This window comes from Equus asinus, chromosome 1 (assembly GCF_041296235.1).
Source record: "Equus asinus isolate D_3611 breed Donkey chromosome 1, EquAss-T2T_v2, whole genome shotgun sequence".
NCBI classification, from domain to species: domain Eukaryota; kingdom Metazoa; phylum Chordata; class Mammalia; order Perissodactyla; family Equidae; genus Equus; species Equus asinus.
The window spans coordinates 156,895,518-156,967,606 of NC_091790.1; the positions used below are offsets into that span (position 1 = coordinate 156,895,518).

Consider the following 72,089-nt stretch of genomic DNA (forward strand, 5'->3'; position numbering starts at 1 on the left):
AATTTTCATTACACAGAAATCTTTACAAGAAAATGTTGTGACCCTGAACATAAATACATGCTTTTTAAAAATAACCAGTTAAGATGTACACGTACACATGAACAATAATAAGAAGAGAATTCAAAAGAAAGTAAAAATGTTTAAAATTTTTTAAGATAAAAAATTTAAATTTTAAATAAAGAAATTTTTAAAAATAAAACCACCCATGTTTATAATGGTTTTTATGCTTTTAATCACATGGCACTTTTTTTTTTGGTGAGAAAGATTGGCCATGAGCTAACATCTGTTGTCAATCTTCCTCTTCTTGCTTAGGGAGATTGTCACTGAGCTAATATCTGTGCCAATCTTCCTCTGTTTTGTATGTAGGATGCCACCACAGCATGGCCTGAGGAGCTGTATGTAGATCCGTGCCTCAGGTCCAGACCGGCAAACCCTGGGTCACCAAAGTGGAGCGTTCAAACTTAACTGCTGCGCCACTGGGCCTGCTCCAACACCGTACGTTTTAAAATAGAAGTTCTGTGGTAAAACTCTAGAAGGGCCAGTCTGGTGAAGCATTCTAGTTCCTTGAAACCTGAACATTCCAAATCACAGGACTATTTATCTTTTTTATTTACACGCAGAACATTCTTCAAAAACATGCAGAAATATACACTATGCCGTGAGAGTGTGAAACACATTCATTACGGGAATTAGAGAATGGCCCTTAGAGATTATCTAACCCACGGTTTTGTTAGCTTGTGTCTCCTCATCTGCCATAAATACTTTCACAGATAATACTTACGGTTACTTTGTGTGAGGCCGTCTGATATTTTTATTCTGTTCTATTTCATTTTTTAAAAATTGGTTGTGACCTACCTTATTGATTTCATCACCCATTAATGGATCAAAACCCACAGTTTGAAAACACTAAAAATATCCCAGCTCCCTCATCTTAAAAACTGGACAATTAAAGCACATTGTGGTAAATGATTTGACCAAGGTTAGCTCAAGGTAACCTGTAACCGTGAAAAGCACGAAATACACTTGTAAATGTTAACCTATTCAATCAAAATACTGAATAGGGAATGGCCAGTGGGATATATCGTATATATTAAGCCAATTCCCTAAAAAATTAAGAGGCAAATCAAAAACAAAGGAGAGAGGGGCCACCACTTACTGAGCATCTGCTGTGCGTTAAGCACAAATTTAAGCAAAAAAAGAAGAATCTATCAGAATCGAGATCAGAATCTATCAAAAACCATCAGGATATTTTTTGCTCTTCCTTTTACCTCTGCCTCTAAAAAATTCATTTTGCCCAATAGAAAACAGAAGAACACGGGGCCGGCCCTGTGGCTGAGTGGTTAAGTTAGCACACTCAGCTTTGGCGGCCCAGGATTTCACCAGTTCGAATCCTGGGCGTGGACATGGCACCACTCATCAAGACATGTTGAGGCGGCATCCCACATGCCACAACTAGAGGGATCCACAACTAAAATATGCAACTATGTACAGGGGGGCTTTGGGAGAAAAAGGAAAAACTAAAATCTTTAAAAAAAAAAAAGAAAGAAAACAGAAGCACAGTAGGGAAAACCAATAAAACCAAAAGGTTCTTTGACAAGATCAATAAAATTGACAAACTTATAGCCAGATTGATCAGGACCAAAAGAGAGAAAACACAAATTATCAATATCAAGAATGAGAGCAGTGACATCACAATATATTACACAGATATTAAAAGGACAATAAGGGAATATTATAAGCAACTTATGCCTATAAAATCAACAGTTTAGAAGAAATAGAAAATTCCTTGAAAGACACATTTTGCAAAAGCTTATTCAAGAAGAAATAGCCCTGAAATAGCCTGAATAACACTGTGTCCATATAAAAAATTGAAATTGTAGATAAAAGTCTTCCCACAAAGAAAACTCCAGGCCCAGATGCTTCATTGATGAATTATATCAAAAATTTAAGGAAAAAAATAATACCAATTCTACAAACTCTTCCCAAAAAATTGAACAGGAAAGAATATTTCGCAACTCATTCTATGAGGACAGCATTACCCCAATATCAAAATTAAACAAAACCAGCGGGAGCCTAGTGGCATAGTGGTTAAGTTCGTGTGCTCAGCTTCAGAGGCCTGGGGTTCTCAATTTCAGATCCCGTGCGTGGGCCTACGCACTGCTTATCAAGCCATGCTGTGGCAGGCATCCTACATATAAAATAGAGGAAGATGGGTATACATGTTCACTCAGGGCCAATCTTCCTCAGCAAAAAGAGGAGGATTGGCAACAGATGTTAGCTCAGGGCCAATCTTCTTCAAAAAAAAAAATTAGACAAAGACATTATAAAAAAAGAAAACTACAGACCCAAATTCCCCAAGAACATAGAGGTAAAAATTTTAAACAAAATTTTAGAAAATCTAATTCAATAATATATTAAAAGGAAATACGTCATGACAAAGTGGAGTTCACCCTGGGAATGCATTACATTCAATACACAAAAATCAATTGTACTCCCATATACCAGCAACAAACAATCAGGAACTGAAATTGAAAAACAATACCATTCACAGCAGCATGAAAGTGTGAAATATTTAGGGATACATCTGACAAAAAATAATAAGACTTACACACTGAAAACTATAAAACATTGCTGATGGAAAATTTTAAATACCTGAATGAATAGAGAATGGATCAGAAGACTCAGTATTATTAAGATGTCAATTTTCTTCTAATTGATCTATAGGTTCAATGTGATTCCTATCAAAATTCCAGCAAGATTTTTTGCAGAAACTGGGAAGCTGATTCTAAATTCATATAGAAATGAAAAGGACCTAAAATAGCCAAAATAAGTCTGAAAAAGATGAACAAATTAAAGGGATAACACTCTCCAATTGTAAAAGTTATTATAAAGCTACAGTGATCAAAATAGTGCGTTTGGCATAAAGATAGACAAAAAGATCAATGGAAAAGAATACGGAGTCTAGAAATAAACCCACACATATCAATACCTTGCACTATATGTAAAAATTAACTCAAAATTTATCATAGACTTAATGTAAAACCTAAACCTATAAAACTAGAATAAAACAGAGGAAATCTTTCTGACCTTGAGATAGGCAAAGATTTCATAGGACAACAAAAGTATAATCAATGAAAGAACAAATTGATTAATTGACTTCATCAAAATTAAAAACTGCTGCATTTCCATAAGAAAACGAAAAGTCAATCCACAGATGGGGAGAAAATATTTGCAAAGCGTGTATCAGATAAAGAACTTATATCCAGAATATATAAAGAACTCTCAAAACTCAGCAATAAGAAAAGAGACAACCCAACAAAAAGTGGACCAAAAATTTGACCAGATGCTTCACAAAAGAAGATGAACAGATAGCAAATAAACACATGAAAAGATGCCCAACCTCATTAGTTACTAGGGAAATGCAAGATAAAATCACCGTGAGATACCCACTACACATCTATTAGAATGGCTAAAATTAAGAAGACTGACCATATCAAGTGTTGGTAAGGACGAGGAGGAGCAGGAATTTTCTTACACTGTAGGTGGGAACATAAAAAGGTACAATCACTTTGTAAAAGAATTTGGCAGTTTCTTAAAAATTTAAACACCCACCTTTTGATCCAGCCATTCTACTCAGGTATTTCCCCAAAAGGAAAAGAAATATACGTTCATACAAAGACTTGTATATGATTGTTCATGGCAGTTTTGTCAGTAATAGCCAAAAACTGTAAATAACCCAAATGTGCATTAACCGGTGACTGGATAAACCAATTTTGCTATATCCATACCAAAAAATACTACTCAGCAATGAAAATGAATGAACTATTGATTCAAGCAATGATATGAAATTAAGTAGAGTGAAACAAAAGCCTGATAAAAGAGTGAATTCCTTGGGGCTGGCCCCGTGGCCGAGCGGTTAAGTTCGCGCGCTCCGCTGCACGCGGCCCAGTGTTTCGTTGGTTCGAATCCTGGGCGATCCTGGGCGCGGACATGGCACTGCTCGTCAGACCACACTGAGGCAGCGTCCCACATGCCACAACTAGAAGAACCCACAACGAAGAATACACAACTATGTACCGGGGGGCTTTGGGGAGAAAAAGGAAAAATTAAAATCTTTAAAAAAAAAAAAAAAAAAAGAGTGAATTCCTTGATTCCATTTATATAAAACTCTAGAAAATGCGAAGTAATCTATAGTGACAGAAAGCTGATCAGTGGTTGCTTAGGGATGAAGAAGGCAAGAGGGAGGGATTGCAAAGGGGCATGAGAAAAATTTGGGGGTGATGGATATGTTCACTATCTTGATTGTGCAATGGTTTAATGGAGTGTACACATATGCCAAAACTTATCAAATTATACACTTTAAATATGTGCAGTTTACATGTCTATTTATCTCAATAAAGCTGATTAACAACAATAAAAATTATTTTTGCACAGACCAACTTTCTTCCCATGGCTGGAACCATAACTAGCAAGCCATGGTCACCGTCCTTGTTCCATCGCTAGGGAGCAAAAGTCTGCCTCCAACTTCAGTTTGAAAAATCCCCAGGAAGATGTGACTGGCACCGCTTGGGGTGTCCACCTATTTGCCCGATGGAGGTGGGCAGAGACGTAAGACACTGACTGGGGTCTTCTTCACAGCTGGGGAGAGAGGACAAGTAAGAAGATGCCACACTCTTTAGGACCCCACGTTGGTGAAGCAAGCCATTCCCCAAATGAAGGGGCTGCTATTCCCAGCAGAGGGAGGTGCTGAACAGACAAATTCTAAATGTCTACTTCAGCATTTTCTGTGCCTTCCCTCACATAATCCTTATAGGAAAACTATGAGGTGGGGATGATCGCCTCCATTTTACAGCAGAGGAAGCTGAGCTCCCAAAAGGGCAAGAAGCGGGTTGAATATTGTCCCCTACTGTGGTGGTTAATTTTATGTGTCAGTTTGGCTATGGCTTACCCAGATATTTGGTCAAGCACATCTGCATTTTGCCTTGAAAGTATTTTTTAGAGGAGATTAACATTTAAAACAGTAGACCTGAATAAAGCAGATTACCCTCCATAATGTGGCTAGGCCTCAGGCAATCAATTGAAGGCCTTAAGAAAAGGACTGACCTCCTGCAAGGAAGAGGTAATTCTGCCAGCAGACTGTCTTTGGATTCAAACTACAACATCAGCTCCTCTCTGAGTCTCCATCCTTCTGGTGTGCCCTGCAGATTTTGGATTTGCCAGCCTCCACAATCAATCACGTGAGCCAATTCTTTAAAATAAATCTAGATAGATAGATAGGTAGATAGATAGACAGATAGGTATATAGATAGATAGACAGATAGAGATGACGTATGTATATACACACACATATCTTCTTTGATCAATAGTCTAGAAACAGTCCTCGCAGATGTAATTAAGATGAGTTCAAACGGGAGTAAGGTGGGCCCTAAATCCAATGATTAAATCCAGTGACTTCCTTATAAGAAGAGAAGAGGACACAGACATAGGGAAGAAGGCCATGTGATGATAGAGGCAGAGACTGGAGTGACACAGCTGAAAGCCAAGGAAACCAAGGATTGTCAGGAACCACCAGAAGCCAGAAGAAAAGCATGGAACAGATTTTCACTCAGAGTCTCCTGAAGGAACCAACCCTGCTGGCACCTTGATTTCAGATCTCTGGCCTCTAGAATTGTGAAAGAATAAATTTCTGTTGCTTTAGGGCACCCAGTTTGTGGGCATTTGTTACAGCAGCCCTAGGAAACTAATACATACACCTAACCAGCTCACAGCAGAGCCAGTGTTCAACCAGGCCTGTTTGTCTCTGAAGATCCTAGCCTTCGCCCTTCACTACCCTGCTTCCTGATTGAATAAACGTCTATGAGAGCTTTCTGTGAAACCAGCCCAGCACAAGTCTGCATGACACTCAGAGAAAGAGGGTAAGATCCCTGTCAACAGGAGTTGACAGTCCGTGGAAAACACTCACCCACAGATCTAGCAAACACATCACAGATTTGCATATTGTGTTCAGCGCTGCTATTCAGAGAGCAACATACCAGAGTGGTGATGAAAGACTAGCCAGAGACTGACCACCAGCTCTACTCCTTACTAGCTGAGGGGCTTTGGGATGGTTGCTTAGCCTCTCTGTGCCTCAGTTTCCTCACCTGTAAAACAGCACCTACTTAAATGGTCACTATGAGGATTTAAAAGAGTGAATGCATCTCGAGCACTTAGAGAACAGTGTCTGGCACATGGTAAGCAGGACATGAATGTTGGCTGTCCCAGCTGTGACAGTCTCCCTGGGGAGGTGTGGTAACCCATGTCTGTCTCCAAAGGTAAGCAGCAATTTGACAAGAGAAGGAAGAGGAAAGAGGAGGATTATTCGAGCAAAGGAAAGGCCAATTAGACGTCTAAAGGAGACAGGAAAAACCCTGTGAATGGGGAAAATTCATTAGTTATTTACAGTCTTTAGCCCGCTTTGTCAGGAGGGCGGGGCCTGGTAATTAGAAGTTTCCTTGTTTGCTGAAGGCGTGAAGAGGTGAGGCTGTTGAGCAGGAGAGGAAAATGGGTGAGGGGCCATGCTGGGGTGGGTTCTCCAACAAAGCTGATGGGACGGAACTTTGGAGCAGGGGCGGGCACTGGCTGTGAGAGGAGGCAGAGCTGGAGAGAGGAGATCAGCCTAATGGAGACATTCAGAGCACGATGCAGCGAGCCCTCACCACCGACAACAGCAATCACCTTGGAGAAAACATTCATTTCTCACAGGTACCTTATGGTTTTATTTCAGGGAATCAAGAAAGTGCCCAATTCCTTCTCCTTGGTGGGCACAGGCTAAGAACCCAGCCTGCTCTTGAGCCCCAGAGAATACCTGGGTTAGGGCAAGAGAGGAAGGAAAAGTGTTGGTAACATGCTGCCTTACCTGAGACTTAGGTGAGCCTTATGTCTGAGACGTATGAGTACGTGTTAGGCATCGTGCTAAATGCCACAGATACCCAATGACTGAGATACACGTTTTGCTCTTGAGGACCTCACAGCCCAGCTAGATGATAGACCAGTCAACAAATAATTATAATAAAATGTTATGATGTTACTATTAGCCGGTCATATTAGAAGTGAGTATAAAATGCCTTAAAAATTTAGATAAAGAAACATATAAACATGTGGCCAATTAAAAGTATTAGGACTAAAGGAGCTAAATATTAGACCAAACATTAGGACAAAATATTATAATTTTTTGAAAAAGAAACGTTTTCTAACTCACTTTGGAGTCTCTAAGGCACCCATGTTGAAAACAGCCCCCCAGTACATAGTTGTATATTCTAGTTGTGAGTGCCTCTGGTTGTGCCATGTGGGACACTGCCTCAGCATGGCCTGATGAGTAGCGCCATGTCCGAGGGTGGGATCCGAACGGGCGAAACCATGAGCCGTGGAAGCAGAGTGAAAGAACTTAACCACTCAGCCATGGGGCCGGCCCTGAAAACAGCTTCTTAATCAAATCCAATTTTTATTTCATAGCTGAACTACAGCCCCTTAGGTCTCCCACTTCAGCAAGTAAAACATTTCCTCCCAACCTGGTTGTCTCCCATCATTGGCCAAGCAGACCTGCTTTAAATATAATACTGGCTTCTCGAGGGGAAACAGGGTTATATTAGTGGGAGGATGTTGTCCTTCCATCTTCACAGAACTCTCTAGGATCTTTGCTGTTACCAGAAAAGATCTGGGAAGCAAACCAAAGAAAACCTGTAAAATTAGGTGATATGGATAATAACTCCATATCTTGCTCTGAGGGCTCTTCGGATAAGTGACGAGTCTGTTCTCTTGGTTTAATTTAGGCACTCTTGGCTCCTAGCACAGAAGTTTACTACAAACTCTGACCAAAGTCCTTCTCTTAGTGTTTGTCTGTACTGCAAGGTGTCCATGTGTGATCTCGAGTATTTACCGCTGCTGTACAGCCATTGTCCATCAAATGATCACCTAGCAATAAGAACTAGAAAACCTAGCACCTATAGAGGTTGAAACGACCATCCCCAGAGACCTGGTGCACGATCAGAACTCCAGCAGGTGGAGATCTGGATTGATTGTACCCCCAGAAATGATCTTTCCTCCAGCTCAGGCTGAAGTATGACCACAAGTGGGCACTATGTTGCCTGTCAGATGCCTGAAGCCCCATGGCTTAATTATTAGGACTAACACTACTGCTTCTGTATCAACATGACTTTACTGTTTGTTCAGGAAATTCTGGCCCAGGAAGATAAGGCCTTAACCCAAAAAGATCCTCCAACACTCATTTATCTGAACAATAGGCTGCTCAACCAGCGTCTTCTCAGGACAATAGATTGTTCATCTGAGCAAATGGCCCACTTCTCAGGACAGTAGGTCACTCAACTGGGCAAATCTGCTTGCCTATCAGATAACTATTTACTCATGAAGTCTCATTTCAAAATCCTCTTCTCTTTGTTGTGTCCACCAACCCCAAATAATTTATCATAAACTTTGCCCAATTCTAATCAGATTCCTGAATTTGAAGATCCATCTGAAACCACTTGAACTCAGACTCCAAAACGCAATGAATATTCTCCTTCTGCGACATTACTAAGACCTCACCAAGTGATGCTTTCCCTTATTATAGTAAACAGTAAAGTCAGCTTTGTTTGATCAGCAGGTGATTCTGGTGGACTTTTAGGAGAGTCAGCAGTCGATACTCTAGATGGTTTGAACGAAGAAAATTTAAAGAAGGGACTCCCCCAGAAGAGAGGGCAGGATTACTGGAATAACTAAGGGATGGTGAGGCCCTCAGGACCCAGCAAAAGTGGAAAGCCTTTATCATCCCTATGGCTGAAGGGGCAAGGGGAGGAACCCAAAAAGAGTGGGAAATGTAGGGGTGTGGGCTCCCCAACAAAAGCTGTAGTTGTGGAAGCAGACACCCACCGTTAGAAAGGAGGCACGTAGGAAGGGAGCAGGCAGGAAACAGCACCACACCTCTCTGCTCTTGCCCTTCAGTGGCCGGTTGGTTCCTCCCATCAACCAAAATCCAGTGGAAGCCAGGAAGCAAGGGGCCCAGATAACGCAGGAATCAGCCTCCTGGGTCACAGAACAGGGCAGGGCAGGGAGAAGAACAGGTCTGTATGAACATGAGAAAGAGGAAGTAGGATGAACAAATGGAGAATAACCAGTATAAAGCACAAGGAATCGTCTTTGCATGCGTGAATGAACCCAGCAAGGTACACAGTAATTAATGTTTGTTAATGAACAAATAAATGAGTTATACTGAATATACATTCTTTCCATTTAGGCTTTTGTTTTTGTGGTCATAATCAGTAAATGTCAATGTTGTTCCTTTGCATATAAGTTAATCTTAAGCCAAGATCAATATGGAACTCAAAGAATAGGGAAAATTGGACATGTTTTTGAGATTTCACAGACATTGTCTGTGGTATAATTTGGCTTTAAGCCTGCACTTAGGAGTTGAAGGACAAATAATTCTTCACCCCATGCCCTAAAATATCACCAAACCCAGACTTTGTATCTAGGGAGCTTGCTGTAATTGCAAGAGCTACCCAGATCACGTTTTCTGAAAGGAGTTGAAAAGGTTAGCAAATTTGGAAATATCACCAAATAAGTTGCCAAAATAATCCTTTTTGTAACGGTCTGTTTAAAATTATATAGTCCAAAAGAATGTGATCTGATGAGGGTTAAAGCCAACGAAGCAAATGAGGTTTTGGGGCTCTCTACCATGTGATAGATGCTTCCCAGCATAATTGCTAAAAAGCTCTAGTTCTGAAATCAGATAGACCTGGTTTTGAATCTCATACTATGCGACTCTGGACAATTTACTGACTTCCATGCCTCAGTTTTCACATCTGTAAAATGAGAATAATGTCCCATACTTCTTTGGGCTATTACTTTTTGGCAACCCGCATTCATCCTCACTCCTTTTAATGCTTTTCCCTATATCCCAGGACTGGAAGCCTGGTAACGACCTGTTCCAGACCCCATTTCTTTCGTGGGTCTTGATAAGAAATACATTCTGACAATGATATGTATGACCTTGCACAAGATTTGAAAGTTCCGGCTTTAGCAGATGTGAAGTTTCACAGCAAAGTTTCTCTTCCTAGTTATCAGCCTGGGTGCCCCAGGACGGCATGTGCAGCTGTGACCTTGGGCAGCAGTTTCCTGTAGTTTTCCTGATCTGGAGAGAGGCAGCAACGTCTTGCGCTAAGCCTGCGGTGGTGAACCTGAAAGCAAGCAGGTGCCTCCGCTGACTTCATTCACAACTTCAGCCTTTTCAACTTCTTTTTATAAGCATCTAATCCCGGCTGCTAAATCCTTTCCCACTTGAAATATCTAAGGTGGTTTCTGTTTTTCTAATTGAACCTTAAGTGATATCTACCAGAGTGTAAGTTTCATACCCAAAGAGTGCCTTTTGCAGAAATGATCCTTGAATTCATCACTCCAGTGGCTGTCCTTTGGTGTGTGTATAACTGTTTGTGGGATATCCTGTAAAATTGAACACTTCGGAGTTCTCCACAGCAGTGAAGAAAAGTTGGCATATTTGTTGATTATCTTGTTGGCACTTTGATTAAAATCATTTATTTGGTTTATATGACCATTTCTAATACCTTAATTATAGAATCATATCATAAAAAATATAGGGTTCAGGGGCCCGCCTGGTGGTGCAGAGATTAAGCTCACATGTTCCACTTCAGCGGCCTGGGGTTCCCTGGTTCAGATCACAGGTGCAGACCTATGCACCACTTGTCAAGCCATGCTATGGCAGGCATCCCACATATAAAGCAGAGGAAGATGGGCATGGATGTTAGCTCAGGGCCACTCTTCCTCAGCAAAAAAAAGGAGGAGGATTGGCAGCAGATGTTAGCTCAGGGCTAACCTTCCTCAAAACACACACACACACACATATATACGTATGTATAGGCTGCACTAGGTTTCTTGATAAGAAAAGCACAGTTTATAAAAATCAAACATATGTTTAGAATCCAAATGACATTTTCATTTACGAAGAGCTACTAATAACCATTCCTTAAGACAGAACCTGTTACTTTAAATTAGTCTACTCAATGGAAACATAAATACTTTACATGTTTGTTTATTGTTCTCCCTTCTAGTTTGATATGTTGTAATTAAAGTAAAAGAAAGTCATTAATAATTTTTATATTGTTTTCATTAAAGACAGAAGAAAGATGGACAATTTGTTATAAACACAGTCATTCTTTGCCAATTCTGCTGAAACGCAGTGAGGTGGAAGATGGTCTCCCTCATACTCCCTCCCTGCTTCCCCAGCCCAGCACTTTCCATAAGGACTGTACAGCGTATATTTGAAAAATCCTCCCTGCTGTATTAACACAGCACTACCACCCCTCCTTGGCGAGACTGTGATCTTCTTAAAGGCAGGTTTATCCCTTTGGGGAAACTCTGGTATGGTGTTCCGCATACTAGCAATATTACTGAGGAGGTTACACCCCATAGACTTACAGAGAGAACCACCCGCTGAGGCTCTAACACTGCTTCCTTTACAGCCTGAGTTTTTCAAAGCCAAGTCCAGTTCTTGCTTTCCTCAAAAATCTAATTAATCTTATCTCTTAACTAATGAAACTGATTACATGGCACTTTGTAAATATCCAAGGTACTCCCCAAAAGGTAAACAGCGGTAATGATCAAGATCAAAGCCTCAGGTACAAGGTGCTGCTATTATAGTTTGAGGGTCATGCCTGCCTGGGAAGAACATTAAACACAGGCCGGCTTTGATCGTGTCACTCCCAACACAGAACCTTCAGTGGTTCCCCACTGCCTTCAGAAGCCCACACTTCTTGGTGGACTCACCCTCCACGCCCTGCCATCTGGTTCCAACCCACCCTCCCAGCTGCACCTCCCACTACTCTCCACTTCTGGGAACAAATTCACCAAGGGCACCACACGCAGCTCATCACTGGCCTCGTGGCCTCAAAATACTCTCTCTTCTCCTTCCTCTGCCTCTTGTCACACTGTGCCTTCTCCATCACCCAGCTTGGGTACCTCCTCTTCTCAAACCATGGCATAATGATGCTCCCACTCTGTACAATAAGAGCAAATAACAGAGGACACTTCTTGTATACTCCCTAATTACTTTACGCATGTTATCTCATTTAGTTCTCAAAACAACTTTATGAGGTAGGATTGCATCCTCCATTTTACAGAGGAGGAAACTGGGGCAAACACTACAATATTTTTCAGACTGCATGATTCAACTCTCAGATAATATTTACAGCTCACTTATGCTCCCAAAAGAAAATCTGACTAATTTACTCCTAAAACAGCTGAAGGACATCTGTAAGATTTCTTGAGCAGTCAGTACTTTCAAAATTCAATATAATAATCTCAAAATTGCAACGGCTTATATGATATTAAATACTTTATAGCCAATAAGCACATAAGAAGACACTCAACATCACTAGTCATTAGGGAAGTGCAAATCAAAACCACAATGAGATACCACTTCACACTCATTAGGATGGCTATTATATTAAAAAAGAAAACCAAACAGAAAATAATAAGTGCCGTCAAGGATATGGAGAAACTGAAACCCCTGTGCATTGCTGGTGGGAATGTAAAATGATGTAGCTGCTGTGGAAAACAGTATGCTAGTTCCCCTAAAAATTAAACATAGAATTTTTATATGATCCAGCAATTTGACTTCTAGGTATATATTCAAAAGAAGTGAAAGCAAAGACTCGAATAGATGTTTGTGTACTCATGTTCACAGCAGCATTACTCACAGTAGCCAAAAGGTAGAAACAACTCGGATGTCCATCGGCAGATGAATGGATAAGCAAAACGTGGTATAAACACATAATGGAATATTATTCAGCCTTAAAAAGGAAGGAAATTCTGACACATGCTACAACATAGGTGAACGTTGAGGACATTGTGCTAAGTTAAACAAGTCAGTCACAAAAGGACAAATATTGTATGATTCTACTTATATGAAGAATCTAGAGTAGTCAAACTCACAGAGACAGAAAGTGGAATAGTGGTTGCCAAGGGCTGGAGGGAGGGAAGAATAGGGAGTTATTGTTTAATGGGCAGAGTTTCTGTTTAGGATGCTGAAAAGTTCTGGAAATGGATGGTGATGATGATTGCACCACAATGTGAATATAATCAATGCCACTGAACTGTACATGTACATTTAGAAATGATTAAAGTGATGTATTTTATGTTATGTATATTTTACCACAATTAAAAACATTCTGTATGAAAATGCTTTCATATCATACATTTGGTTCTCAAATACCCTGTGGGGAAGCAGAGGAGATAGGATCCCCTATTGCTAAGATATGGAAAGCAAGGCTCAGAGGGGACCACTGACTAGCTCTACATGTGCCAGAATCCCCTGGGGATCTCGTCACGATGCAGAAGTCGGATTCAGTGGGTCTGGATGGGGCCTGAGACTCTGCTTCTTTAACCTGTCCCTGGGTGACGCTGGGGATCTGCAGACCACAGCCCCAGGTCAGGACCAGGAAGCAGCAGGACTGAGACTCAAAACCTGATTCTTCAGACTCATGATTGAGGATTCTTTTAACTCTTTCAAGGAGTCCCTCAGAAATCACTCCGTATCATCTCGATGGATTGATTAACTCAACTATCTCCAGAAGACCATAATCGGACCCATAATCAGACCGATTTTGTGAATACTCTGGACACATAGGGAAAATCTAAGTTACACCCTCCTTCAATGTGTAAAATCACACATTAATTTTTTTAAACACTACTTGTATGTTAGCTCAAATAAAACTATAATAGAAACTAATTTGATTGTAAACTAGTTGAACAACTTAAAGCTTTCCTTAAAAAGATTATTTATCAGGCATATTTCACCTGGTATATTAGGTATATTATATATATGGTTATATATATATGGTATATAAGTATATTAGGGCAGAAGTTCTAACCTCCAGATGCACATTAAAAATACCTAGTATACATATTTAAAATACTGATGTCCAGGACCTACCCCCAAAGAGACTGATTCAATTGTCTGGCGGAGTTTTGTTGTTGTTGTTGTTGTTGCTTTGTGTTTTTTAATCCTCCAAACGATTCTAATAGCAGTCAGGAATGGGAACAATTGACTTAAGATGAAATAGCAACCCAAATTCAACATATTTAATAAATTGCATTAGTCTCTGTTCTTCATTGAGATGATTAGGCATCAGAAGAAAAGTCTAAGTATGTTTTATTTGCTAACTGCAAATGCAAATGCGATATTTCAGACATTTTATTGGGTCTAAATTTACTCCAGGAGCAAACTTTATGCAAAATAATGCGAGTGTTAGCAATTGTATGTCCCTAGCAACACAAAAGTTAATTTTAGCACCATTAAACTCCCAATTGGACCCACAAGTTTATTTAAAATTATGTTTGGGCTCACCAACTTAATTCAAATCAATAGCTACTTTACTTCTCCCACTGAAATAAAACTTGCCACAATAGCCATATTGATGATACCCTTCTTCTTGATTATCATCATTCATATTCAGCCTTAATTTGGATATTGCCAACCAACATTTCCAGCCAAGGACACTTCAGGATAATGTATATAAATTGTGCCTTATTGATCACAGAACATCTGCTGGCACTTAAGTATGTTGACATATAAACATGAACACAAGTTTGCATTTCTGATGTTCATAAAATTATAATTTACAATAAAATGAACATTGTTACGCTTTTCTTAATCACCCTCATAAAGATAAAGTGGTATAAGCAGGAGTTTTAAATTACAAAAACCATTAAAAGAATGTAAAGTCCTAAAGTTTTTTTCTTTTGAATGATTTGTGGAAGGAAAACATTATTTTTCTTTTACATTTGATACCATTTCATTTCTTTTTCCACTTTATGGAAGAAAAATTAATTTGCCAAACCATATTTACTGAAATCAGAAATTATAATGCAATGAAACAGTGTTTTCTTAATATATATATATATGTATATATGTATATCTTTTCTTATTTTAAGATTTTAGGAGTCCACAGTAAGATTAGTGCAATTGACTTCTTGGGACACGTTTCCTAAAGATGGATTGGCACAAGCAAAGCAGAGCATGATTGTTAAATAAAACACATGGCCAAAGTCTCAACCCCCGTCCTGAAGTGGCTGCTGTTAATACTCTTTATTAAGGGTGCAAAGCTGCAGCTTTTCCCATAGAAAACAAGATAAACCAGACAAACAGTGCACAGGTGTTGACCTGCCCCACTGCCGCTCAAAGTCTAGGAGCGAGCCAGGTGCCGTCATCCCAGGGCACCCTTCCTAACTCAGGGAAGTGAAGAACGAGTTTCCAGGAGAAGTCTAGGAACAATTCGTTCCCAGGCGTATGTTGAGAAAGGGCCGTCCCCATCACTTCCTTTGCTCTGTTCCCACGGCGAGGGGAAAGCTAACACTCATGGAGGGCACGTGGTGGTCTAGGACTATGCTAGAGGGTCTGGAGGAACATATGTATGTTATGTAACAAGAATAATATTTTCAAAATATTAATGGTGTGGTTTTTTATTCCGCTCCAACAGTCACATTCCGTGCTGACATTCCACAACTCCAGGAAAGAGGGAGAGGAAATGACATCCTGGGAGGACAAGAATACAACCCAGGGGGAGGAATGCACCAGACAGAATGGAGATGTCAAAGAAAGCCTTCCAGTTCTGAAAGAAAGAAGGTGGAGCAGAAGTAGGGGGAGCAAACAGTCAGACCCATGAGTCTTGCCCCCTCCCCTGACTCTGGACAGAAATCCTGGCACAGGCTGGAGCCAGGCTGTAGATGGATTGGGAAAAGCTGGAGGGCAAGAGGTCTTTATAAACTCACTTTTCATGGGGAACTCTGGGAGGCTGCTCCCATTACTGGGTATCCCTATGCCAGAATAAGGTAGGCACAGCAGAGTAACAATGGCAGCCCGGCAAAGCTAGGCAGAGAAGGGACCTGAGTCAGTGTTTCTGTTCTTCCCTCAGTTCCCGCCAAGGAGCTGAGGCACTAAGGCAACCCCACCAGAGAGGTCAAACTTGAAATTCAGAGAGGTCTGCCATGCCAGTGAGAACCTAGACAGAGAGCCCCGGAGAGCAGCGGGCCTGGCCGACTGACCTGAGAGAAACTCTACAGCCACAGAACACAGCAGGGGGACCTCATGTCATGACATCTCGTACAATTTCCACTTGACCTGACTTTCTCAACCTCAGCACTGTTGACATTTGGGCAGATAATTGTTCACTGAGGGAGGCTGTGCCGTGCATTGTAGGATATTTGCCAGCACCCCTGGTCTCTACCCACTAGATGCCAGTAGCTCCCCTACTCTATTCATGATAATCAAAAACGTCTGCAGACATCACCAAACGGGACCACTGGGAGACAAAATCACTGTAGATGAAAGACCCCTGCACTAGACCCGGACTCCATCTTGGAGAGGAAGATAAGGGAAGAGAACCTGAAAAACTGAGCTTCTAGCCCAGAGATAGCTGTTTCACACTGAGCCCTAGAGCATGAAGAGAGGACGATCCCATCATTGGCCAGTTTAAGCATCTGGCTCCTCCGCTCCACCCACTCCCCAGGCTACTCCGCAGAGTAGAAGCCTAAGAGCAATAGAAAGTAAAGAAAAATAGAAAATATTAACTCTGGAAAGTGTGGGTTGTCAGCCCATTTTACAGATGAGGAAACTGAGTCTTTATGAGGTTAAGCAACCTGCCCAAGGTCATACACCCAATTAGTGGCAAAGCTCGTATTCAAACCCCAGGGAGGCTGCCTCTAAAGTCAGGTTCATCCTGATAAGCCAGGCTACCATTGCCTCTTACACATAGCACCACATTAGAACTTCATATATGTTTCAGGGTCATCTCCAGAAGACGTGAACTCCTGGAGGGGAAGGAATGATATTTGTCTGGTTCTATACCAAGCATTTAGTTTTTGCTCCATAAATATTTGTTGAATGAAGGACTAAACCCTCTCCTCCACCTTTGGGCTAAGTAGGACTGTTTTCCAAGGCCTGGCTGCACCTGGGAAAACAAGAATGAAGATAAAAGTTCAGCAAAAGTTGACAATTGCAGGACCAATATTCTTTCTCAGAAGGTCCTTGAAAGAGGCATGTAAACGTCCGGCTGACTTCCAATCAACAGCACTGACGTGTATGCCAGGAGATAAGCTCCACAAGCTGGCAGAGAAAGGAGAGATGGGGGAGTGGGAGGAGCCGGGCAGGAGATGAGGATGGAGGCTGAGCGGGGATTTGGGTTCAATTTGGAAGGACTGAGAGAATGAAGGAGGAAGAAAACTCCAGGGTTGAGTCAGTACAAGAAGCAAGAACAAAAAGGAAAAGGAAAGAGGGAGTAAAACAAGGAGAGTCCAGGCTAAGCAGGGAGAGATGGGTCTGGCACAATGAAGAGCTGATCCTGGGAAATAAGGGTGGGAGGGAGGGTGAACTGATGGGGAACTTGAAGGTCAGACAAAGAGGTTCAAGGTTATGTCGCGGATTCCTGAGTAACAACAGCACTGACCATTAACACTGATTGGGGGTTACCACATGCAGGCTCTGCTCTGAGCACTTCACGGGGATTACTTCAGACAAGGGAGGCTGATTTCCAACCTGAGGAAGCCCGGAGGATCTCAGCAGACCCTGAGACCTTAAGTAAGGTGCTCAAGTCACATAATTTATAAGTAACAGGGACAGGATGTGAATCCAGGCCATATGGCTCAAGAAGCCACATTCTCAGCCACCAGGCTATGCCACTTCCTGGTATGTGATGTGATAAAGGCAATATTAGCGCCCCGCTAAAGAGGAGATGCAGGCACCAGGGTCCCTCCTTCGAGTCCCTAATCTGGGTAATAGTCATTCGTTCAGTTGGGATGGGGTTTAGGCAATGGCCAGAAGTAAGATTCAGGATATATTATAGCAAAAGCTAGAGCTTAAGAGCTGTGTGCTAGACGACTACCTAAGATGCAATTACTTCGTAGGCAATTCTATATTAAGCGCCTTCATTCCTTGGTTATCTGCATCCGTTTTGCATGTCCGTCTTCAATTTAACCACACTAAGAGGATAGAGAACATGTTTGTATTATTCCCTTCTTTCTACAATCTCAGCCTGACCACCCTTGGTGAGCATCTTGATGGTGGAATTGTGTGACCACTGATTGTAAAATGTAGAGCCAGCGATGATTCTGGTTCTGAGAAATGCAATCAGCATTGTGGCTGGTGAAAACACACGATCTGTGTGTGCATGGTGGTGGGAGGGTGGTTACTTGTGCGTTTGTTTCATTCATTCATGCAACAAATATTTATTGAGCACCTACTATGTGTCAGGTACTGTTTTAGGGGGTGGGACACGTCAAGGATAAAACAAAGATCACTGCCCTCCTAGAGCTGGAATCCCCAGAGGCAAGACAGACATAAACATAGCAAATAAGTATATTATATAGTGTGTTAGATGATAATAAGTGTCTTGGAAAAAATGGAAAGCAAGAAAGATCAGGAAGGGAGCAGGGGAGCAATGACTTAAGAATGAGAGTGAGCAAGCCAGGTGGACATGGGAAGAAGGAGAGGGCCTGGTGTGGTCAATGCCCAGCAAGGAGGCCAGTGTGGCTGGAGTGGAGGAAGCTTGGAGCCCAGGGCTGGCAGGAAACAGGTCGGGGGTGGGTGGTGCTTTATGATGGGCCTTGCGGACCTTTACTCTAAGGGAAACGGGGAGCCCCTGCCGGGTGAAAAGCACAGGAGAGATACAATCTTTCTATAAGAATAGCCCATAGGAAGCAAGGGTAAACTATTGCAATAATCCAGGACAGAGAGGGTGGTGGAGAAAGCCAGAGTAATCATTTTTCCCCCAGTGTAGTGCCTGCCCAATGTCGTTCCAAAAATAATTGATGGGGTCAGAGTCAACCAAAGCAAATTCTTCATGAGTCAGCAGGGGGAAACCAACACTGGGGAAGACATGACACATTGTCATGCACTGTTCAAATAGCAACAAAATGAAGAATCAGACACTCAGATCTACTCAGTTATGAAAAAGAGTGCCCAGCACCCAGACCACACTGCAGGCAAACAAAGCATTCACACCTGCATTACTGAAACTTCAGTCCCTTCGCCCCACTGAAGCCTGAGGAAGCAATCAGCTTCATCTTTTCCCTGTTCTGGAATCTTTCCATAGGGATTGGGGCCATGTCCCATGCCACTCCACAGGATTCCTGCCCTTGTGTGAAATGTCCTGGTTCCCAGTGAAGTGTCTTAATCTACCCATTTGTAAGTACTGGGGGAATTTACTTTGTTCTAACAGGTTGCTTTAACTAAATATCTAAGGTGTAGTTTCGCTAAACCACATGGTAAGTATTTTGCATTCGTATTGTATTTTTTGCCGTAGAAGTCACTGCAAATGCTTCTTTGCATTTTCTTGTTTCCTGAAGCAATTTCCTCTGCTAATGCTTTAGTTACATTTCATTAATTTTAAAACTGGATTTTTTTGTGAAATTGGGCTGTACTTGTGTGAAAATACTGACTGATATGGAGGGCATTACCTAGCAATGGGAACATATTTCTTAGTTTTAAAACAAAGGTCCACTTGGTTGTTACTTACGTAGATCACTTACAGCCGACAAAGCTGAGCATGCAGAATGTACATTTAAACACACTTTTTATCTCCCACCTGTTTTTGTACTCAACGAGTCCTTATTACATTATTCAGAATTCATTTGATTTGGCCCCTCCTCTTGGGTTGAAGAGCCTTTAGTCCTCTTCGTCTTGGCTTTAGAGGAAAAGGAGGGATAATCTTGGCTTTTCAGGAACTTTATCATGTCTGCTCTAGTTCTTTACCAGCTCCCTGCTCGAATGAAGCCAGCTGTTGGGTGAGAGTGTGGCTTGGATAGTTTGGGAGTTCGTCCCTCCTGTGCCACCTTGGCTCTGCACTGCCATCTTCAAGCACCTCACCTTATCAGGGAAGGCTCCAGAGAGCATCCTGTGACTCCCCCAAAGGCCAGCCAATAACCCCATTCCAGGGGACTTAGGGGACCAGTGAGATTTCGTGTGATGGAAAAGCAACTCTGTCATTTGACAAATATTTATTAAGCATCGACTACACGCCTGGACCCTGACTTCAAGGATGTACTATCCAGCAGCTCTGAAACGCTGCAGGAGATCAGCCTTTCCCTCTGTGAAGAACATCAAAAGGCTCTCTGCAAGTGGAGCTATGGGGCCGCCCTGGACATGTGGACCCATCCCCACGTGCTGCCTACATACCAGAGATGCCCAGCATGGGATAAACTGGAGACATCGCTTTACATTCTATGATGCGTGGGAAACTCATCTTCACAGCCATGGTTCACAACACAAGGTCTGGAATCAGTTGGGTTGGATTCAAGTCACAGCCTTGCCATGCACTGGCTGTGTGACCTTGGACGAGTCACTTCACCTCCCTGAGCCCTGGTCTCCTCATCTATAAGGTTGGGTTAGTAAAAGTGCCACCTTCACAAGCTTGTTGGGAAGATTCAATGAATCCTCACACTTAGTTCAAGGCCTGGCATATAATAGATGCTCAGGCAACCCTCATTATATTGGTAATGGATTCTGTTTTACCGTGTGGTAGTAAGCAGTGTCTGGGGCTGCTTGATGGTTGGTGTGGGCAGAACATGGAGCTAATGATGTTTTATGACATGAAATATGCAAGATCCTGCAGTGACCAGATTTGCTGCCCCAACCCTCCATGGTACCAACCTCAGTTTAAGACATAACCGTCTGAACTGAGAGCAGGGGCCACATACAGAACAGCTGCAGTGTTGTTGCTGCTACTGTTGCTGTTTTGAATTGAACTTGAGTGTCGTAAGCTGGGCCCCACCTGTGTTCTCTCAGCCCCACACTCCATGCTGCCTGACCCCAGCAGCTTCCACATTCCCTTTCCCGCCTTGCTCTGAAGACTTTGGAAGTCTGGTAACTGCTCACTTCACTGAGCATCCAGATGTGCCTGTGTCGTGGTGGGGAACCTCTCAAGGTCAGATTGTAACACAATCAGCATTCTTTAAAGTCCCACTGCTTTGGCCACAAATGAGGACCCGCTTGCTTACCTCCTTTCTGGCCCTTAGCAAAGGCTTTGGTTTGGTTCTAGAGTGTGGGTGACATTTGGACGGTGGAGGTAACGTGACAAGAATGGCGGGGAAGGCTCTCTTACCTACCAATCGGGGCTTTTCCCCGTGGAGTGCAGCAGACCTCAAACCCTGGGAGTGATTTCTCTCCAGACGTGGATAAGAGGCCATTCTTTCTGTTCACTCCCCTGCAGACTCCGGTTGATGTCTTGCCAGTGTAGCAGGATGCTTCCCCACTCCACATGGGCTGGAAGCCAAGGAAGGCAGTTTTGTGTTTGTCCAGGCACAGAGTGCTAAGGAAAAGCCCTGAAGCAAATCTACACTTTATATCTCTCCAGCGCCTGTTGCAGAGAGAGTCTCTTATTTCTTAGCACAAGCCCGAGGCAAAATTCAGGTCAACCCAAGAATCATGCTTTTCCAAACCTACGGAGTCCTACTGTGCATCAGGCTTATTCTGCGAATAATGTCTTTGATCCTCAATGTGCTATTTCCTCATGTGGCTCCATACATCCCCTCTCCTGCTTGCAACCTGGGTGACCCTGGGAAAGCAAAATGAATTTTAACGTCAGCTTATGTCATACCTAATCTGGAGGGCAGATCTGCTGCTAACGACAACACAACAGAAAGGTCGCTTGACTACTTCCCAAGTCAAACAGAAAGAACATTCGCGTTATCAGAGCTCTCCCCTGCGCAAGCCCACACACACAGGAGAACGTGCCTTCTTGTTCCTAAAATCAGACTTCGGTGACGCAACCAGAGTGGAGGGCTTCACTTTGAATTCAGATTGTAGTCAGCAACTATTTTTTCTTCAAGCCACTAAGCTTGAATTGGATAAAGAATGAGACTCATGAAATAGGTTTTATTTAAGGGATTTGGGGCCTTGATTTTACATGTATGCTTATGAGCATGGGAACACTGTGAAAAAACCGTGTAATCATGGGTAAATATTCAGATTAGAAATCCAGAACGCATTCCAGCTGTAGGATTTTAGTTGTTGTTGGCTGGTTTTGTTCTGGGGGGTGGGGGAAGTGCAGTCTATCCAAATTGGCCCCGTTGTGACTGTGTTTCCCACAGGATTTGTTTTTTTAACATAACAACAAATGCTTATACATTGAGAAGTGGGAGTTAAACACTGTGTCTTTATTTTGTTTAGCCAGGCGGTAGTTTAACCCTGCCTTGTTTCAACTCTGGTCTTCTATCCTCACCAGTGGTGAGAGTTGAAGAGAAACCCTTCGTTTGGGCTGGGAACCTCATAACTCACTTCCAGTTCAGGATCATTCGAGGGTTTCCTCGGACAAATGCATGGATACTTTCTATTCCCCTCCCTGCCCCCAGGATACATAGGTTTGGTTGGTTTACATTGGTTAACCTGATGGAGAAATGGAAAATTCTGTTAGGGATCAACTTAGAGCGTCGGCTTGAGATGAAGACACCTGGCAGGAACCATGTTTGATTCCACCTTAGTCCTCAGTGTCTGGATGGAAATTTCAGAGCTGCCAGCCTCTGCGAACATCCTGGATCTGGTGGCGTTCCCTATGAACACTGCCCTCTGAGGGCCACAACTTCGACCCAAAGGCAGTGAGGCAATGCCAAAGCAGAAGAGAGGCTCAAGGCGTTGGAAGGAGGTTTTTCTGGAAATGCCTCCTCGCATTCCCTGATTTGGGACCTTGGCTCCAAGTCCGTATTTGAATGCAGGTGGACTAGACCATCTCTCACGTTCTTCCAACTCTAAAATGTCGTTCAAGCTTGATTCCCTTTTAAGGCTTCTAAGGCCTCAGAGGTCATGCAGAATAAATAATAATAACTGTGCTCCAGGGTTCAGAGGTCAGGAACCCTAGGCAGGAGGTCTGGAGGCTGAAGGGTACAGGTTGCCAAGGAGGACACAGAAATGTGATTTTTCTTTCAACCATAAAATTATAAATTGAGAAGAGAACTATCTATAGAGAGATGGCATGCTGATGAAGTGCGATCGCTCAGGAAGCATACAGCGCAGTGCCCGGCAGCCTAGGAGAGGTTCTCCGTGGTAGGTGGTTGAAATAACGAAAAACTGAATGAAATTCTCAAGCAAGCAACTCACCCCAAGGCCTCGCCATGAGCAAAGGGCAAATCCAGGCTGTGAGCCTACGTGCTCTGACCTCAAGTGTAGTGATCACTTCCCTGATCCTCACACCTACCAATGTGTCCCCCAGGTTGGCTGGTGGTTAATCGTGGTCATTCCAGGGGGAAGTTCTGCTTAGACATTCAATACAAATTATCCGATTCAAGGGAAGGAATTTAATCTTAATGTTGGATTCACTCAGGTGGTTGACATGGTAACCTCTGAGTTTGTTGCCAAATGGGACAGAAGTCTGGGTGGCCTGGGGACCCTGGACTTGCAACTGGCATCTGAAGTGAGGGAACCAGCCCTTAAACCTGCGGAGTCTGATGCTAACTCCAGGTAGTCAGTGCAGAATAGGAGGATTGGTGTTGAAAAACAGAGTAGGGGTGTTTATTAAAATTCCAGTTCCTAGACCCATAGTATAAATGGCTGAATCAGACTGAGAGTGGAGCGAGGGAAGCTGCCCGGGTGATTCTGAGGCACATCTGCTTTGGGGGAACCACTATCTCAATTTCTGCTTCTGCAACCTCCATATCAAACTTTGAGTTCATCCTGCCAAAGGCACCAGGCTCCAGACTCTGGCAATTAACCAGCTTGCCAACTGTACTGTCTACCCGGAGAGGCTGAGAAACAGACGCTTCTAGAGTTTGAGCCCTGCCATTTCAAGAATCACTTTGGTCAGGCCAGCCCACACGACCCCCTTCTACATAACTCCTTGGGCAAGGCAGGGAGAATTCTGTGAAGCCAACACGAAGAGAGGTGGATCCCTTGATTAAGTCCATTCCCAAATCCTCTCTGGGTTAGGAAGACCCTCTCCAGCCCTGAGATGGCAGAACTTCCATATGGCTAAAGTGGGGGCTCGTGTCTGGAGCCTTAAAGTGGCTGCCCCTCCGTGGAGGAACGCCCAGGGACGAACCCCCTGTGTGGGAGCCCGTGACTTAGACCCCCATCTCCTCCCTGGGCCTAGAGAGCAGGGCCGCAGACGTTCCTGTCCTCGGTCAACATTGTCTACCTGGGGGTATGTTTTTAGTACAGTAAAAAGGAAAAATAAAAGCAAAAGCAAAGTACACAACAAAAATCATCCACAGTCCCACCACGATGGCCACAGGTGGTGCTGGATTTATATTTCCTTCCAGTCTCTCAGTCCCCATTTCAGAAACATGGCTGAGATCTGTGTTCCTGTTGATGACTAGTTTCCAGGGCAGTAAATAGAGAAGCACAAAGTTCCCTCGTAAGGTCTTCTCGTGGAAGAACATGTTCAATATGCAACAGCTTTTGTTCCTTCTGCCATGGAAAACTCACTCTCTCAAGGAAGGCTTTTTTCGTTTTTATTTGCCTCAATCTTTTTATTGCCAAGGTAATACCTTTGCATTTAAAAAAAAAATCCCAACAATATAAAAATGTATAAAATCTCCTCCATCCCAAGTTCGATGTGTATGGTTCCAGACTCTTTCCTTTTCATGTAAAAACATATATGAGCTATACCTACATTGCTTTTTAAACTGCCAACATGGAATAATAATGTAGATTCTGTCTGATGGCTTGTTTTTTTAACCTACCAATATATGGTAAATACCATAGATGTTTTTAGTGAGAAAAAGAGAAAGCAGAAAGAAAAACTGGGCTAGAAAGTGAAAACGGCATCTTTAATCTGGATGCCAGGAAGAAAGTATGTACTGGGTTTGCTATGCTAATTGAAACCACAACCCAAGATTATTATATACTTTGTCCTAAGTATGGGATTGAGAAATGTAACTATGTGGGTTGCCATTTCTTAAAGTACCCAGAACAAATAATAAATGTATGGAAAAGAGGCCTAAGAAAAGGTTTACGTAAGTCTTAATCATGGACTGTGCTTCAATAAGGCATCAGCCTAAAATTTTCCTTTCGATTTTTTAATAGGCAATGCTGCTAGAAAATAGTGAACTGCCAAAAATACAGATTTACCTTTTTCTTTAAAAAAACACAGAGCAGTCAATTAGTTCTACAAATAGGTATTGAGTGTCTGTGTACTAGGCACTGTGATAGGAGATGCGATATGTCAGTGAATAACAGCCCAAGATTTACTCCTCCACTCCTCAAGGCCGGAGGGGTGTGGTGGGGCTGGGGCAGACAGTTAACTATGTGCATAATCAACAGGTAAATTATCTAGCATATTAAAAGGTAGTATGTGCAATGGGGTCCCCCCATAGCTGCTCAGGCGTAAGAGTAGCTTAAAAGTATTGGAAGTTAGTGCTCCATTGAGAAGACAAGCTTATGAGAAGATAAAGTTTAAGCAAAGCCCTCAAGAAGGTGAGTGAATGGGCCAAACAGATCCCTGGGGGGAATAGGATGCTGCCTGGGTGTTTGTTATGGGTTGAATTGTGTCTTCCTCTCCCTGATGAAAAATGATATGTTGATGTCCTAACCCCCCAAGCCCTGTGAATGTGACTTATTTGGGAATAGGGTCTTTGCTGATGTAATCATGTTAAGATGAGGGCATTAGGATGGGCTGTACTTCAAGGACTGATGTCTTCATAAGAAGAGGGAAATTTGGACACAGACACTCAGGAGAATACCATGTGGGGACACAGAGACAAGCAGACACAGAGGGAAGACAGCTGCGTAAAGATGGAGGCAGAGATGGGAGTGGTGCTGCCACAGCCAAGGAATGCCCGGGCCTCCAAGGCTGAAAGGGGCAGGAGGAAGACTCTCCTGGAGGTGAGGAGGGAGCACGGCCCTGCCACCACCTTGATTTCAGACCTCTGGCCTCCAGAAGCATGAAAGAATAGATTTCTACTGTTCTACGCCCCCAGTGTGGGACACTCTGTTACAGCAGCCACTAATCCAGGGAACTAATCCAGTGTTCAGGGCACAGACGGAGTCAGTGTGGCCAGGAGGAAAGTGAGGCCAAGAACAGGAGATAAGGTCAGGGAGACAAGTGGAGGGGCACAAGTCGGGGGACAAGTGAGGGGCAGCACCCAGTCAAGGTGAGGACTTGGATTTTATTCTAGTGAAATGAAATTGTGGGCATAGGAGGGGCAAGACCTGAAGTGTTTTCCAAGGTCTCTCAGTGTTGCTGCTGTGCAAAGAATAGACTGGATAGTCGCAAGGAGACAAGTTAGGAGGATTTTGCAGAAACCTTGATAAGAGGAGTCCATGGTCACAGTGAAACGAACAAGAAATGACTGGACTCTCCACGTATTTTTTTTTTTTAAGATTTTATTTTTTTCCTTTTTCTCCCGAAAGACCCCAGTACATAGTTGTATATTCTTCGTTGTGGGTCCTTCTAGTTGTGGCATGTGGGACGCTGCCTCAGTGTGGTTTGATGAGCAGTGCCATATCCACGCCCAGGATTCGAACCAACGAAACACTGGGCCACCTGCAGCAGAGCGTGCGAACCTAACCACTCGGCCACAGGGCCAGCCTCTCCCCATGTATTTTGAAGGTAGGATTTCCGGATGGGTTGAATGTAGGGTGTGAGAGAAAAAGAAGATCAAGGATGATGACATTAGCTGAGGATGACATTACAGAAAGAGTGCCTCATCTTAGCTGGCTTGGCACTATTATCATTCAGGCAGGCAGCACAGAAAAACCAAACCACACCAGACCAATGAACAAAAACACACTGCAGACACTGAAGAAGTAAAGTACCATGGTTTACACCGCCCAAGTGAAGCTTTGAGAGACTTTAGACCTAACGCTAGGACCCCCAACTGGGCGTCAGGAGACTATTTTTAACATAATTCTGATTTATTGAGAAATCATGGAAAAACAACTTTAATTTTTAGACGTATTTTCTCTGGAAGACAAAAGCGCAAATACATGGTTGTCCTTATATCTTTTCGTGATTTGATGAGGAAAAATCATTTCACATATACGAGGTGATTTCTCTGAACTTAACAGAGAATGGTAAAATCTTTTCTGCCATTTTATGACGATGCAAATGAGAATATGTATGTAAATACAGACACTCATGATTTAATGAGCTATAGGGAGCCTGAATTCAGGAAACATCTATGAGCACCTCCTGCCGGTGCTGGGAGAGGTTTAGAGGGTACAGGGATAAACAGGACATGCCCCCTTTGGGGGAAGGAGAAGAAGTAAATGCACAGAGATACACAAGCAGGGTGTATAAAGTATAAACACAAATTGTGGCAGCCCCAAAGGAAGAAAGAATTCATTTTGAATTGAGCTATCCAGGCGTGTTACATACTGGAGACGATATTTAAAGGAGGTCTGAATGTACCAGAGGCAAAGAAGGAAGGAAGCATGCGCCAGGCTGCACGAACACCTTGACAGGCTTGAGAAGAAATTACGTGTTCGAGGATGAACAGAGGTTTGAAGAGAAAACCGGTGAAAGGATGTGGTCAGGGAAGAGGCATGAGAAGTACCCGATGCTGTGGACAATTGTCTACCTGCCCACGCCCCTTCTCAGAAGCCGACTCATGGGCTGAACAGATGCTTCATCTCATGGCCTTGAATTAAGAGACACAGAGGCTACAGCATCGAGATGCTAGCGTTGACCTTGAATTAAAATGTAGTGTAGAGGCAGAGTTGGCACAACTGTGGCAAGCCAAGTGTGGGTATGGAGAGATAACGGAAGAAGGAAAAACAGAAGCAGATATGAAAGAAGGCCAGGGTGACTCCCATGGAGACATGTGAAAGAGCAGTTGTCTGACAATTTTCAATGCCTGCGAGGCCCAGGTTGTACTTCCTACAACTAAGTTTGATGAGATTATCCTATATTTTTATAAGGAATTCTCTTTTCACCTGAGATCATTTGAATGGGCTTCTGCGTCTTGCCACCAAATAAACCTTAAGACAGGAATCATAAGGGTAGCAGAGTGAGGAGAGGAACATTGAACATTCACTTCAAAGATTTCATTTCTGATAAATTCTCCACATATCTCTACATAGTAGGAATCAGGGTGCCATCTTCCCTCCATCGCCTTCCCCAAGTCCTCTCCGCTCACTTCCTTGCTCTGTCTCTCACAATAAGTGCTCTAGTTTCAGAAACTGCGTCTGTAAGCTGAGCAACTCAGCCACTGGGCCTGGGAACCAATCAGACAAGTTTTCTCTCAACATGAAAGAAGCATGATTGGCCCTTTTTGGCATTGACAACTCACATATATTCGTGTTGGCCACGTCCCATTACATCACTTCACCCCTTTAATAATATGTGCCCTCACCTTAAATGCCCCAAATCATAGCCCCTTCCAGTTTTTCCCCTCTTCTTTAGATCAAAGTCTTCTAACTTTGCATGGCTTATACTATCATCCAAAGTGCCCATTGTAGAGTTATACTTGTAAGCTTGACATCCACAAGCTATTAGAGTAAAAATTATTTGTAAACAAAAATTTATAAACAATGAGAAGATTCATGTTGCATTTTTATCTCAATCCATATATTAATACTTATATTCAAATTTCAAGCTGTCTTTCCATGACTATTTTTTGCTATAACATGCTCATTGAAACAAATCAACACAGAAGTGGTTTGTAGAAAAATAAAGTTCCTTCCAGCTCTGCTTCCACCACCATCACAAGAGGAAACCAGACTTAAAGTCTGGGATATATCCTTCCATCCCTTCACTAGGTTCACACAAATATATGTTCACAGACGTGGGATTTGCCCCTTTAAAAATGAGGGGATCGTATCATACAACGTACTCTGCAAACTTTTTTTTTTGTAAAAACATCACAAACATCGTCCCAGGCAATATCCATAGATCAAATTCACTTTATCAATAGGTGCACAATATTCCATTGCATGGATGAATCACAAGTTATTCAGCTGTCCTCTATCAACAGACATTGATATTTTGTTTTCAAATTTTCGCTGTTTTTCACACATCTATCCTCATTTACTGGGACATTTTATTTCTGTAGAATAGATTCATAGTGATATGCTTCTTAAATAAAAATATGTTGCTATTAAAGATTTAAGACCACTATAAAGTAAATTACTTATTTCTCTCTTCTAGAAATAACTTTATTACATTGCTAATTCCCATTCTAGATTGTAGAAATGGGTAGCTGGGAGAAACTCACTTTTGAAGAGAAAAAATGATGCTCAGTGTTTTCCTTTTCTTCCACTAAGTGTTCACTGCTGCTCTGTGCTCGGCACTGGGGCAGGATCAGTGTCACAGTAATAGGTATTTTAAATGAAGAAGTACGAGCCGGCCTGGTAGCACAGCAGTTAAGAGCGCACGTTCTGCTTCTGCGGCCCAGGGTTCGCCAGTTCAGATCCTGGGTGTGGACATGGCACCACTTGGCAAGCAATGCTGTGGCAGGTGTCCCACATATAAAGCAGAGGAAGATAGGCATGGATGTTAGCTCAGGGCCAGTCTTCCTAAAAAAAGAAAAAAGAAGAAGAAGAAGTAGGTATCCTTCTTTCTGGAAATTCTCTCTCTGTTGGGAAATGAAACTGGGTTCCTTTATAGCATCACTGGATTTAAATGGGAGAAGCCAGGGAGGAATTTCCCCCACATCCCTAAACGTATCCAAACGTAATAGGCCTCTTCTCCCAAACACAGGCCAGAGGCAAAAGACAGTTCTTTAAAAGTGCTCCTATTTCTGCCACGGGTAACCAGAAGACAGTTTCTTTTAACCAGGAGAAGGCCACCTTGCTCCTGGCATTTGCTAAGATTAAATCTCTACCTCTAGCCACAGGGAATGAGCCAGCTAAGAAGGAAAAAGTGCAAATCCATTGGACAACACCCAGCCTGGTGTCAAAGTGTTTGAGGTCCAATCTGGGAGGAGGCTCCCAGCTGGTCAGACTCATCCTCACATGCTGAAGGGGTCGGGCTGACGCTAAAGGGGAGCTGCAGGATTTTGCAAACCACATTGCATTTTAACAAAATTTAAAACCATCTCCTAAACCCAAACCTAGCCAGGTAACTGCTTTAGGATGTTATCTTCAGTGCTCTATGTACACAGACACACCTTCTGGAGCTATGTGTTCATCTTTTCTAAATGGACCACAAAGAAGTCCAAGATATTCTATCACTGTGAAGTTTTTGGGGAAACATGTACTAAGATGATGAGAAATGAAGATGACAAAGTGGTTATGATGAAACTTCCTTCCTGCCTGTCTCCCAGCAATTCCCTTTCCAGGCACAGGGGCGACATCTTTGAGCACGGGGCCCCTGAATCTGCTGCAGTCAGTGTACCCTGATGGCTGTTAATACAGCACATGCATGCACCACCCCTGCAGGCACGCGTCCTGGAGATCTGTAACTAACGCTGGGAACTAGACTGTGAACTTTTTCACCAAATACACTTGGGGTGATCATTGGTTGCTCCACAAGCGCAGGAGGACTATGGAGAAAAATCTAAGTAGAGAGGAGAGCAAGACTGAAAAGAAGTGAGATGACATGATACGGAAGATGCAATCAAGAATGTACTGAAGATACAACTCCAACTTCAACGCTGACTAACTTCTACTCTAGGATCTGCTGGAGATGCTTTCTCTGGAAAGCCCTCCCTCTTACCCCTAGATGAGATGGGGCCCTCCCGTGCACGGGAAGCACATGCCACACTGTCCACCCGAGAACAAGCATCGTGTCCTTTCTTGCTCACTTCTGTATCCAGCACCTGGAAACAGTGTCTGGTGTAGACGAAGCATACAGTGAGCAGGGCGCCAGAGAGGCAAACGAAGGGCTAAAGGAGGTGATGCCATGGGCACAAGAAGATGCAAGCAAAGTTCCCGAATCTAGGAGTGTAGAACTGATGAGGCGCCTGCTTATAAAGCTTAGTTTTGTATATTTATCAGTAGGCAAAGCAAAGCAATATTGCAAGATACACTTCTTAGGATAGAGTTTCAGAAAACTTCTAAAAGAGAGCTCTCTGGGTTGGTTGGTTTGTTTTTACTACTGTCATTCCCAAAAGGTCAGAAATTTTGAACTTATAAATTAAATCTTGGGGCCTCAGAGCAAGCCTGCTTGTTTCCCTTCTTTCTTTCCATCCTTTCTTCTTTTCTTTCTTCCTTCCTCCTTTTTATCTTTCTTTCCTTCCTTCCAAATATTTCTTGAGAATCCAGCATGTGCCAAGCACAAAGAGAGGTACCAAGGACATAGTGATGGAGAATACAGCCCCAGGACTAGAGGAAGCTGCAGACTAGTTTGCATTAGTGAGCATATGCTGTCTTACACTGAAGTAACAGATACACCCTGAAATCTCAATGGCTGAGCACAACAGAACTTTGTTTCTCACTCCTACAAAGTCCTATATAGACCAAAAAGACTCTCATCCCTCCAATGACCCAGGGATTCAGGCTCCCTCTATGTTGGAGCATCACCCTCTCACACATGGCTTCCAGGGCCACAAGAAAGGAAGAACAAGCATGGAGGCAGCACTCTGGGCTTTTCCTGACCATAAGCCCAGAAGTGATGGATTAGTCCCACTCTCAGGTCATTGGCCTGCAGTAGCCACAAGGCCCCAACCTAACTGCAAGGGAGGCTGGGAAATGTGGGGAGTACATGGATATTTACTGAGCCTTTAATGTCAATATCACACTAGCAAAGGACACAGACAAGAAACAATAATTTCTACACAATGTGTGGAGGGCACTAAGGAAGCACAGATGGAGGGCCTTCACCTCAACCTGGGAAGGGGCAGGTCAAGGCTTTTCTGAGGAGATGGTGCAGGTATGCTTTCAGATCGACGGCATCAGACGTTTAGAGCAGAGCTCTGCACTACACGAGACCACAAACTCAAAGTATATACTACTTCTTTTTAAAGATACATACAGAAATATTTACCAATGAAATGATACGATGTCTGGAGTCTGCTTCAAAATTCCTGGGGGGTTGGGGAGGTGCGGGGAGAGCTGGAACAAAATAGACCATTTATTAAAAATTGTTAAAACTGGGTGATGAGTATATCAGGTTTTTGATACCATTCTTTCTGGGGCAGGACTTTACTTATGTTTCAAATTTTCCTTAATAATTTGTTTAATTACATAGCCGTTGGGTAACTTACAAGTATAGAGTGTCCTGTTACAAACCACACTGATGTCACCTACATTTCTAATTTAAACAAGCTATTGCTCTAGTTCCACTCCCATCCTTGATCTCAGGCCTCGGCTTCTCCCTCCTTCTTTGCTGACTTGCCTTTGTCCACATCTGCATCACTGTCTGCAGCCACTTCCATTTACACAGCTTGAGACGTTTTCAGCTGAGAGGCGTTAACTCCCCAAGGAGCACTGCCCTCTCCCATCATGTTTCCTTTACAAGCAAAAAAGCCCTTTTGATTAACTTCTGACAGCTTCTGCCTCGATTCACTCTCAATTAATTATGTTGATACAACCTACTCCAACAAAAGCCACTCTAAAATTTCTGGACCAGCCCTAAATTTCAAGAGCAGGCAACTTCCTGTTTAGGAAACTAAAGAAGTGGCCCCAGCCTCAAGGAACTCTATGTCCTCTTTCCTTAGACAAAAACCTGATTCATCTTTGAGCCCCTGACACCCAGCCCGGCACAAAGGCTGCCACAGACTGGGAGCTCAAGAAGTTCCTGGGGAGGAGATGTGTCTGGTCCCCTCAGTACTCCCCTTTCTCCAACTTCCTCCAGAGCAGAAAGGAGCTCACAGCGGCTGGCTTCTCCCTGTAACCACACTCGTCAGCTCACGCTCATCTAAACTTTTCAGCTGCTGCCCAGCACAGAGTCTCCTGGTACACTCGGCCGCCCACTTTCCTGTGTCCCCACGTGGCCAAGATGTCACTCAGACACACTCCGCAGTTGGTGCCACATTGTCTCTGGCGTTTTAATCCACAAAAGGGCTTCTCTCCTTTCACAGGTCATTATTTTAACATCTTACTATTTTAGAAGCCTTCCGTTTTAAAAATAGCCAGTAGCCAGTTTCCTTCTCCTGCTGAAGCCCTGTCTCCACCGCGAATGTGCTCGCTGGGGAGGGGGAGGCTGAGGAGTTGGTGACTCCTACGAGAAGATTCTCTGCTCTGCATTTTGTGGGCATGTCATATCTAGAAATGCATCTGGAATCAGTCCAGGGCATTAAAGAAAGAGCTTCGGTCCTTATTTGTCACTTGGCTTTTCCTTCCTACCAGTCCATAAAAACTTGGGCCAACTTGCTCAATCCCCTGAATTTTGCAAACAAACAGGAATAAATATTTTGCTTCCAAGTTTTCCTGGGAATGAGAAAGGGTTCAAATTATTCTTAATGTACCTTTAAGAAAAAAAAAAGCTTACCCTTAGCAGAAAATATATGTTTCTGGGATTTCAAGACGTTTACATTTTTCTTTTTAGTTTGTCTGTATTTTCAACTTTTTCCATTAGGATCAGGAATTATTTTGTAATTTTTAAAGTGTAGTTGTCTTTTTTCTTTCTTTGAAACCAAGGTTTTTCAATTACCTCGGTGCTATTGACATTTTGGACTTGATAATTCTTTGTTGGGGGGAGGGACATGTGTGGTGCACTGTAGGATGTCTAGCAGCTTCCCTCGCCTCTACCCACTAGATGCCAGTAGCAGCCACACAGTTGTGACAATAAAAAATGTCTCTAGACATTGCCAAATGTCCCTTGTCGGGGAAGGAGGCAAAATCACTTATTTAAAATCCACTGTTTTAAACTATAGAGGTTTGGGGTCTTTGAGGGGTGTTGGAAGCTATTTAGATAAACAAGTACCATATTAGCTGGGAAAAAATGTCACCAAGCTGCTAAGATTAAATATGCTAAAGAGGACGAGGCATTTCTAAACAACAAATGTCCAACTACACTCACTCCAATTGCCTTAGCTGACAGGACGACCAGGGGTTACGGAACAGCCCACTGCAGACAAGAGCAAACAGGCTGAGAAGCACAGCCAGGCCCAGAAGGCTTCCTCCAGAAGTTGGAAAAAACCTCAGAAGTGGTGGCACTGGACTCCTTTGCCCACCAACTGGATGCCGTTGCCTCCCAGAGGAAGGGGAAGCAGGAGGGAGAGAAGAGGAGGCAGCTCCTATGAGGGGAGCAGTTTAAGCAACAACATCATAAAACTGTTATTATGAGACTGTTTGGGACTGAAGTGCTCTGCTCTTAACCCAAGGTGAACTGGAAACTCCTTTTCATTTCAACACCAACCTTCTCAAACTCGTCAGTCTGTTCTCCAGGCTCCAAATGCAGTTCAGCTGTTGACTCAGAATCTTCCAATGGCCAAAGCCCGTCACGGTTTTCACTGTCCAGGTGCTGGGAATGTATGTGGCAGGGATGAGTTCGAAAGAGAAGCTCACCCTCTGACTCTCACCCTGGAGGAGAGAGAGACTGGGAGTTCCCGTGGGCACCTTGAGAGATTTGCCAGGAAAGCAACAGTAGGAGATGCTTGGAGCATGTGGCAGGCAGCAGATGCCCTGAGGCTTGGGTGGGGGTGGAATTCGGCCATTTCAGGAGGAGCAGACACTAGCCTAACCCTTGCGGCACCCTTGGCTGGGGCACCACCTCAAAAGTGTGCCCCTGGTTACCTGGCAACCTTAGGGCAGCGTTGGAATTGAGCACTGGGCCCCTGAGTCTTAGCAAGACCTGGCCAGCCCAGAAACAGGAAAGCTTCTTGCCTTTAAGCAAGCGTAGCAGTGGGGCCAAGCATGGACTGAAGATCCCAAAATTTGGGAGCAACTCTAGAAAAGGTGTTAGAAAAAATTGAGAAAGACTGAAATGGGCAAAGAGACAGTTATTGGGTGTCGTGTCTTTCATCGCCTTTGAGCTATTTTACAACTCTGCAGCTGTAGAAAATGGGTAATGTTGTGGGTTGAATTGTGTCCCCTCAGAAGATATGTTCAAGTCATAACCCCCAGGACCTCAGAATGTGACCTTCCTGGGAACTAGGGTCACTGCAGATGTAATTAGTTAAGATGAGGTCATACTGCAGGACAGTGGGCCCTTAATCCAATATGGCCGGTGTCCTTAGAAGAAGAGGAGAGACACAGACACATAGGGAGAATGGCATATGATGACAGAGGCAGAGACTGAAATGCTCCAGCTGCAAGCCAAGGATTGCCAGCAAACCCCCAGAAGCTGGGGAGAGACGAGGAAGGATTGCCCCCGCAGGGAGCAGAGGGAGCTTGGTCCTGCCAACACCTTGATCTTGGACTTCCGGCTTCCAGAGCTGTGAGACAAGAAATTTCTGTGGTTTTAAGCCCCGTAGCTTAGGTACTGTCTTATAGCAGCCCAAGGAAACTGACACAGGTAGTAAAGCCAATGACTCTTGTCCACTGAAATGCAAATGAATTTATTCAGTGGAACACAATCAATTATTGTCCTGTGGATTATTGACCAGGTTTGCATCTTTTTCTAAATTTACTTCAGGCTTCCTGATGGCCTATACACGTGTGCTATTTTTGAATTCTCCTTTGAACCGATAGTAACCAATCCTACTTGTTTCTTTAGGAATTAATGAGTTAAATAAAATCACTCACATTGTTCATTTTATATTTATTTGAAAGTCGTGATTTTATCTTTATTTAAAAACTGTCTTTTAACAGGGAGCAGGGCTCTCAAAACATCCCCAAGATTAAACTCCTCCTTACCATGCTCATAAGAAGGCGGAGTCAGATTTAATTCCACTCAGAAAATCAAAGCAATGTAACAATGATGGCGCAGATTCACATGTACAGCCTGGAGAAGCCGGGTGCCGTGGGTAGACAGTTACCCAGAAGCCTAAATTGGAAGCCGTTGGTTCGTTTTATTTAGTTTTGATTCCTACAGAACAGTTTCACAGTTATTATTGGCCTTACTTTAAATATGCCTTTTTCATCCATTCATTAAGTCTCTTCTGGGCCAGCCCTGGAGAGGCTCTGAGATGAAGCCCAGTTGCCATCTTCAAAGAGCTCAGAACTGAGTGCTAAATACCCCACCTGTCACTGAGAGAGTATTCAGTGCTGATCGAAGATTATTTCCTCAAAATCTGAGATGGAGACCTATACCACTAGCTCATGGAGGACTAGTTAGTCAGGTTTTAATTGTAATATTACACAACAATGTCCCCAAGCTAGCAAAGCATTCTATGAATCTCTGTAGGTAGAAATTCTATACATTATTAAAAACATCATAATGCAACTGTGCAATAGAACACCTTACTAGAATAAGAGGCTAAACTGGAAATGTTATATAAAATTAGTATTTTTTAACAAAGCAGACAGCAATTATGTATTTCAAAAAGACTATGCCTTGTTTGTAAATGAAGAAATTGTAGCAGCCATAAGCAAAATTATATGTCTATAATTTGTATTTTCTTGCCTTGTCTTTAGTACCCTTCCTTCCCTCCCTCCTGAGGATACCCACAAGGCTCAGCCTGTACCCTCAAAGGAAACTAATTGTCCTAAAGTCCTTCTACTATCCCTTTTTAAATAGCAGCTTTCAAACAGTTACTATAAAATAAACATGTAAATTCGTACTAAGGTGAGAATGACTAACAACACCCACTGAGTTCTCACTTTGGGGGCATATTTACATTTTAATGAGGATAGTTCAATTCATTAAGCTCTTAGGAAGTGTCTTCTATGACCGAGCATTATGTTACTGCTGTGAGCTCTATATGATACAGCCCTGCTCCTGGTTCACGGGACATCAATTTGGGCTGAGCTCCAGACCCATAGCCTGCTTGATCCTTCTGACCTGAACAAAACTCTTAATCTTCTCCCCACAACCGGTTCCTCCTCCTCCATCTCAGTAAGTAACATCTAGCTCCAGGCAGGCACTCAAACAAAAAACCTAGGTGGTCTTCGTGATTCTTCTCTTGACTCATCCTCTACGTGTAATCCATCAATAAGTCTGCCTGCTCTGCCTCCAAAATATACCCCAAGCCCATATCCTTCTTTCTCTCTCCTAGTCTAAGCCACCATCAGCTTACATCTGGACTAGAAATGTCCTCTCAACTGGTCCCTGATTCCCTGATTGCCCCTCTACAATCTATTCTCTACACAGCAGCCAGAGCAGCCTCTTAAAGACATTTGGCCCTCTCCCCTAATGACTTCCCGTTGCACTGGATGTAAAATCTGAACTTTTCTTGACCTCAAGGCTTTACATGACCTGGCCCCACCACCTCTCTGATCTCGTCTCCTGGCTTTCTTGCCCTGGCTTACTCTTCTCCAGCCACACTGTTTTCCTTTCAGTTCACTGAGTAGACCAAATTTGTCCTGCCTTGGGGCCTTTGTACTTGCTGTTCCCTTTGCCTGGAATGACCTTACCTGGTCAGGCCACATGGCTGGTTTCTTTGTATTATTTACATGTCAGCCCAAATGTCACCTCCTCAGAGAGTCCTTTGCTGAAGAAAAGCACTCCTCCCAATCATGCTGAGCCACAGCACCCTTTCCAGTACCTTCATCACACTTGGCATCATCTAGACCCCTGGCCTGCTTACCCATCTCCCCACGTGCCCCATTCTCCAATAAACACCCCCTAGAATGCAAGCTCTAGGCAGGCGAGGATCTCGCCTCTCTTGTTCATTGTTACATCTCAGTTTATATTAAGCACAAAGAACAGGTTTAATAAATATTTATTGACTGATTGAAGATGCAAGATAAAAGGTTCAGGAGAGAAATCTTTCCTAGCACCTTTTAAACCAAACCTATCATGGCAATCCATTCCCCTAATGGGCAAGCTCAGCCAGCCCTGTGTGGAAGAGAGATTTAAATGATAGCTTCCAAGTATAGGGAGTTTTAGAAACTACAAGGAAAGACAATACACTAGACACAGTTCCAGGTAATAAACAGGAAGGCGTGCAGGAAGTTTAGTGTGAAAGGATGATCACAGTCACGGTTCTAGATAGAGAAGGAAAGAAAAAGATCACCAGGACCTCCCTCCATTTGAGAGAAGCATCAACAAGATCCAGATACTTCTTTCAATGCACCGAAAGGAAGAGTTTGGAAAATCATCCTCAGGAATTTTGGAGCTTGTTTTAACATTACTTATGGAAAGGCCTAGAAAAGAGGGTGGTGCAGATCAACAGGGCCAAATCCCCCCATTCAAAGACCAGACACAACTCATTGGACTGGAGTTACTTTGGGCTGCTAAGGTGGGGGTGGGGAGCAGCTTAAAAACTGAAATTCATGCAAAGGAAGCAAGAGAAAGTGTCTCCCTTCAAAGGTAAACAAGAATTGAAGAAGGCGATACAAAACGATCCTTTAAATGTGTCCAAGGCACCTAACAGCTTCCATCGGCGTCTATGACCATTTGACTGTTACAGTGCAAAAAAGTTGCTCAGGATGATGTAAAGGAAAGCAGGAAGAGAATCAGAATTTTCTGCTTTGGTCTAAGGAGGAAGGTGGAGTGGTTCTATTTCCAAACAGTCTGGTGGAAGTATGTAACTCCAACAATGACCACCACGACGAAGGACGAAGTCCATTTGTCCGAAGAAGACTGGTGAGGGCACTACAGCTCCCTGCTGCATGGTGCTGAGCGTGCAAAGGGGCGGCCCTGAGCGCAGGTGGAAGAGCCCCTTGGGCCAGTGGCGTCATGGCTCCTGTGATCCCATAGATGTCGAATGAATAAGCGCACTTGTTAACTGCCCCAAATGATCTGTGATGGTTTTTAACTTTCAAAAATATTAGGGGCCGGCCCAGTGGTGCAGCGGTTAAGTGTGCACATGTTCCACTTCGGCGGCTAGGGGTTCGCTGGTTCGGATCCTGGGTGCAGACATGGCACCACTTGGCAAGCCATGCTGTGGTAGGCATCCCACATATAAAGTAGAGGAAGATGGGCAGGGATGTTAGCTCAGGGCCAGTCTTCCTAAGCAAAAAGAGGAGGATTGGCAGTAGTTAGCTCAGGGCCAATCTTCCTCAAAAAAAAAAATATATATATATATATGTATATATTAGACAAGATTCTCCCTCAAAGACTATTAAAAATTACAGACCGACAAGTGACTGAATCAGGACACAGACTGTAGATGTGGCTCAGTACACCTATGGGCGGAGAGTTGGGGCACCCTGGGACAACCAGGGACTTTGAGGCCAATCCTGTGCCAAATCCCAGTTCTGCCACTTATTAGTGGTGTGGCTTTGCTCAAGTTCCTTAAGATGACCACGCCTCCAATTGCTCATCTCTAAAATGGTGATAGTAATACTGACCTCACAGGGTATAGTGAGGATTAAAAGTTTTATATATATATATATATATATATTTTTTTTTTTTTTTTAAGTGTGATAAGGCCTAGCCCACAGCAGGGGTTCAGTAAATAGTAGTCCCCTTCTCTCTTCCTTCATGGGGATCAGGGCTGGACTCACCTTTAAATGGTCTGAAAGAGGCCAGTGATCAAAGCTCGTTGGCTCCCCACGTGCCCAACTCTGGATAAACTGTCCCCTGACTCATAAGGCCACGGAAGGGAAGAAAAGAATCAGATTATATGGAAAGAAGGCAGGTGTAGGCCACCAAAGTTCATGCCGGGAGGGTCCCCAAGGACACCTGGCCACCTGCTGAGTCTGGCCCTGCTCTAGGGGGTGATGAACAGCCCAGGCCAGGGTCGCAGTTCTGGCCTAAAATAGTCATAATATGCAACATCTCTCATTGGATAGTGCTTTCTCTACACCAGGCAGGATTCTCAGCATTTAACATATATTATCTCATTTAATCCTCACAACAATGCTACAAGAAGGAAACTATTCTTATCTCCACTTTACAGGTGAAGAAACTGAGGCACAGAGAGGTTAAGTGACTTGTGCCTAAACCTACTCTGTTCTCAGTCTAGTTCTCTGACCTCCAGGTGCTGTTTGTTTTCTAGAACCTAGTCTAGTAATGAATATTTCCAGAGAGGCCCACGGCTTTAAAACACTTGTGAAGTTAGCAATAGCCATCAAATTTTAAATGTTCATACCTTTGACCCAGCAATTCCTTTCCTAGGAATATACAGAAATAATCACTCAAGAATGTAAAACTATCATATCACAATGCAATTTGTTGCAGCTTTATTTCAAAAAGCTAAAAAATTGGAAACAAGCTAAAACAGCCACCACCATGAAATGGATTAAATAGTTCATGGGGCCCCCATGCCAAGAGGATCCTATGGAGGCGTGAAAAAGAATGTGGTAGCTCTCTATGCACTGACCTGGAAAGCTGTCACAATGTATGAAATGAACGAAGCAAGAGAAAATACAGGCTGTGGAATGATCCTGTTTTTGCAATTGTATTATATGTTATTTGCCAGAAAGGGGTGGAGGGGGATCTAGAAGACTATAACCAAGCTAGCCTCAGTTGTTATTTCTAGAAATTTTGCTGTTCATTACATGTTACTTTTATACTTTATTTTTTTACAACAAGCATATACTGATTTTTAAATCAGAAAAAATAAAGATACATATGTGTATGCTTGCCTATACTTTGTCTCATTTGATCCTGTGACTCCACTGGATGATGCATAAACTAGAGAAGAAATTGAGGCTCAGAGAGGCCAAAGGACTTGCCCAAGGTCACCCAGCTGTCAAAAGAATGCCCCAGTAATCCAGTCCAGCATATCTGACTCCCGTCAGTGCTGCAGCATTCTGCGTCCCTGAATCGAACTTGCAACTGTAGGGTTAGCCCACCCTGGTACAAAGTCATGATTCCTCTTTACTGAAAAACGGCATAAGATTTCTGTTAGACTTCAAGAGGTAAAAGAGTTGGAGACAAGCCAGAGAGAAGAAATCAAACAGTGAAGGAGTGGGACGATTTCTATATGGTGGACGGAGAGAGAGGGCTTGGATGTTAAAGCCAAGAGTGGCTAAGACTAAAATTTAAAAACCATGGAAGAAACAGATGTGTAGATCAGAGCTCTGTTCTCTAAATCTGAGGATATGATTTAAATTTGAAAATACTAGCTTTTGGTTCAATACAAGCTAAGTACTATGCGTAGTATGCATTAGACCAAAACTGACACAAAATGAAAATAGAAATAATAGACGTTTGTATCAATTCAGAAAGCATAGCTCAATAACTGTATAATCTGGGAGCCCAGGACCAGGCCAGACCTGCTACAAAACACCCCACAGAGTCACTGTAGAGACAGAATTCGGGGCCATGGGCCACCGGCATGACTCAATGCCACATTTATGATTATTTTTTTATTCCTTTTCCATTCCCTGAGAGCAACAAGACTTCCTTTCTAATATTTTAAATCTTGTGCTTTGGGTTTAGATTTCTTTTTTCAAAATAGATTGTTTTGAGCTATTTGAATTTGCTTTTGTGTCATTACTTCAGACGACATCTTATTTCCTCCATCGCATTGCCAATGGTCCTCCTATTTGGTATTCAGCAGATCTTGTGACCTTCAGTTGTTCTGCTCTTGAATATTTTTTTTTTTTAAAGATTTTATTATTTCCTTTTTCTCCCCAAAGCCCCCCAGTACATAGTTGTATATTCTTCGTTGTGGGTTCCTCTAGTTGTGGCATGTGGGACGCCGCCTCAGCGTGGTCCGATGAGCAGTGCCATGTCCGCGCCCAGGATCGCCCAGGATTCGAACCAACGAAACACTGGGCCGCCTGCAGCGGAGCGCACGAACTCAACCACTCGGCCACGGGGCCAGCCCCTTGAATATTTTTACTTATTGGTTGTATTTTCAAAAGTTACTCTCGAAACTGAGCATATCAGAGTTAACGATATCATCATCCTAAGGATTCAGGCTACACTTTATTTTATATTCAGTTTTTGTTTATTTAGACATAATCTAGTCTTGGGTAAATCCATGTCCCCAAAACCATGCCTGGAACTGTCATTAACTAAGTGATTATATCCTGGATGTACTAGTAGAATTAATTATATATTCAGATGTATTCGTATAGTAAGTCAGTATAATTATGTTAGTAAACTACGTAGAGATATAGAGACATCGCTGGTGAGGTCACAAGGAGGACAAGAGCCCACCACTCACTCCCCTCCCCACGGCCCCTCAAAATGTCACTGTCTTTTCCAAAATATAGAAATAAAACAAAACACTGTCATTTTAAGACTTCTTTTTTTGTTTATTTTGATTCTGTCTGAATTCTTAATATACAATTTCTTAAACCAAAATTTTGTCTGTCATCTTTGTTACAGCACCCAATAAGGAGCGGCACCTCTGGGTGCTGGAGTTGGAGCTGTTTGTTCATCTGGTGCCCCCTTCCTCCGTGCCCACCGCGTCCGAGGTGAAGTGCAGTGAACAAATAGCTCTTAAACCCCACTTTAAAATGTACTCAAACTGACCCCATCCACAGACGAACGGAGAAACAAAATGTGGTATTTACATACAGTGGAATATTTTCAGCCTTCAAAAGGAAGGAAATTCTGACACGTGCTACAACATGAAGGAACCTCAAGGACATTATGCTAAGTGAAATGAGCCAGTCACAAAAAGACAAATACTGAATGATTCCACTTATATGAAGACCCTAAAGTAGTCAAATTCAGAGAGACAGGAAGTGGAATGGTGGTTGCCAGGGGCGGGGGAAGGGGAGTGGAAAGTCGTTGTTTAATAGGTTTAGAATTTTGGTTTTGCAGGATGAAAAGAGTTATTGAGATTAGTCGTGCAACAATGTGAACGTACTTAACATTACTGAACTGCACACTTAAAAATGGTTACGATGGTCGATTTTATGTTATGTACATTTTACCACAATTAAAAACCCATAAGATTTTTTTCCAATGAACTACTACAATTGTACAAATGTGTTATCTACATTATAGGGTGTAGAATCTACATTTTTTTAAAAGTCACGTTAACCACGTGGATTCCCAAAGAAAATATTCCTTAGTATGCAACAAAGTGTGAAAATGAGTATGATACAGAAAGGCGCCTGTGAACAGACAGCTGGAATCTGTCTCGAACTAGAGAATTTACATTTAAAAGTGTTTCCATATTTTGAAGATATCAACAAACTTTATATGGCGCAGCAAAAGATCCAGAATAGCTACCATGACACTGAAGGAGAAGAACATGGGATTGAAGGACTGACACGACCCAACTTCAAGACTTACTGTAAAGGTACGATGATGAAGATAGTGTGGTACTGGTGAAAGAAGAGACAAATGGATCAGTGGAAGAGAATAGAAAACCCAGAAATAGACCCACATAATTAATAGTGGATTGATCTTTGACAAAGGAGCAAAGGCAATACAATGGAGAAAGGATAGTCTTTTCAACAAATGGTGCTGGAACAACTGGACATCCACATGCAAAAAAATGAATCTAGACACAGACCTTACACTCTTCACAAAATATTCACTCAAAATGGATCATAGACCTAAATGTAAAATGCAAAACTCCTACAAGATAACACAGGAGAAAATCTAAATGACCTTGGGTGCGGTTGATGACCTTTTAGATACAACACCAAATGCATGATCCATGAACAAAAGAGTTGATAAGCTGGACTTGATCAAAATTAAAAACTGTTCTATGAAAGATGTCATCAAGAGAATGAGAAGACAAGCCAGAGACTGAGAGAGAATTTTTGCAAAAGACACATCTGATAAAGGACTATTGTCCAAAATAGACAAAGAACTCTTTAAATCCAACCATAAGAAAATAAACAACCCAGTTTAAAAATGGGCAAAACATCTGAGCAGATACCTCACCAAAGAAGATATACAGATGGCAAATAAGCATGTAAAAAGATGCTCAATGACACATGTCATTAGGGAACTGCAAGTTAAAACAATGAGATACTTCTATATACCTATTAGAATGGCAAAAATCCAAATCACTGACAAGACCAAATGCTAGCAAGGGTGTGGAGCCACAAGAACTCTTGTTCATTGCTGATGGAATGCAAAATGGTACAGCCACTCTGGAAGACAGTTTGACAGTTTCTTACAAAACTAAACATACTCTTACCAAACAATCCAGCAATTGGGTTCCTTAATATTTACCCAAAAGAGTTGAAAACTTATGTTCACACAAAAACCTGCACACAGATATTTATCACAGCTTTATTCATGATTGTCAAAACTTGGAAGCAACCAAGATGTCCTTCAGTTGGTGAGAGAATAAATAAACTGTGGTACATCCAGACAATGGAATATTGTTGAATGCTAAAAGGAAATGAGCTATCAAGCCATAAAAAGATGTGGAGGAAACAAATGCACATTACTAAGTGAAAGAAGCCCATCTGAAAAGGTTACATACTGTATGATTCCAACCATATGACATTCTGGCAAAGACAAAACTATGGAGACAGTAAAAAGGAGTGGTGGGGAGGGGGAGATGAGCAGGTGGAGCACAGAGGGTCTTTAGGGCAGTGAAACTGTTCTGTATGATACTAAAGTGGTGGATACAAGTCATTATACGTTTGTCCAAACCCATAGAATGTGCAATAAGAGTGAACCCCAACTACAGACTCTGGGTGATAATGATGTGCTATCACCGGTTCATCGATCATAATAAATGTACCACTCTAGATGTGGACAGTAGGGGAGGCAGTGCATGTGCGGGCAGGGATGGGTGGGATATATGGGAACACGGTATTTTCTTCTTAATTTTGCTGTGAACCTAAAACTGCCCTCAAAAATAAAGTCTATTAATAATAATTTTTTAAAGGCCCCATAGTGTATGATTCCAGCTATTTAACATTCTATGGAGGCAAAATTATAGAGACAGAGTAAAAAGAGCAGTCATTAGGGCTTCTGGAGGGACAGGAGAACAAAGACTAGGAGGAGGACTTTGAAAGCGTGAGACTATTCTGTATGGTACTGTAATAGTGGACACGACATTACGCTTTGTCAAAACCCATAGGACTGCACACCAGTGAACCTTTACATGAACTATGCACTTTAGTTAATAATAATGTATCAATATTGGTTCATTAATTGTAACAAATATACCACACTAATGCAGGATGCTAGTAATAAGGGAAACTGGGAGGGGATAGATGGGATCTCTCTGTATTATTTGCTCAATTTTTCCTTGAATCTAAAACTATTCTAAAAAATAAACTCTATTAATAAAAAAAAATTTTTTAAGTTTCCTTCTGTCCTGAGGCTGCTGTTGCTAACCTGCTGCCAGTGCTCTACGCCGCTCCTATAAGAGTGATGAAGGGTAAATGCTGCTCCTTCTAATTGTCAAGGCTCCATCCCAGTAACAGGGACATGGGCTCATCTCTTTCCAAGCAGTAATGGACAGCTGCCTTCCCTTTGAGGAACTAATCCCTCCTCCATCCCATGCGGCCTTGGTGGGACGACCAATCACGGTGCCTCTTCTCATCCAAAGGGTGAGCATGAGACCCCAGAGAGGCCAACCACTGGCAGCCTCCCTCCCCAACAAAGGAACACAGAGGTGAAAAGGACAAGAATGAGTCATTCTAGTGAAGGTGCTACAAAGAGAAGGTCTTTTCTTTCCTACTACCTCATTCTTCCCAAAATCTAACTATTCAGTTCTATATACAAGGATATTTAATGTCTTTACAAAAAATTCCTTTTTTCTGGAGTTAGCCAGAGATGGTTGGGTAGCTTGAAACCAGACCCCCAGGTGATACATCTGGAAAAAAGATGCTAAAACCCCAGCCTCATCTGTGTCGATTTCTAACCAAGTGAAATGGTCGGAATTAGCTAAAAGAAAGAATGAGGCATAAGGAATCAGCGTATCACTCATGTTTAAGAATGCCTGCTATGTGCCAGGCCCCGAGCTGGGTATAAGGGTGCAGAGAGGAATACCACATAGATTGCGCTTTCGGGACATGGAGTAATAGAATGCATAGAACGTGGGCTTGGCACAGACCTGGGTTCACCCCTCCAGTCTGCTCTTCCTTCCTCTGGGCCCTTGTTCAAGTCACTTAACCCCCATGTGGCTTAGTTTCATCATCTAAAAGAAATAAAAATACCTACCTTTCATGCCCATTAGCAAAATTAAAAATAATACACACAGCCCCTACCACTGTGCCAGGCACACAGCAGATGTTAAATAAATGATAGGATTAGATGGATAACAACTTTTTATTCTTAAAACAGATCTTCTTATAAATAATATCAAACATACACAAAAGTATACAGACAGATAGATAGATAGATATACACACACATGCACAATATACATATATACAAACTCTAATGGTCCCCTGAAGATTTTTGCATGACTCACAGGTTAATGGTTTTACATTTTTTAATGGCTGAAAAAAATCAAAGAAGAATAAAATTTCATATGTGAAAATTATATATAATTCAAATTTGTGTCCATAAAAAAAAAGTTTTATTGGAACGTAGCCTCGTGCATTCTTTACCTATTGTCTATGGCCACTTTCACGCTACAATGGCAGAGTTGAGCAGTTGTGACAGGGGCTATATGGCCCGCAAAGCCTAAAATGGTTACCTTATGGCCCTGGGAAACTGGAAAACTTTGCCAACCCCTGACTTCAGACGTGGAAAGTTACCATTACCTTTGAAGCCTTGGGGGCTCTTCCTGGATTGCCTCTCCCTCCCTCCTTCCTTCCCCTTAAAGAGGTCCTCTTTATCCTGAACCACGTCTTATTACTTGGTTTTCCTTTTCAGCATTAATGTCTATATCCTAAATGAAATAGCACTTGGTTTTGCCTGTTTTTGACCTTCCGATGAAGGAACTCGTGCTTGCCTTTTCTCTTTCATGCCGTGACTTTCCTTTTTTCTCTCAACAATGTGTTTTTGAGATGCATCCATATTGACCTGTATAGCGGTAGCTCCTTCATTTCACAGCTGAATGGTATTCTATTGTATGAACATACCACCATATATTTATTTATCCATCCTCATGTTGATGGCCATTTGAATTGTTTCCAGATCTTTGCTGTGGACACTCTTTTGCATGGCTTCTGATGCACAGGTGCCAGAGTTTCTCAGGCTCTATCCAGGGGTAGAATTACGGGGTGTATACACATTCAACTTTACTTAGGCAATGCCAACTCGTTTTCTGAAGTGGTTGTACCAGTCTGAACTCCCACCCCACAATGAGAGTCTCCATTGTGCCCAACACTAAACATTGTCAGACTTTCAAATTTTTAGCAATTTGGTAGGTATAAATAGTATCTTACTGTTGTTTTAATTTCCATCTCACTGATTACTAAGAAGGTTAACATCTGTTTACATGTCTATAGGCCATTCATGCTTCTTCTGTAGCATTTCTGTTTGTGCCCTGTACCTATTTTTCTATTGGATAATTTGTCTTTTTCTGCTCTGTTCTTAGGCACACTCTGTATTCTGGATGCTAACCTTTTTTCAGTTATATGTATGCAAATTTCTTCTCCAAATTTGCAACCTGTCTTTTCAGTCTCTTATGGGAACTTTTCATGAGCATAAGTTCTTAATTTCAGTGGAGCAAAATATATTCATCTTTTCCATGACAGCATGATTTTTTAATAAAAACTCCTGATGCGTCTTTCTTTTTCTTTCTTTTTTTTTTAAAGATTGACACCTGAGCTAACAACTGTTCCCAATCTATTTTTTTTCCTTTCTGCTTTTTCTCCCCAAATCCCCCCAGTACGTAGTTGTATATTTTAGTTGTGGGTCCTTCTAGTTGTGGCTCGTGGGACACTGCCTCAACATGGCCTGATGAGCAGTGCCATGTCCACGCCCAGGATCCGAACCAGTGAAACCCTGGGCTGCTGCAGCAGAGCGCGTGAACTTAACCACTCAGCCACGAGGCCAGCCCCCTGATGCATCTTTCTTAACTGGTAAGCCATTTCTTTTCCTGCAGCCTCAGTAGCATCAAGGCTAAGCCATGACACTTAGTGTCCCAGAGAAGAAAAAGACGAGTCCCACTTAGGGTAGGGAAAGAAAGTAAATGACATATGGAAGAGTTCCCACCAGACAGAATGAGAAATCTGAAGCCCTTTCAGGAGAGGTGATGGTATGGAGAGAGATTTGGAGAGAAGGAGGTAAAGAGAAGATTATACCTGAATCTCTCAGAGCCTCAGCTCTGCCTCCTCCCTGGACCTTACACTGGCCATAAGATTAGAATTCAGAGTGAGAGAGAAGCTGAAAGTAGATGAGGCTTGTGCCACTTCCTTTACCGGCGTGTGGGAGAAAGCCATTTCACAGGGTAGTCCCTTACCAAGATAGGGCAGAAAGAGTCCTGAGCTCTCCTTGCTCCCTTATAACGTGAAAAGAATTCACATGATACAGTGGGCTCTCCAATGGGCAACACAGAAGCTAGTTGACCTCTGAGGGTCAACAGGACTGCCATAGTGCTGGCATGGCTGGTTCAAAGTGATCCACTGCAGAGACCACAGAATAGACACTCCAGGCCAGTATTGGTTGGAGAACATGGAAGAGAATCAGAGTATCTGCAGAGCCAGTGAGAGCCAATGAGGAGCTCAGTCAGCCAAAAAGAACTCTACCAGCTCATGATGAGACTGAGATAGGCCATGAGTTATGTCAGCTGCAAACTTCCGCATCCTGCAGGTGCCAGCAGGATGCCTGGTGACAGGGTGGAATGAGGCGCAATTCTGCAGAGGCCAGCACATATGCAGCCGACAGCACAGGACCATCATGTGAACTAGCCATCCTCCCCCATTGCCATGAGGACATGTAAGCCTTCCCCACACCTGACACAGTTTTGGAAAGCGGGAAGCGAGGAAAGCTTTGAAAGGAGAGAAACAGCTCTGTTAAGGGAATTGATTCTTGAATTTGACTGACTAAAGACCAAGTCGACTGGACACAGTTTGAAGGGTTGTATTTCATTGGCAAGTTTAAGTAACGCTTCCTCCCCCACGCACACAACCATCAGCAGGATGGGGCCTTGAGATTGAGATGAGAGCAGTTAGAGAAAATAATAGAAAGCTACCTTTTTTGTTTCTGTACATTTGAAAGATAACAATGTATAATTCTACTGTGCTTCAGTGGTACTTATTATTATGGTCCTGACTATATGTGGGGAAGTCAGACATGCAAAAAAAGAAAACAATGCAATCTAAATGCAGTAAGAAAGCTATGCACCATATACACGGAGTCCACAGAGGCGGGAAAAATTACTACGTATATTAGTTTCCTGTTGTTGTACAACAACATTACCGCAAACCAAACAGCTTAAAACAATACACACTTAAGGGGTCAGCCCAGTGGCACAGCGGTTAAGTTCACATGTTCCGCTTTGGCAGCCCGGGATTCACTGGTTTGGATCCCGGGCGTGGACATGGCCCCGCGTGGCAAGCCATGCTGTGGCAGGCGTCCCACATATAAAGTAGAGAAAGATGGGCACAGATGTTAGCTCAGGGCCAGCCTTCCTCAGCAAAAAGAGGAGGATTGGCAGCAGATGTTAGCTCAGGGCTAATCTTCCTCAAAAAATTAGTAAATAAAATTTAAAAAAATAAAATTGAAAAAGAACCCAATACACGTTTATTACCTCACAGTTTCTGTAGCTGAGGAGTCAGAGCACGGTTTACTTGGGTCCTCTGTAAGACTTCAATCAAAGTGTCAGCCAGCGATGGGTCCTCGTCCAAAGACTCAACTGCGGAAGGTCCACATGTAAGCTTACATGTTTCTCGGCCACATTACATCCTTGTTGGGTGTTGGACTGAGGGCCTTAATTTCTTGCTGACTATCAGCCAGAAGCTAACCTCAGTTTCTTGCCACATGTACCTCCCCAATATGGCTGCTTGCTTCCTCAAAGCCAGCAGGGGAGAGAACCTCTCAGCAAGACAGACATCACAATCTTTTGAACGTGATCATGGGAGTGACATCCCATCATCTTTGCCATATTTTATTGGTTAAGCAAGTCACAGGTTCTTCCTACACACAAAGGGAGGGAATTACAGAAGGACATGAATACCAGGAGACAGAATCACGGGAGCTACCTCAGCGTCTGTCCACCACACTAACAAGGCAGGCGGGTGGAAGAGAATAGGCCAGATGCAACTTCCCAGAGGAGATACAATCTGAGCTGACTTTTGAAGAAGGTTACGGGCCCAGGAATTGCTTAGCAGTCCCAGAACCTAGCACAGTGTCTAGCACCACAGGAGTCAGTAATAAAGGTTTGTGAATGAATATTGACATCAGGAGAAAAGTCTGGTCACCCTGGTAATAAAGAAGATAGTGTTCTACACAGGACAAAAACAAGGAAAATAATTGTCAATTCTCATCTTGATAGCAATAAGTAACATTAAAGAGCTTCCAGTGGTATTAAAACAGGAGCGGCCACTGCATTAAAGTCTCAGCCAGCCTCACCGGGAAAGTGCAATGAACACCAAGGGCACTAAAAGGGCGGGAGATGATGTAATGCAGGAAGCTCCCCAAATACTATATTTATACAAATGATAAATAGGTTTCAAGAAAGGAGAAACCAACTAATGTTGATGACTAGGGAAATAAATAGTATTCGGACTTTACACTGCAGTAGCATCTTTCATCTGGGATCCTAAAAAGCTTTAAGAGTAATTAAATTTGGGTGCTGCATAAACATAGATTCAATTTTTTGAGCAAAAATATGGATTTCATGCCCTTCAGCACAAGTAGCACATAATGCTCTCACAGATAAAGGAGTGTAAACCTGGATGCTAATTTCTTTTGAAGAATGTTTTGTAATTGTTTCCAAGTTTCTAAATTCATAATTAGCTGAGTCTAAGGAAATGCAGAGTGTAGCCCACATTTCTTTCTGCATCCCTGAAAAGAGGCAGCAGTTCTAGCCCAGGTGGAGTTTAGGGGAACTGATGGATAGACACAATCCAGATGGAAAACTGCCATGAGTGACAGGAAGCAACCTGCTGGTCAGGAGCAGAACTGATGGAGGTGAGGAAGGGACCTCAGTCAAGGTATGTAGAAGCAGTAGTTACAGGTTTACCAAGGGGGAACACAAGTCGGTCGATGACTCTACATCTAGGAAATAGATTTGGGAAGAATTCAGGTGTGAACATGTCTTATTGCTGCACAACTGATGGACAATGAAAGTGGGGGTGTATTTTTATCAATGCAGAAACAGTAATAAAAATGTACAGCAGTCAGGTTGTAGGGTGATGTCTAAAGTCTACTGGCAATTAGCAAAGGGAATTGTTTCTGTTTTCCATCAAATTATTCAGGAGAATTCTGCAGGGATTCCAAATACATGAAATGGGTACAAACCCATATGATTTGGGGAACAGCTGAGTTAGCATTCTGTTGAAGTGTAGTAACAGCTTGATCTATTTGAAAATCCTGATCATCAAAGGGCATCGTCAGTAGGTGGACAGTAGAGGCAAGCTCTCTGTAAAGTCACCCTTTACATTCGAAGATGACCTAATGACATTTGTAAAGCATCCAACATGTGTCAAACCCTTTTCTGGTTTTGCAGTATTATTATTGGATTGCTTCTGCATCTTAAAACTCTGTATTTATCATGTCACTTCCACATCCAAGCCCCAGAAGTCCATTTCTAGCTGCGTTGGAGCAAGCCTCTATTCCTGGTTGGTGCTCTCAGTATGCTTCAGCATCTTGTCATCTCACCATTTTATGTAAAATGAGGTTCCTTGTGATACTGTTGAATCCACTCAAAACCTGGGGCGTCTGCAGGGAGCCCTGGTCTCCCAGGGAAGGTAACAGGCCTGCTGCGAGGCTTCAGGGTTCAGACAGGAAGTTTCAGCCCCTAAACCCAAATCTCATTTGCTTCCTCCATTTTCTTCTTTTCTTTCAAGACGTGTCCATCAGCTTTCTCTTTAGGCAGGAGGACATGGAGAAAGCTTTCAGTCCCTAATTTTCTAGATGACAGCCCACGACCTCATGTGAACAAGTGGTGCAAAAGCATAAAGCACCTTGACCATCATTCTGTTCAGAACAGGGCTGTGCCACATCTGTAAAAAGGCCCGGGACCTTGTGAGCTTGAGTGAAAACTGTCCTTGTATATAAAGAGGCCACGAAAGAATCAGGAAAATAGACACTGTTTATTCATTCATTCCTACTAGAAGAAATGACTTTCAAGCGAGTGAACTAAAATAACCTGAAGAAATACTACTGAAGGTTAGACAGGAAGAGGACTATGAATGGGGGAAGATACTGAGTGAGGTTTCAACCACGTCCCACATTTGACTTATCAATATGGAGTTCTCTTTGGGCGGCTGATACACAAACCTGTTACTACTCTGGACTCAGCTCTAGGGCCACGCCTCTCTCCAAAGTGTTTAAGTCCTATTTGTTCCACAAGATCCACGTGCCATGGCCCCTGCACCAGGCTACTCTGTGTAGTCCTCCTTCCTCTGAACTCCCTCAACATTTCATATGTACCTCCCTCAAGACACTCATCTCTGTGTCCACTCTATTTTAGCAATTTATGTATATGTCATATCCCCTTTCCTATCATAAGTAACTCGAGGCCCCTAGCACTGTGCCCTACACATGGTAGGTGCTCAGTAAATGCCTTGGAATGAATGAACTTCCATTTACCACTTACTAAAATGCTCTAAACTTCCACCCCAACCACCTCTAAGGTCTAACTTGTAAGGTGGTGCCTTCGTGCTCGGGAGAGCAGCCACATCGCTAAATACTTCTGGATCTACTGTGACGTCCTTTCTGGAGACCAGATATACCTGAACTTCAGCCCAGTTTCAGTTTTAAAAAATGGGATCAAGGCCACACTTTCTGGAAATAGATGAATCCAGGTCACGGTCATTAATATCATGGTTTGTAATGATCTTAAGCCTCTTTCAAATGTGCCTATTCTATAGGCACAGTTTCATAAGCTCTCCAAGGACAGGAACTGTTTCTGTTTCACTGATGTAATTTTGCCCCCATACATTACCTGCCTGGTAAGGATCTCTGCCCACACTGGGGAAACGTTACTGATTGACAGATCACGTCATTTTATTTGAACACAGTTGAGTAAGAAGCACTCCATTCCAAGGAATCCTTCAGGCAAGAGCTGCTGAGTTAGGTCATCAGACTCAACACACACCTTTACCTGCTTCCTCAGCCCACACGAGTCATAAGGCTCATTTCCTCCTGCCTAGAATCAGCAGTTCCAATCCTTTTTTTTTCCCAGAAAGAAAAAAAAGTATCTGGACTGAAATTGATTCACAGTTTGGAAACTGAAGATTGCAATGAGGGATTCTGTTTGTTAAAAATACCGATAGGCAGCCTTCTCCATCGAGGTAAGCTATCCTCTATGAGTTCTTCTTTGCTCCTTCCTCTACAAGAATCCATTTACTCTTTCATTTACAGAAGGTTACTGTGGTTTTTCCAGGAAACTACTGCCTGACGAGGGAGGCAAATTTTCTTGTGTACAAAATTAAGGACCATTTGTACAGAAACAGACATGAGTAACAGAATATTAGCCATATGAATAACCTTACGATACCTGGACCTTCCCAACAACGGTTAAGTCTTGCCAAACTAGCTTTACTTTGTGTTGGCACAGCATACGTGGTAATATATAGTTCTTTTTGTCTTGGCAATGAGGTTGGCGTTTCTGCCAGAATCGACCCGAAAGGAAATGAGCAAGAGACAATAAGCTCATTCAAGCGCATTAGCAGTGTTGTCCAGTTGGGATTTTTCAACTTTTAAATTGACACAAACTTTAAAACCACCCTATTTTAAGTAAGAGAAGATTTATTTATGCTATATTTACCAATATATTTCTGAAGTCTGTTTGCAACAAGGTATATTATATTGCCAGGTTATTGGGGAGAAGGTAGTCAGAAAACACAGTGAGGGACCCCCTTTCACAAGGATATAAACGCACATTATAAGTGATCGGCTTCATTCAGTTGGCTGTTTACTTTGTGGGGCTCAAGCATTTACATAAACTTTCATTACTGCTGTGCTATTGTCCCAGTGGCTCCATACATTTTGTTTATGACAATGTGTCTTTGTGAGTGAATAGAAAAGTGGAATTTCTCGCAGCAGATCTTACACCCTTCAAAAACCCAAACCAAAAAATCCTTGAAGAACCACCCATAAAAAGCAAAACCTGTTTGCTAACACAAAGTTCAATATTTGCCTGGGTTGGAAAAATCCTATTCGGAGGGAAAAAAGGAGGAGGTGGGTATTTCTGGTTCCAGAGGCAGCAGAATTTCAGGTAAACTCCTCGAGTGGTCTTGTAGACGATGCTGAATTCTGGAGAGAGTGCAAGAGCCCCCTGCTGGCTGAAGGAAGAAGAGCCCAGCGGGCCCAAAGGCGGTCATTTTGAGACGCCCCATTTCCCCCTCTCCGTTCATTCGTGCAACTAATATTTGTTGAGGCTTGCCATCTGCCAGGCTGTCCTAGGCTCTAGGGATAACAGGTCAAACCAGACAGACAAGGTCTTTAGCTTCTTGCAGCCCTTACATGGTAAAAGGCAAGACAGAAAATACACAAATAAACATGCAATATAATGTCAATAGGGATCGATACTATCAGAAGAGCTGTGTATCACAACAGAGCAGAGGGAGGGAGACAGACTGACGGGCAGAGTACTATTTTAGACAGAAGATTGACAGTTGAGCTGAATGAAGTGAGGGAGGAAGATGTGTGGAGGAGCACTCCGGGCGAGCACAGAGCATCTTGAGGGCTGCGGGGGGTACCTGCACTGGCGAGTCATCAGTACAGCCAGAAGGCCAGGCGGCCAGAGGGAGGGAGGCCGAGGGGGTCAGGAGAGGAGGCCCAGAGTTAGGAGCCCGGTGATGCAGAGCCTGGCATGGTAGGAATTTTGGATTTTACAGGAATCCACTCGAGAGTTTTGAATAGAGAATTAAGTAAATCTACTTTCCATTTTAAACAGGTCATTCTGTGTGCAACAGGGCGAATGAACTGCACGTGTGAAATCTCAGAGGCCCATTAGGAGGCTATTGACATGGTATTTCAAACAATTCAGTCAATGAATTTTACTACATGAATGAGGTTCAAAGAATTAGATGTGATCTCCGCCCTCAGAGAGCTTTCAATCAACTTGGGGAAAAAAGATGGACACACCTCAGATTAAACTTACAAGAGATAGGAAGCAACGAGTGATTGCTAAGCGGCGTAGGCAAAAATAATGATGAAGGTGATGAAGATGATATCCCCAGCAGCCAACCGTCAGCTTAATGGTTAAAAACACAAGTTCTAGAGCCAGGCTGCTGAGGCTCATAATTTGGGTGCTACCACTTACTAGCTGTGTGATGTCAGGCATGTTGCTAACCTCTCTGTTCCTCAGGTTTCTCATCTGTAGAATGAGTCTAATAATAGCACGTACCTCATAGGGTTGTTATGAGGGATAAATGTGTTCATGTTATCTACAAAGTGCTTAGATCAGTGCCAGGCACTTTATAAATGCTACGTAAATGGAAGGAATGTCTCCAAAGTCACACAGTTATTATCTCTATTATTGCAGTCATCCAGATGCAATGTGATAATGACTTGAACAAATATCAGTTGTGGAAATGGAATATAAAGGGCAGCAATTTCTGACTGACGAACAAGGTTTGGTGACAACAAGATGGTAAATGAGCTGTACGAAGGAGTTCAAAATGAATATGAAATCTCAAACATAACAATTAGGAAAACAGCAAAATAGGGAGAAGATGAGAAATCAGGAAGGGGAGTTGGTTTGAGAGCCAAGGCAAGATTGATTTGAGGCCTGCTGAGTGCGAAGTGGACAGGCAATTAGGGACACCAGGCTAGAACTCAGAAGGGAGAGAAGCATACCTGTATGGGTCTGGAATCCCCTCCTGTGAGGATCATCCAAGAAGCCAGGGAGACAACCAAGAGGGAAGTGGCTGGAAGAAGAGCTCTAAGAATGAATCTCAGGAGACATGACGATAGTTATGGATTAGGAGAGAGGCCAACGAAAGAGAGGGAAGAGTTAGAAGTTTAGGAAGAGAAGCAAATTATTGAGAAAGATGGAGAAGCTACTGTTAAGTGCTAGTAAGAGATAAGGATGCCTTTGGATGAGGTATTAATGAAGTCATTGATGGAGTCGTGGAAGTTTCAAAGGTGCAGGTTATCCTGAAGGCCTCTGCTAAGTGTCAACCATGAATACTCTGCTGTGCCACCCACATTTCCCCTTCAGAAACCAAGGTTTTATTCCCCAGAGAAAGTTGTAGGCTGACAGCTCCCAGTTGCCTCAGCTGAGGACGGTCACCGTGTTCAGGTCCTGCCCCTACCTTGGGCAGCTTTGCATCAATGACTGGTTGACCTGGGGGGTATAAAGACCAGTCCTTTTACACAAAAAGGGACAACTCAGAAGCCTCGTCTCAGCTTCGGAGGGCACCAGAGAATCAGCTGAGGCTAGCATTGAGGCTGCATTGCTGCCCAGCCTCTCCCGGACCCAATCCTGCTTCCTTCTCTTCCCCACCCAGGTGTTGATGCTGCCCGTGCTCGCAGGAAACCTCCTGCATGCTAATCTCCATCTCACCGTCGCTTCCCAGGAACCCAACGGCTGTGCTGTATTATGCAAGTCAATACAAATTATAATGATAACATCAGGGAAGAGTTTGACACAAGGAGATCAATATATAAACAGTATTTAACAGACGAATGAGAATAGTTTCTTATAAACAGAAATCCTGAAATTTAAAGGAGTTAAATCTGAGGAAAGTTAGTAGGAATGAGCTTTTCTCCAGCACCTCAAACCCATCAGACTTGCAAAACTGAGATGGTGCCACTTCCCTTCGGTGAGAATAGAGCGCTGGGTTTCCTAACCCGATTGATGGTGCTGTCACCCGTACAACCTCACAATCTCTTTTAATCTCTGCACTCTTGTCACTTTGCTGCCATCTAGAGAGAGGATTAATTTCATTTGTCCCCCAAGGAGATTAATGTATCCTATAGGATTCCAGCACACAGAGGGGTCCCACTCTCTAACCCATCAGCACTAATCTGGCTTCAGCAGCTACTTCAGACTTCCCTGCCCTTCGTGTGCCATCAGGAACGCAGTGGTCTCCAAAAGGCACCCGCATTCTCTTCACAGCTGGGAGACAAGGATGGGGTGCAGAAGACCTTCCTGCTGCTGCCGAGACAGAAGAACCTCTGAGGACCCTGAGACGCTGTCAGTGTGATGCTTTGCAAAGTTCCCTTTCATACTGGGATCTCCTCCTAGGCTTCCTAGAGCTGAGAGATCTCTCCATAAGCCCACTAGGTTGTCCCATGAGCCAATTCCGGTGGGGGTGGGGGATCACTCTTCTTATGTAAGAGAATGTTCTTTCATATAACCAGTTACACTATGCAAGCTCTCAGATGCTGGGAAAGGCGATCATGCCTGTTTGCTCACCACTGTACCCTCAAGAACCCAGTGAAATGCCTAAACACATAGTGGGTGTTGATTGTTTAATCAATCACTGAAAAACTGGGGAAAGGTGTATCGCTAAGGAAGTAAAAAAATAATCGGCAAATACAGATTATAAAGACAGTTTGGCTCCACGTAAATCCTGACTAAATTGGACTCTCCCTCCTCTCAACTCGATATATAATATCAGCCCCAGTAGCTCCCTCGGCGATCCAGTTTCACATGGTAGATACTTAATAAAAACCCTTTGGACTGAGTTCAATCACAATAAAACTTTATTAGTTGGGTCCCAAATGCCTGGGCTCTTATAAAAAGGCATATTTGTTTGTGCCAATACCTCAGAAGAAGGGGAATTATTTAGCACTGAGGATATGAGAGAGAAAGGAAAAGAAAGACAGATATTTTCAAATAGCAAGAAGAAAGGAATCCAAAGGGTAGGATTCTAAGAAAAATAATCAGTGTTCCACATTAAGGGAAGTATTCTGTTTAAAGCTCCAAGAGTTGGCCTGAGGGACCTCCATGAAATTTGCTACCTCAGTTAATTGTCACGAGGTGAAAATAACGCGTGTTAGTGGTTCTCACCTTTCTGAGGACTTTATGTGTGTTCTCATTTAAAGTGCTCGATAACCCCAAGCACTGGGTTTACTAGTATTGCTGTTTCGTTTTTCAGATGAGGAAACTGAGGTCTGAAGAAGTTAAGTAACTTGCCCAAGTGGAGCCACAGATACGTGAACCTAGACAGTGTCACCCCAGGGTCCCTGCTCTCACCCTCTGCCCTGTACCACCTCCTACAAGGACAAATGCTCCATCTTCTTTCCCCCTTTCCAACGCACAGGTCCGTCCAAGATTACCTGGTTTGTATACTCTTCAGAAAGAATGCTCTGGGACAACCACATTAGACACTTTTTTAAGTACAATTGGTATCCAAGACTGTATCTCAGCATTGAGGTTCTAAGGAACAGTACTTTTAACATTGTGGGCATTTAAAACAAAACACAACAGAACAGAACTGTAATTGAGGGTAGTGGTTTTTGTCTGTTTTGTTCACAGCTAAACCCCAAGAACCTAGAATAGTGCCTGACACATGGTGGGCATTCAAAACCATGTGTTGATCTTGTGGTTGAACCAATATGAGATCTACAGCGTCCCCTACACAGATACCATATAAACCTGTGGCAAATTAAGAGGCAACCTGTGGGCCATGGTTTCTTGGAAGAACCCAAATCCCTAAGTCTCACTTCTTATTTCCGTTATATTTTATTTTTTTATTTTTTAATTAATTTATTTTTTTGGTGAGGAAAATTAGCCCTGAGCTAACATCTGTGCCAATCTTCCTCTGTTTTGTATGTGGGATGCCACCACAGCATGGCTTGACGAGCGGCCCATAGATCCACGCCCAGGATCCGAATCTGCAAGCTGCCAAAGCACAGCATGCAAACCTAACCACTAGGCAACCGAGCCAGCCCCTCCCTTGTATTTCATCTGAGAATCATTCTGTGAGATAATGAAGGCAGTTTTATAATGGTTAAGGCATGTCCCCAAAGTCACACAAGTTGCTCAAGGAAGAAATAAGTAGGACTAGAACAGAGGTCTTCTCAACTGGCATAGCAATGATGCAGGTGTGGTAGATGGTTTCTTAGCCCCATGAGCCCAAGTTCAAGAGTTGCTTTGTTAATCACTCGATGACTTTTTATTTGTATATTGAGGCAGGATTATCTCATGGTTAAAAAGCATAGGCTGAATGACCAGACTTAGGTATGTTTCTTAACGCCTCTGAGCCTTACTTTCCTCATGTGAAGAATGTGGGTGCTATAGCATTTACATCTATCAGTCAGGTTCCAGGCAGGAGAGAAGAACCACTCTAAACATTTCAAAGTGAGTTCATTTAATATGGAGAATTAGTTACTTGGGTGATGGAAGGGCTGAGAAGCCAAATCGTATGGCAAGGCAACCCAGAGCTTAGCCGCCTCAGGAAGCCACTACCATCCCTAGCTGATGTCAGAGCAGGTAATGATACCAGCCCAGAAGCCAAGACCAGTGGGAGCTGGATCCATGGAGGACACCCAGCTGCTCCTGGAGCCACCACTTGCATCAGAGCAAGAAAGGAGAAGTACCCTCGCTTCTTCCCCCTTTCTGCCCACCAGCCTCTACCATTGCCTCTTATTGGCTGAACCTAACTCAAAAGCAGGGAGCCTGGGAAATGTGATACAGAGCAGAGCAGGAAAAGGGCAGAGAATGGATCTGGGAGCAAATAGGTAAGCAACCAGCTCAGGACCTCATGGAGCTGCTGTGAGAGCTAAATGAGATATATGTAAAGTGCTTAGCCCCATGCCTGGTATGTAATAGCGCTTAATGAAAGTTATCATTGTTATTAGATACAGCAGGCCCTGGGCCAGGCATGAGTAATAAAAGAGACAGACTCTGCCACCAAAAGCAAGCAGTCTAGTCACCATAGCCCATTTTTTAGCTGTGACACATTCTGTGAGCCTCTGGAGCGAAATCTCCTAGTGGGCATTATCCCGCCATATTGGTTCAGGTGACCAACTTCAGAGCATGAATATCATCCCATCAGACATCAGTGATTACAGAGAAAAACAGGCCAATATTGGCCTATAAATGTTTTACTCTCTTAGAACAGAAAGGGTCATTAACAACGCAAAATACCCTTATGTGAGACATAAAATCATCTGTCAATGAAATAGGCATCAGCTCAATCATCTTCTCTGATAAAAGAGTGACTCAGTGACAGTATTGTTTATACAACTGACTGCACATCTGATTTACAAGTATTTGATGCTTTCCTAAAAAGGCAATGGCTTCACCATTGGAAGTTTATTTTAAGAAAGAGTATCCTCAAATAAAACATGGTCCCCGCACTGCTGACATGAAACTTTGGATGAGGGAGTTCATGACCCTGGTAATGAGCAGAGCCTAAGGATGCTGCTAACCAGAGGCCAAGAAATTTTGTCTCTCCATCTCTTTATCTCAGGCCTTAGAGTCACAGAATACTAGTGCTGGAACTCAGAAAACACACTGGCGTGTTTCACTAAGATGTAGAAACCACTCCCAAAACACCAATGCTGAGTACTGCTAACATTCACCATTAGCAGAAAGATAGATAGAGATTCAGACAGTGACTCAACCATGGCAGTGGAGCCCAAATACACCAGGGAAGCATCTAATGCTCCCCTCTCCACCTTCTCGTCCTGTCTCCATCTACTCAGGGACATGTAGAAAATTGGCCATGGGGGAGATTTATGCCCTCTGCTTTTGAAATAATAATGCCATCCTAAATATCAGGCATCCTGGAGCATTTTAATTAGGGATAAGGCACCAGAAGGTATAATATGTATCTTCCACAGTATGACTAAATGAAATCGCTGAGAGCTTTAAACTCATCTTTAAAGAACACGAATGAAACTAATATTTTATACTGAGAAATAAAGGGGAAAGATAGAATGAGGTTTCAAAAATTACTGGTAAAACTGAGCTGGGTTAATAATCTCTTTCCTATACAAAGTGAATCAGTTTGACAACTCAATGACTCAGAGTCGCCATAGCTTTAAGACAATGGAATGGCTTGGCCATTCTCAATGCTGATCAACAACCTTTCAAAAAGAAAAGTCCCTGGATGCAACAAATTTCATTCTGATATTGTTTCCCAGTTCTGTCTTTTTGGTCCCCAGTACAAATGATATCACCATTCCCATTAGTTAGGCATGAGATACTGCCAACCTATAAATACAAATGTCCCCTGACCCAGCATTCTGTTACATGGAGCTGTCAGTGAGTTTGATCTTCAGATTATAATGGCAGTATTTGCTTTATTTAGGCTTAGGTGATACAGGATGGATGCCCTTCTAGAAAAGCAGGTGCATTTAAGATGGCAGAGCAAGAGTGATTTATATGGGGAATAACTCCTTAGTCTGTCAAAGACCTGGCAGAATCTTTCTGGGAAAACTAATTGCAGCCAGTTCCTTCCACGGCTCGGAGATGAACTATCGGCATCTCTGCCAGCTCTCATAAGATGCAATCTGCCAACCACAAGAAGAGAGGAAACCAGATTCCTCATTCCCAACATTTGTACATGCCTGATAATGCTAAGTTGCTCATAAGCCAATTAGTGAGATTTGAGCATCCCCTTTACAAACGTTCACCATTTTCTTTTGATTGCTCTAAAATCACATGACCTTTCTGAACCATTTAAGATGCATAAAAAATAATTTTTATCCTACAGCCATGCTGACATAGCTGCTGTGAATGTCAAGTCTGTGTTACCCTCATGTCCTCATAAAGGGTAGAGATGCAGGCTGCTAAGTCGATGGGAAAAGGCAAGGAAAGGGCCAGTCCCCAACATGAACATCATTTTGCCTGAGTTCAGAGAGTTGTCCTAGTCACTGAGTGTTCTCCCTACTCTCATCAGGGTTCTTCCTCCCCTGCCTCCTCCCCCTGGCCACCATTCAATTAGTCTGAGAACCACATTGGACTCGCTTCTCATCCACTAAAGTTGGCAGCACCGATGTTACAAAAAAGGGCACAGTGTGGAGCACATCTCCCTGCAAGACCCAGAGCCATCAGGACATCCCTGGTCCTCCCTGGGAGAGATCCAGATTCAATCTTGTCTGATCATGCAGACCAGTAGTTATCAACAGAGGTGACTTTTCCCCCAGTGGACATCTGGCTGGAGACATTTTTGATTGTCACAACTTGGGGCAGGGGGTACTACTGGCATCTAGTGCATAGAAACCAGGGATGCTGCTAAACATCCTACTACGCATAGGACAGGACCTCACAACAAAGACTCGACTGACCCAAAATGTCAATAGTGCCAAGGATGAGAAACCTTGATCTAGATTTTAATCAAGATGTGCTAATAAAAGGGTTTAGGCAAGTGTTTCTCTCTTCTGATTGGCACGAACTCCACACGGAAGCTGCACCTCCTGCAAGAGCTCTGTTTGGGCCCTGCATTTGCCTGATTCAGCAGATCACACTTTCATAATGTAATTCAATTCTTCCTCATTTTTTTAATGTTATTTGGGCCCTTTAATATAATTTGGCAGGCTATTATAGCTGTTACAGCTGCTAGTTTTGCCCTCAATACTGATTTCACTTATGACCTCAGCCGGAATAAGATTTAAAGTTTGAGATGATGTAAGTGAATAAGGATTATTAGATTTATTCGTATGGCAATTTAAATAAGAAACTGCCTGGCTTAGAATAAGTGGTAAATGAAAAATGCTAGTGATTTATAGACCTGTCCATTTTAAAGATTTATATGATGTGTGGGATGATTAAGTAAGAGACAGGCCTGATTATATGAAATATGTAATTTTTGTAAATGCAATATTGGAAGCAGGCTGCTAAACAGTGCTGCACGGCAACTCTTGCCTAAGCAATTTTTATTTCACGATTGCTGTAAACGGGTGTGCAGAGTCATGTGTGAATTACACATGGAGTCCTTGCTCAAACTCTTTATAGCTGGATGGGAGTGTGTTCAGAGGAAAGGCATCTAACTTCAGCCTTCAAACATCCGTCACATGGATACCCCAAAAGGCAGGGCAGGCTGGTGACTGCAGATCTGACTCAGGGCCTGCTGGGCCTGAGCAATTCTCTCTTTTGTAAAGGACTCGGCTGCTCTTTTTGGGTCGCAGCACTCCAACTTATGAAATGGAGATTATCTACTTGTCATATTTTAGTAACACACTTTGGGGAAAATACTCATGACTCCAAAGTACTGCAATCAGAAAGAGAAATGCAAGAAACTGCAATATAGTTTCCTTTCCCCCTTATGAATCCTACTCTTATCAAGACAGCACCCAGAGCCTGAAAACGTGGAGGGCTCACAGGTGATTTGCAAGTATCTCAGGCTGCATCCCCTTTCAGGAGCCTCTGGATCCCACAGAGAGAGTTGAGACTCAGTGCCTCCCTGAGGTTTTGTACACAGATCCAAAGTCAGCCACAGGATTGCTGGGGAGGAATGAGCGATGGTTCCATTCTTATCTCTCAGGAATGAAGAATATGTAAGAAATATTATTAACATGTAAATTATTTTGACAGCTGCTTGGTACAAACAAAAAACAAAACAAAACAAAACACCTATCCTAGAAGAATAGAGAGACCTGAGTAGCAGTCATATTTCTTCCACACATTGAGTGTAAGACCTCGGGTAAATTGTCCATCTCTGTAAACTCGGGGTTCGTATGAGATGCTAAAGGGATAATTGAAAGGAAAGCCCTGTATAAAGCAAAGGGCAACCTATAAACGCAAATAGAGAAAGAGGCTCAGAAGATGAAATGGAAGCCAAAGTGGAAACAGGAAACATCTTGGTTCAATAAACATCCATGAAGGCCCTTAGGGTAACCAAGAGGAGCGACACAGGAGACCTTGGGGGAGCTCAGGGCTGGGTTTGGGGATTATCTAAACTCTGCAGTGTATATACAACAGATTAAGTGCTGAGGATGAGCATAATTCAGTTGGGGAGGTGAGGATTATGTGGTAGCGAGATAGGAAACTTCACAGAAGAAATAACATTTAAACTGGCTCTTGCAGAATGTAGAGGAATTATACAAACAGAGAGGGGAACTCCCGGTCCATCCAGATGTATGAACGAGCTGGCCCTGAGACCACTGTGAGGAGACGAAGGAAATTACCAACATGTATTCCGTTTGATATCAGGAACCAGGAACACACATACAGTCAAGCTTTGTGGAGGAGAGTGATACAATGTTCTTCGGATCTAGAAACTTTCAAAGTTGGCAAGGATCAGAAACTCTTAAATTAGAACCTCGTATTGAAATTTAAAATCCTCCATAAAATACGTGGAATTTTTAATGAATTATAACAATTATACTCATACCATTCTTTCTCTGACATAATGTTTATACCTTTTTCTGATCAAATATAATTCTTTTCAACTTTTAATGTGGCCATGGATTTTTAATAACTAATCAGAATTCCCCAATATATTGATTTTAATAACATAAGTATTTTTTTTTCACTTAAACAGTAAACATCTTGGTGCAGAGTCTTGATAAACTGATTATTATACTTCTGAAAGATTCGTGTTGCTCATCTTGATTAAATGTGATGGCATAAAGACAGAATCTTATTTATGCCAAATGAATTGATTTTTAAAAATTTCAAAAAATATATCTAATCTTTTAGCTCTGGATTTCCTTTAATAACCTCAAAATCTTATGCCCAGTTTCTCCAAGGTGAAGAAGATAATGACAAAAGCAACCCAGGTGTCAAATTAAGGATAGCCTCGCTCAGAAAAGAGAAATACTTTTAGTCATTAACTGGAAACATTGCCATGGAGCAAGACGTATACGCCAAGAGAGAAAAGAACAAATTAAATAATAAGATGCACTTATTTGTAGGAATTTCATCACCACTCCTTTTTAAAAGCCTACTTATCCAACAAAGGTAGGTTTTAGATTTATTCCCTAATTACTATGTTAACAGATCCCCTAACATTTTCCTGATCAGTTTTATGAATTGATTAATAAGGCAATCATGGTTTGGGAAAGCTTTTATATGCCACTTGATATTGATGTCACCTATAAAAAGACAGCAACTGAGCACCTGATATCCAGTAAAAGCAGGTTCAAAAATTGCAGTCTTAGAAAGATAATGGAATGACCATGACCTCAAGTACTTTGAGCCAAATAGCAACTGTCAACTCCTGATAGCAGTATTTGACCTCAGAGGCAGGTGACAGAAACCAACCTGAAACAGCCATTTTCTCAAATTCTGTTAAAGATAATAAACCATGTTGGTGGAAATCACCCACCTGAGTGAGGAAGCCTCTTGTAATCAATGGCCTAGCCCCAGGCATCATGATTTGGCTGGACAGTATCAGGTGCTGAGGGATTCTGGGAGTTTGTTGGTTTAGATCGAGTGCCCACTGGATTTTGGCAGAGGTTTTGGTCTGGGTGGTTGTTTTGCTTTCTTTTGATTCATTTTTAGTTCTTCTCAAGGAAAATATCAATGGACATAAAAGTACAGTATAATATATGCCCATCTACCCATCATGGGGCTTCAATAATTACAACTCAGGGCCACTCTTGTTTCATCTATACTCGAACATCAAATCACTTCACCCATAAAGTTCAAATAAATATTTAAGTGCATATTTCTAAAATATTTGAAGTACACATTTCTAAAAATAAACCTCAAAAAAATCACAAATCCAAAACATTATCACCACTAAACAATTAACAATGATTCCTTAATTACAAATGTCCATTCAGTGTTCACTTTTCCCAATTGTCTTCTAAACGCTTTTTACAGTTTGTTCAAATCACCCAAATAAGGTCTACATGTTACAACTGGCTGCCATGAGTCTTTTTTAGTCTATACGTCCCCTTTCCCCCACTTTAATTTTCCTGCCCATCCACTTATTGAAGACATAGAGTCGTTTGTCCTAGAGTTTCTCACATTCTGGGTTTTGCCCTCTGTGCCCTATTATTTTCCGAGACATGGTGGTTAGATTGAGGCCTGATTCGATTCAGGTTTGCTTTTGTTGACAAGACCACTTTATTAGAGGTGTCATGTACTTCCATGAGAAGTCTCACAGTGTCTGCTTCTCTCTGTGATGTTAGTGGCTACTGATGATTGATGGTCTCTGTTAACACAGCCTGTTTAGTGAAAAGCATTGAACCAAAACGTTCAGATTTTGTTTAAAAAAAAGAATAAAAATAATTTTCCTCTGTGCCAGGCACTGTATTTTGCAGCCCACAGTGCCTCATTTACACGCTAGAACACCCCTGGGAAGTGGTGCGGCGGGAGGATTTGAACCCAGTCAGTCTTGCTCCAAAGCCCATTCTCTTAGCTACCACAGAAACAAACCTCCTTGAGAGTTGCAGGGGCTACTAAAGGAGAAGTCTTTGCAACTTCAGTAGTGTGAATAATTGAAAGAGGAGGAGGTGAAACTGTAGCCAAACAATGGATGAATCTTGGAAAACACAGGATACATTTATTCTAAATTAAAGATAGATCAAAGCACCAAGTAACTGTTTATTAACTGGCAAACACAATCACTGAAGGGGCATATCATCTGACAGTGGATGTGAGTTCGACTATGGCCACACAGTTACCTCGGTGCAGGCATGGAAACGGGCAGGGGTGGCTCAGGACCGCCTGCATTGAGTGGGGCTGAAATAGTGCTACCAGTGTCACCAAAGTGACTAGAAGCTATGAGGCACCGTTTAAAGTCGGCTCCACCCTTTGCTCAAATCAACTTAGGGTTGTGTTACCCACTCTCAGTGTGCAAGGGTTGCCAAAATTAGAGTCATTTCATTAATCTCCCATGCCAGGGAGAAGCAGCTATATATCACTCCAGGTTACATTGACAGCAAGACAATAACATTACATTTCCATGGTGCATCAAATAGCATTTCTCTCAGTTCATTTGCTATCAGAGTCTCTATAAAAATGCCTTATAACTAAAATATGCCTCTCTGTCTTTCAGACTTCAACAAGACCTGCTTCAAGTTTGTTTAGTACAAAGGAAAGTACAGAAGCTTCACTTCAAATGACATCTCTAAACAAATATAAAGATTCATATATTTTTTTAAATGCTTGTGTCATTCCCAGGGAATGGTGTCCTGTGATTAGAAGGAGAAGGAAGAAGAGGAGAGAGAGGGAGGAGAAAGAAAGAGGGAAGAAAGGAAGGCAGGGCTTAAACTTAACAGTATTTAGGATGCTAGCTTTTATCATAGTATTTAGGAAATTTGTGTCAAAAAGACAAAACTAGGTAACCATATAGAAAATGATGCTTATCATTTAAATGTATTTTTGAAAACAAAATGACCAAGCAAATTCAAAATTCCTTCTTCTTCCTATATCTAAATCACTCACAGCTCACTTTAAACCCTGGTGCATTTGTTTAGGATTCTAATTTGAGACCCTGGATAATCGATAAGCTCAAGCGGAGTTACCCCAACTTCCCTAACAGCGTTTATTAACAAGAACTGTCATGGTAGCGATTTCTGTAAACTATCCTCTGAAATAGTATTCCTTCCCAGTTATTTTTTTTAAGCTTTAAAATCAGTGCTGTGTGATAGAAAAAGAAAGATCGCTTTTTAATAGAGTAAAGCTTTATTAAAAATAGGAACAGGATCTCAGAGAATGCACTGTAAAAGAAAAATCAGAGGCAGGAGAGAGTCAAGAGGTTTGTGCTATCATCGTTTTACTGTAGTTAGCACAGTCAAGAAGTCTTTACATCGCCCAGATCCACGTGCATATTTGGTTGTTTCATCCCACATAACTCATTATGTTACGAGGTGTTTCTTAACAATTTATTAAATGTTACTCCTTGCAAACAGTTCAGCTGCTCCGTTATCCAGCTTTTTTATTTGAGCCCCATGAACCATTTCGTGTCACAAAACTGTGAACATAAATTTCGGTAACACTCAGTCTCTCTTAACTGTGCGCTGAAGAAACCATTCTGGGAGTAAAGACTCACAAACAATACAACAGAGGAGAAAACAAAGCCGGTCTGCTTCAGACCAGGACGCGCGGACCACTGGCTGCAGACAAAGGACAACAGACAGCTCCAAGGCACCGGGCGAGCCGCGCGCATGCGCTGTGCTGGCGGGACCAGGTGGCTCAGGGTAATGGTGTTGAAAGAGCGCGGACAGGCTGCAGTCAGGGTAAAATGGGTAAAAATGCTGTCCTACTACTCACTAGCTGTGTGATTTGGGGCGAGTAGTGTAATCTTTCTCAGCTTCAGTTTCCTCATCTGCAAAATGAAAATACACCTTGTAGAGTTATTGTGAGGACTATAAGAGAGAACTCATGTATAGCTTCTAAGTATGTGGTAGGTGCTTAAAAAGCAGTATTCCTTATGAACCTCAGAGATACTTCATTTCAGCTCCAGACCAGTGCAATAAAGCGAATATCACAATAAAGCGAGTCGTATGAATTTTTTGGTTTCCCAGTGCATATAAAAGTTATGTTTACACTATAATCTACAAAGCATGAATAGCATTATGTCTAAAAAAACAATGTACACACCCTAATTAAAAAATACTTTATTGCTAGAAAATGCTAACCATCATCTGAGCCTTCAGCAAATTGTAATCTTCTGGCTGGTGGAGGGTCTTGTGGAAAACACATCTGCCAAGCGCAATAAAGCAAAGTGCAAGAAAACGAGGTCTGCGGGTACCATCACAGCTCTGATCATCATCCCAAATATGAAAGGGACATCACCATAGCAACACTGCTGTCCTTAGACTGATTATGTAGAAAAGTAAATTGAAACACAAATCTAAAGAATTCCATCCTTCGTTTAGAATTCGGGCTGTCTGAAAGCGAAATAGTGAAAGTGAGTTGCCCACTCATGTGTTTTATCTGGCCTGTGTATGCAGCGATCCCTTCCTCTGTTCAGACAAGAACAGAAATTCAAATCTGTGGGTGTCATAAAGGAGCACAAGTCTCTAAAAATGCAACATGGAGTGAATGGAGCCACCAAACTGTTCGGCAGCAAAATGTCTACATACAGAGCTCCAAACTCAGAACCCAAACTTTCATTATTAGCCCTAACGTTCTGAATTAATCAACCTGTCCTAGACCCACACCTCTGAGGCGGACACAGAAGCCAAATGTAATAGTCCCCACACACCGTCCACTTCAGAGCATTGTTCAAACGTTGATGAGTTTCAAACACCGTGTGTCAATATAAAAATATTGCAGGCCACATCCGAAAGCCAAACTTGACCCCGCAGGGATGAAGGGTCAAAGGCCTTTATTAGACACATTTCCTTTCTGAAGCTATATGGAAATACCAAATAATATCACAGGTTAACTCTTCATTTTGTTTTCTCCCTCCCCATAAAGGGAAATTTCTGGGATTATAAAAATCTATCTAGAAATTGGCATAATTTGAGGACAACAAAAAAAATCTAAGAAAATAATAATACGACAGTGCATTCCACTGTTTCTCCACGTCCAAACACACACACACATATACACACCTGCACACATACACACTCAGCTGGCAAAAAAATTAGCCTATTGACAAAGAAAGGGATTTCTCTGGAAAAATTCTACCTCTGTGAAGATGACAGTCAGGCATTTCTTTCTGTCTTCTATTCCTTAAACATGAGCCTGCCCAATATTTTCCTTCCCCGGTTGCAGTTACCACGGGAATAGCACAGAAATTCTAGACAGCCGTGGAGTTGTAGCCGGATCCATGATAGAAAGAATGAGATATTCTCCCACCTTCCCAGGAAGGCTTATGACAACGACCTATATTTATTCCTGTGAGGTTGACATGGGCTAAAGAGAAAACTACATGCAGATGAATCTGGTAGGCTCAGAAATATTTGTAATTAACAAAAGATAAAGTGTCGGTAACTTGTATGGGGGGAGGGGGGCTGCAATGAGAACAATCACAAGACACAGGAAAGGTCAGGAAACACAAAACAGCCCAAGACGCATGCTCCCCTTTGAGAAGACTGGTGTTTGGCTCCTCTGCTGTGTCCAGGGTTTCAGCCAGCCTCCACCACATACGGCACTTAAGAACCACCAGATGCGACTGAAAGGACCACAGAGCCCATGTAGCATCTTCCCATGGGCTGTATGGCCACAGAAGTGAATGCCTGGAGTGGTTTTTACCAAAGGAGAAATCTGACTAAGTAGGCCAAGGAAATAAGTCAGCGCCTGCTGCACCCAGCCCTCAGCTCATCCGTCACTGTTAGTTCTGAACGAGTTCAGCCTCTTCAACCTGTCTGGTAAGCAGCCCCTGAGGGTTCTCCCAATGTGTCCCCAATAACCCATCTCTTCCCCACATCCAAGCTTAGTCCAGGGTCCTCGGGGAGCCCTAGGGTTCTCTGGCCAGGGTCAGCCTCCCCTATGGCTCTGTCCAGGTGTGATTTTAAGGGTTATATGAATCTCTCTCTTGAAACGGTCCCTCCCCCACTCCCAATGTTGCTCACACATTTTCCCAGGCTAACTGCTTCAGAGAGGCTTTTCAGTGAAATGCCACATCCAGAAGCTTCCTTTAAAATGCAAACATGTTAAGGCAGATTTTTAAAAAGCACTTTAGCTCATGCCAGTTCTCTGAGGAAATGGGAGGCTGGGGGGACAGGGAGGAAGGAAAACTGCCTAGGGAGGGGTGATCGAAGTGGGGGACCCAGGAGAGGCTCTGAGCAACCCAGGAGAGCAGGGGGCTCTGGGTGCTGAGAGGCGAGAAGCGATGAAAAGGAACTGCAAGCATGAGCATTAGGCAGACAGGGGAGGCCACATTCCTCCCCATCTCTTCCTTTTAGGCCCTGGCTAAAGTCCAGAAGGATCTAGAATAGGTTGGGCAAGCCTCTTATGGAAATTTTCCATTCTCCCACAACTGGTCCTGTTTTGAATGATCTAAAACAGAGGTTAGTTAACTATGGCCCATGGGCCAGATGTGGTCCCCCACCTATTTTGTACCTTTGAGGTAAGAATGGCTTTTACACTTTTTAAAAGTGGGGGATAAAATCAAAAGAAGAATAATACTTCATGACATGTGAAAATTATATGAAATCAAATTTCACTATTCATAACTAAAGTTTTATTGGAATACAACCACACTCTGTGTCCATATTGTCTATGACTGCTTTCCACTCCCAAAGTCTAAAATATTTATTCTCTGGCTCCTTACAGAAGAGGTTTTCGGATGCCTGATCTAGACAGTGGTTAAGAGCATGCACTTAGTGGCCAGGGTCTGGGTGGGTTCACTGGCACTTATTAACTTTTCAGGTAAGTCACTTAATTTCCTTGTCTGTAAAAGGGGGACAAGTCCTTGTAGAGTGAGGGGAAGAACTAATTAAGTGCTTAGCACAGGTTCTGGTCCATAGTAAGCATTCAGTAAATGTTGGATATTACCATGTTTTAATATCATTAAACACTGGTACATATTATTCTTCCACAGCTCCCTGTCCTCCATGCCAAGTCAGAATACATCTTGTACTTAAATAAGACTCGGGAAAGTAATCTGCTTTGGTATGGCCACCACTGCCAAAGATTTCAGGAAAAACAACTGCCTTACAGGAGTTGACAATTGTTTTGCACCAACGCCTAACCCCTTGAAATTCAACCTTCTATTTATTTCCCGTAGCTTGAGTAAAAGCAAGTAAATCATCTTATAACCACTTTCACAGAAAAAGTTAATTAAGGCAGAGAGGTGACATGACTCACAAATAATTCTGACAAAGTGACACCAACTCAGGCAACATGAGCTGACATGAACCACAGCCTAAAGAGCTCTCTCTTCGTGACAAAAGCATCCAGCTGGAAGTTAGAGACCTTGGGGTAGAAACTGTTGTGTTTTAATTCAAGAATTTCCAGTTTTTTAAGATGCTCATTTGTGTCATCTGAGGCGTATATGAGGGATTAAGTTAGAGCGCGAACATTAGAAGGAACAAAGCTCAGAGTTCCTTGAGGGTAAAAAGGAAATGGGAGAATTATCGAGGGTGTGAAATGAAGAGAGGGTTGGCTAATGCCGACAGCTGGCTCACACTGCCCTCAACCAGACGCCAACCTCCTTGGAGCCACCAACCGCTGCAACAGAGGTGGGAATGCTGGTTGATGGCCGTTACTTTTCATGCTTCTAGGCTTTGGGTGAAAATAAGAGGGCAAGGGACCGAATTCTAAGTGCCTGGGTCAGGTAACAAAATAATAATAGCTGCCATTTTGTGAATTCTTACAGTAAATGTGCCAAGCAGTCTGCTGAGCATTTTGTATGCATGATCGTATTTAACCCACCCGATCCAGTGAGAGAGGCTTTTTTGGCTCCCTTTTACAGATGAGGAAACTGAGGATCAGAAAAATCAAATGACTTTCTAAAAGTCACACTGCTAGTAAGCAGCAGAAATGAATTTTTAAAATATTTGTGTGTGTGTGTGTGTGCGTGCGTGTGTGTGTGAGAGAAGATT

At 42.7% G+C, this 72,089-nt stretch overlaps 2 long non-coding RNA genes across 2 annotated transcripts; both read left to right on the forward strand.

Moving 5' to 3' along the window:
- The first annotated feature begins 6,534 nt into the window (after positions 1-6,534).
- LOC139045345 (uncharacterized) lies at positions 6,535-44,999 on the forward strand. The gene is made up of 3 exons (XR_011503540.1): positions 6,535-6,741; positions 19,137-19,228; positions 42,129-44,999. It is a non-coding gene; the product is annotated as an uncharacterized lncRNA (long non-coding RNA).
- Positions 45,000-64,382: 19,383 nt separating this feature from the next.
- On the forward strand, positions 64,383-67,504 carry LOC123287959 (uncharacterized). Its single transcript, XR_006531406.2, has 2 exons — positions 64,383-64,599; positions 66,647-67,504. It is a non-coding gene; the product is annotated as an uncharacterized lncRNA (long non-coding RNA).
- The last annotated feature ends 4,585 nt before the right edge of the window (positions 67,505-72,089 follow it).